Source organism: Scleropages formosus, chromosome 6 (genome assembly GCF_900964775.1).
Source record: "Scleropages formosus chromosome 6, fSclFor1.1, whole genome shotgun sequence".
Classification (NCBI taxonomy): Eukaryota; Metazoa; Chordata; class Actinopteri; order Osteoglossiformes; family Osteoglossidae; genus Scleropages; species Scleropages formosus.
This window is the reverse complement of record NC_041811.1, coordinates 16,311,054-16,383,142: the sequence shown is the minus strand read 5'-3', so window position 1 is coordinate 16,383,142 and position 72,089 is coordinate 16,311,054. Positions and strand designations below refer to the sequence as shown.

The window sequence follows — 72,089 nt, the reverse complement described above, 5'->3', positions numbered from 1 at the left end:
AATTTTCCTTAAAAGAAATGTTCAAAAATTCTAATTTTTACTTAAAAAAAAAAAAAAAAAAAACTAAAAGGATTCCAAAGTAATCATTTAAAAAGTGAATGCAAGATATTTAAAAATCCCCATTAATTTCTAAATATGCAAAATTAAATGCACAAACAAACAAAATATGCATTTCTAATCCAAAATATTCTCACAAGAAAAAAAAAGGCATATGGATTTTACAGTAGGCTAAGCCACCTGCTAGGATCCCATCCACTGTGCTGTTGCAACTTGGAGCGCATCCAAATCCTGTGAAACAAGGTCATTTTTTTTTTTTCCCTCCCCCTGCCAGAGGCTGTCTGCCATTGAGGCCATGTGAACCCAATGAACCCACAGATTCAAACAAGAGACGTCTCAGGCATAGGCATAGGCCCAGGCCCGTTCTGTTGACAGCAACCAGAAGCATTTAACATTGTGCTATTTACCAGTAGAAATGTCTACCTTTGAAGCAACTTGTACTGTGCCTACATGTGTTTCCTTAGACAAAATTTGCTGTAATTCCTAAATGCTGCGTTGTGCTAGAAAACACTGGTCTGCAGAGCAACTACATTTGGACATAATTCCCAGACCGAAGGCTATTTAACAAGTGAAGTATATCTCAGTCTTTTAGTTACAAAGAGTAGTTTTAACTTTACAACATAAAACATTTGTCTCATATTTCTAAAAGAAACAATACCATATTCTAAACATGACAGTCAAACACTCTTGTTTTATGCAAAACTTTTCCCCACATAGGTCTACTGGATTATGAAAATTTATGATCTGATTTTCAGTTGATTCTTACATTTTGTAAAATCTATTTTAGATAATCAAATTTCTAAGGTGCCAGAATGCAAATCATTCAGACAAACGTGCCAGGCACTTATGAAAAAGAAGTCGTCCAGCAGATCTACTGCTAGAGCAGAGTAACTGAACATTAAATAGTTCAGACATGACTGAATGGTAAACCTGGATAAAAACACTACACAGCACAAAATGTTTCAGTTAACTGTTGCTAAACATCACCATTAAGTTCGAAAATATTTTACTATATCCTGATACTCCTTTAAAGATGAATTTCATCAACTAGGCCAACAGTCCTGTAAAAAGTGATCAAATTAACTTGTCTGTAAGGTAACATTTATCCTTCCCCCAAATAAACCTTAAGTGGTTTTTTTTTTTCCCCCCCCCATACCTTTAACCGCAGAAGGGTAGAGGGGTCAATAAACATTAACACTTCACTCTCAAACAGTCAATTAAACCTTGACCAAAATGCATGTCCGCTGCAATTTCCCAAAAAAAAGTTATTTCTCAGGCCATTATCCTAAATCAAACAGCACGCAAAAGTCACGTAGTCAGGTGCTAATAAGCATGCAATTTTTCATACCACACTAAAGTGCTGCATTGCAAGTCAGAATACACGAGAACCAAGGGCACGTTTAACAATTTTAATGCCGTACCTTCCCGTGTCAAGAACGGCGGCGCATGCGTAGTTCGACTTAAATCCCTACACCGGAAATTAAAAGGTTAACCGAATCGCGCTGCAATAGTCAGGACATTCCTCCTCCATCAGCGTCAAGAAAGGACAGTCACTATCCTGATGGTGGGCCTCGAAGGTGGCTTTTCCGCTGTTCACCCAAGGAGCAATACGTATGTGTGCGTTTCCTGCAAGCCGATACTCGCGCGATAAGCGACCATCCCAACACCGTGTGCGTTTCAGTGACCAATTCATATTTCCTCCAGATACTAACTGCTGCAACATACAAATTTAAATATGCTGCATATATAGGGTGTGCATTATGTTGAGGCTATCAAATGTGAATCTTTAAGACTTTACCCGAATGTATTTTCATGAATTAAAATCAATATACTTGTACAAACATTCCCTCCGTTTCCCCAGCTAAACACTTTATGTAAAATTTAAGTCTCTTGACCAGAGGGCAATATTCTCCAATTCACAAAAATAACATTTTAAATGCATGATGCTTGCTTCCATGAGCATTTCCAACCTACACAAGACCGCACGAAATAAAGGCGATTAGACATTAAAAAAAAAAAAAAGGCGCACACAAAAGGAAACGGTGAAAATTAAATATGTACTCGAGGTAGAATTTTTTTTTTATTCAGAATGCACTACGTTAGTGTATTTATACTGGATCATTAATGCAAATCTGCAAGGAATACATTCACTGGGAAATACAGCATTTCCTATATATATGCAAAAAAAAAAAAAAAAATATAAGGCTTTCTTCATCAGCAAAAACAGCCGGAGCCCCTGGGACCTACAGACACTCATCGTATCTCGCGAACAACAATATATGAAACGTCTCATAAAAGAAAGAAAAAAAAAAAAAAATGAAGAGAAAACACGGACAGAAATGTCCTCACCATGACTGTGGAGAAGCAGCACTGGGACCGACCGCAGTGTCTGTCTCTGTTCCACGGGAGGGTCGAGCCCTGCAACACAAAGGAGTCCATCTCACATTAGTTCACCCTAATGGCATTACGTGTCAGATGTGCCTGGGTGGACCCGGTCTGGTCTCCGTGCGCACAACCGGCCGTTACTTCGCCGGGTCGTCGCGGGCAACAGTTTTGAGTTTGAACGAACGGTTCTGGCTGCACGATGGATGCTGCATCACCACTCCTTCGTCGTCGTCATCATCAACGGTACCACCACTCCGAAGACGAAACGAATGTACGCTCACTGAGGGGGACTATGCATGACTTCATCTGCTTTGTGTCTAAATATAGGACGCGCCGACTTGGCGCGCACCTGCCCGCGCGCGTCCTGGAAAAAAAAAAAAAAATTTACATGAAACGGACACGGCGCCGCGCCGAAAAAGTTACCGGATCGTGCCGATGATGATGGCGCGATTAACGCAATTACGTCGCCGATGAACTCTGTCTAAGGACACGGCCAAATACAGTAATGCAGTGACTATCTGATACTAGCTATCTAGCCAGTGACATCACGGCAACAAATATATATATAGGATGGCGAACCTGCACCTACTCACCCGTGCGCGATTAGTTTAGTTATTCAAACACTGTCTGGTAGCGAACAGTTTCATATAAGCCGATTAGTAGAAGTATTGACACGCACAGCTGCTAGCCAGCGAGACATTTTTATTTTTACTCCGTCTGAGGCAAAAAGAGATTATTGCCAATTATGCAGGACACACAGAAGGCAGAAATAAACAGAGCAGTGGTCCCAAGCCCCACCATGCCATGGCATGTGCAACTCGCTCAAAGTCCCCCTTCTCTTCTGTCCAGAACAAAGGATCGCAGACGGCTGGCTGAAAGGCTAGCTTACAGGCTAACCACCTAACCTAGTATATAGCTGTTATTAATCGTGGCGACTCACACACACACACACACACACAAGTCACTTTGCGAGGAAGTGTTGCTAAACGTGTGTGACCGAGCGCAAAATCCTACGTGGAAGTGCTCAATAAACCTTGAGAGGCGACATGCAGCACGACATTCCAACCGCTCCAGCATGCGAGATGGACGGCACTAATACCAACAATGGGAGCAGAGGCACTGCTCTGCTAGCTAAACTAGTCAGTGCACGCAGCAGCGGTCCCAGTCGGCTCGCCATCCTGTCAGGCGCAGTCCCTAAACTCCTCAACTCGAAGCTTCGGCTGCGGCTTATTAAAACAGACAAGCTCTGCTGCTGGTACAATGCCGGGGGAGGGAGGGAGAGAGGGGAGGGGGGCTGATTCAGTAGCTGTACTTACAGACAAAAAGCTCCCGTCCGCGCCTTGCAGCCTTCTCCCTCATCTGACTCAAAGTTAACAAAATGCGCTGCTACCTTTTCAACAATGAAAAAAAACTGTACACTCTATGAGTGCACGCAGCCTTGGGGGATGAGTCCCACTCCAAGGCTGCCTCCAGCCGACTGGCCGTGTCTGTGCCGAACTGTATTCTTAACAATGAGCTAATTCTGATGGCTGCTAGCCCCGGGCCAATTTCCTCCCCCTTCCCGTCCCTAGTCCCCCCACCTCCCTCCCTCCCCCCTTCGTCTTCGGCGCTGCCAGACTGCTTACTCCGCAATATTCACAACTGAAGGTCCCCACACTGTCTGGAAGCGTCGCCGGCACGCTCCAATCAGAACAAAGAGCAGCACAAAAACCCCTCTTCCTACAAAGATCCCCCACAACGCGCTGCCATTGGTTGGACAGCCCTGTGTGAACTTCACAGCCCAACGACGAGCGCGAGAAAGACGTCGCAATGCTTTCGATTGGATTCTCACAGTGACAGAGTGAGTCTGTGCTAACGACTCGAAGTAAGGCTGTTTGAGGCGCGGACATGAGCCGGAGAGGGAGCAGCTCCGCTGAAAAACGAGCGACAGCCGCAGCCTAATGGGAAACACACGACTTTATCTAAAAGTATGTGAGGCGAACGTAAATATCAAATGAAACCAAATGTGCGGCTATTAAATGTCGTTAAATTCACATTTTAAATAAAACCGTCGAAACATTCAAAGCTCTCGCAACGTAAAATTTATCGTCACATAACATCCCTGTCAAAACGATCAACAGAATTACTAAAAACAGCCAGATACTCGCCTGGAACATACCATACTCCAATGAGGAGACACCGACTTTGGCGACCGCCTATTGTTACAAAGCTCCTCCCAAAGCAAAAGCCATTGGAGGCTTTATTACTTGTGCAGACCAATGAGGAATACCCGTTGAAATTTAAGTTAATATGATTGGTTAACCTTAAACCTCTCAATACGTCTTCGCAAGATTATGGATGCAGCCATGAATTCTAGGGTGTTGCAGAAAATTCTGTTTCTCCGACATTGTGTAGAACATATTTACTAGTCTCAACAAAACATATATTTTCATGCAGTGAAAGAGTAAAAGGAGGGTGGTAAAAGAAATTATGAAATGGCAACATTAACATTTTTTAATCACCGTTTTATTTACAAGTGATTTAGTCTTTTTCGCAATGGAATATGTTTTAATATCATGTTGTTGGTCGATTTTTTTAGCCTGTGTGATTAGCGCTGTTTTAACCAACCCTTGTCCTTTACAATTTTCTTTTCCCCTACTAGACAGACCTTCAGAACATAACACTTTGAAAGCTCGCAGTGTTGCGTGAAATAAAATGCATACTTTTATGCTACCCATCCATAGTTTATAGAATAGTCGAATAATCGAGCGTAAAAGATGGTGGAAATCCGAAATAGAGGCGTTATAACTTCCCGTATACCTTCCATTCGCAGGGAATTATGAAAGCAGAGAATATTTTCATGCCCACTTTTTTACACTTTTTTCCTCCCGTGCACTGAAAGATAAAAGCTAAGATTTGACTAGGAGATATACAAGAATTCTGGCAAGAACATTCTCTGTCATGCTCAAGTATGTACGGTATAAATGCAAATCGCGTCTATATGGACTACGTTTTTGGTCTACCGCTATTAATGTTTAATTTATAATCATAATGTATAAAAAAATTAATGAATTTATAAAGAAAAGTAGTTTAAAATTCTGATCATTTTTAATTTTATGATGATTTTAAAATATCTGGAGCACTATTGATGAAAAGGTTCTATCTGCTCAACGCCAAGAATACTACGTTATACTTTTCTGTAGTGTTACACGAAGAAACTATAATTATTTTGACGAGAAGAAAAGTTTTATTTCATTAACAGTCTGAAGTGCTTAAAATTACACTAATAATATTGAATATTTCCTAAGACGTTCATGTACTGTTGTACAGAACGAAAAGAAAAACGAACGCACACTAATTCTACTGTAATACCAGGAGATTCCTCTGTTAACTAAAACAACAGTAAGGGGTCGTTCTCATGCAGGAAGCGAAGGGGTGTTGACACAACCCTACCATACAGAATTACATAAGGAGGTATTGTAAATACCATAAACCACGAACACGTCAAGGTAAGGAAAGATTTCAGGTTCCCCAATATAAGGGCCAAAATATGATATTCTACTGCATACCAAGGAAATATATAATGGTATTGAGAACATAGGCACTGTTCTTTAAAACTCCTTACTTGAATGTAAATTTCACATTTATTCAGAGATCAATGGTAACGATGTTTTAAACACATCTTTAAAAAATTTAACATAACACGATCAACATTAAAACCTGCGAGAGGCGTGCCATTCACGCCGCTAGGTAACGCACCTTTCGCTCGGGCTTGCCAGAAGCACCCGCCGCTGCGAGCAGGGAACCCCCACCGTCTTAAGCACTCGGCCATCGCAGCCTGGATGTCCCCGGCTGGCTCGCTCCCTCCGGGCGTCTGAGCAGCGCACCTTTTGCTTGGGCTTGCCGGAAGCGGCCGATGCGGTCGTTTCCGGTAAGAGGCGTTCCGACCGCGGGAGAACCGGTGCCCGCGCCTTCCGAAGCATGACCTCCTGGAGAATCGGGCTCTTCCCCTGGCTTTTGGGGGTGCCTTGAAGTCGCACGTCAGAGGGACGCCGAGGCCCGTTTCGCGACCGAGCCCGTGTCAAATCTTGCAACGCGACATTCCCGGTGAGCGTCACCGCGCCACAGGCGACGTGCCCCGTCAGGACGTCTCGTCAAGAAACGCGCGACACCTTCCGTGCCGAAATGTCGCAAGCCGCCCCGCTGCTGAGCTTTCCAAATCCGGGGCACGTCTGCTCGGCCTCGCAGAACTCAACAGCGGTGGTAGCGTGGCCGAGCGGTCTAAGGCGCTGGATTAAGGCTCCAGTCTCTGCGGGGGCGTGGGTTCGAATCCCACCGCTGCCACACTCTTTTGAGGGCTGCCGCGGCAGCAGTGTATAGCGAGCGCCCTGCTGGCAGGCTGCAAAAGGAAAAGGGCAGAGCCAAGAGCCAGCAGCTTCTGGCACCCGCCGCTGCGAGCAGGGTTCGAACCTGCGCGGGGCAACCCCCATTGGATTTCAAGTCCAACGCCTTCACCACTCGGCCATCGCAGCTGAGGGCCCGCATGTCGCTCAAACGCAGCAAACCTCTTCCGCTGCAGTCTCCGTGCGGAGGCCCGGCTTCGAATGCCAGCGCGCCACTTCCGGCAAACTTCTTTCGGAAGCTCCGGCGCCCGTGCTGCCGCCCAGGCGAGGGGAAAGAAGGTAAGGGCCTCGCTTAAGACTACGTCACCTTCTCTTCCTCCAGCTGCTTTCGCCATTCTCCAGACGTGAGCTGGAACCCAGCGGGCTCTGGGTCTTGACGACAGGTCAAGCCGGTGGCCTCGAGGGGCTTTAAAGCAAACATGTGGGAGACGTAACCTGCGACTTCCGCGGCACCGCCCTTTCCAGCATGCCCATGCTGCCGCCTAGGCAAGGGGATTTGCTTGACTATGCTGATCGCCAGCCACGTCCGGGCGGCTTCTGCCTTCTGAGCGCCAGGGTTCCATCCCCTCAAGACTTTGTCATATGTCGAAAGCATCTGTGGATCAATCTTTCTGCACAGGCGAGTCACCAAACGCCTTACCTCCCGCACCTGTCCATAGTCCTAAAAGGCATGTGCGAGAGTTTCACTCTACCATTTGAAATCTTGCAGATAGTGGTCTTTGGCTGAATTGTGGCCCACGAGCCCTAGAAGAACTCGAATTCCTCTCCTTTCGGCCATGGCCTTAAGGAGGGTCTCTGCCTCGACCCCAGCCGCCGTGGTCTTACTCCACTTTACAGCATGGCTGTAATAGCGGGCCATGTATTGGCATTCATCCTAGTGTTGAACCAGGACTTCACCAACTGTCACATCGGAAGAGCCAACCAAAGACGCACAAAGTACTGGTGGGAATGTTCAGTCGAAGCTGCCAGTCAGTTACATAACTGGGAGAGGACGAGACAATCCAGTTTAAGAGGAATGTCGAGTGCATCCCTCCCTCCTCCTTCAGAAGGTACATGACCTCCCTCCTCATATAGTTGTACCTGCCCCCAGACGAGACCAAAAACATTTTTCATAGAGCCTCTCCTTATCATGCGGGGCAAGGGGTACACCTGCACAGGGTAGAGCGACGCAGGGAGGATGTCCAACTTTAGCACCAGCATTTTTCCTATCAAGGAGAGGGACTTAGTCCTCAACAAACCCATTTTCCATCTGGCTTGGGTCAAGCGTTCTTCCCAATTGACCCTAGGGGCATCTTCTGAAAGAAAGTTCATCCCCTAACACCTTGAGAGGACCGTCGCATTGGGAGAAAAACCACTCATACAGTGCTCTCTGTTTTTCCAGCTGCCAAAGATCTTGATCAGAGACTTGGCGAGGTTCAGTGCAGCTCCTGAGGTGTACCCGAATGCCCGAACCAGGCGGAGTGCCTGACTGAGCGACCGGTCCGAGCACAGGAACAACATAACGTCGCCTGCATACTGAGCCAGCGGCCCCGCCTCACCGCCAACCCCCAGCAGGAGCAGACCGTCGATCCCCAGGTGGGCACGAATGGCAGCCGCCATCGGCTCAATGTAAAGAGTGTAAAGGAGTGGGGAGAGTGGACAACCCTGCCTCACTCCCCCGAGTGAGCCAGTGATGGTAACTCGGCTACCTTCCTCAATGTAAAGCACACACACCCATCTCAGAAAGATGGGAAAAAAGCCCAATCTGCTCAGGGTGTTAAACAGGAAGCGGTGATTCACTCGGTCAAATGCTTTCGCCTGGTCCAGACCAACTAGTGCAAAGGGGACCTTTCGGTCCTCTGCCCAGGTGATCGTATCCCAGACCAGGCACAAATTCTAGGGCACAGAATGCCCAGGCAGTCCACATGTCTGGTCACGATGGACCAGGTCGGCCATTACCTCCTTCAGGTGCTCGGTCAGGACTATCGCAATGATCTTTGTGTGAACGCAAAGCATCGTGAGGGGTTTCTGGTTGGCAAGCTTTTAACAAGGAGAGCAACCCTGTGCTCATGTTCTTAGGAAGCATGCCCCTGCCCAGCACCTCCTCAACAACACACAAAAAAGGTGGCCCCAAGATGTCCCAAAACGTGGAATAAAATTCCACTGGTAAACCGTCAAGGCCAGGAACCTTGAGCCAGTTCATCTTACCAAGCACCTCCGACAGCTCGAACAAAGTGACGGGGCTCTCTAAGTTGCCAAGGGCGTCCTCAGGAACCCGCGACGTCAAGTTCTCTAAAAAGCTCCTTTCTGTTACCAGGTCCATTTCCCTGACTTTACAAAAATTTCTATAAAAACAGGATGCAACCTCCAACATCTGGACAGTGTTGGTAAAGGACTCACCCAGCTGGTTCTGCAGAGAGGTTAACCCTCTCTTATATTTCATGTCCTTCACCTTGTTAAAAAGAGCAAGGTACACTTCTCGTTCTCTTCTACCTCCTTAACTTCAGCACCAAACAGAAAGGCTTTGGCCTGCCGCTCATGCAGCCGCCTCAAAATAGCCTTTATCTTCACGGCCTTATAATCAAAGGTCCCTCCATTACTGTGGCAAGAATAAATCCTCTGGAGTTCCTCCTCGAGCGAGTTGATATCCTGACATCGCAAGCGACACATCAGACACAATAGTTAATGGTGAGGGTCTTGGCCTTTGCTTTGACCTACTCCCACCAATCAGCCACCATGGGGTAAAAATCCATGGAATCCTGCCACAATGAAAAATTATCATAAAAAGGTCTCTGTACTCCTTTTCTTGATGGACTTTGATATTCATCTTCCAGTAGCCACGGCCATGGGTGGGGGCCAAGATGGAAATTGCGGCCTCGATCATCATATAGTAGTCCATAGTCAATAGTCCGTGGACCACTGGGCAGTCAAGAAAACTTTCTTAAAAGTAATGGAAGACAATGCTAAAATGTAATCTAAACGACTACAGGCGCCACAGCTGTTGTGCCAGGTAATGCTCGAATTGGTGGGGTTGCATTTTTTAAAACCGTCAGTAAAGTTAAAACTGCTAATAAAACTTTTTAAATGTTTAATACTAGCATCGTCCTGGCCATCAAAAAAGATGTTGAAGTCTCCTCCTATTATTGGATGTCTATCGGTCACACAATGAGGGACCAGCTCATCAAACAGAGCAATGCGGGACTTGTCCTCCACCGGAGCAAAGACGCACAGAACGCGTATGTGGTGATTTCTGAATGTGACGTCCAGCCCCAAAACCCAGCCAGCATGAACAATTGAAGGTAAGGCCAAAGGTGTGGTCCCCAGAAAATATTCCCATGCCTGTCGAGTGGATGCTACCTACACTCCTTTAGGACTCACCCTTCCTCAATTCTTGAGAGAAGAGAGTCATGTCCTGCTGGTCTCAGAGGTGGACTTCCTGCAAAAAACACAAGTTCAAGGCATAGGACTCAAACAGGTTAAACAAAGCAGTTCTTTTAATTTTATTTTTAAGCCTAACTTCTACATCATTCATACACACATGCCATCTGAAACTGCTTGTTCCATGCAGGGTCGCAGAGAGCCAGAGCTTAAGCCGGCAATGCAGGGCGTAGGACTGGGGAAGGGACACCAGTCCGTCGCAAGGCACCCCATCAGGACTCAAGACTCAAACCCCAGACCTACCAGAGAGCAGAACCTGGTCAAACCCACCGCACCAGCACCCCCCCCCGTCTAACTTACATTACATTAAATAAATGTAAATGTAAGCCTCCTGACGTTAAAGGTTAAAATTTTCAAATCAGCCACTGGGGTACATTATTGAATGAAACACTAAAACAACACTAAAATAAGTTAAAAACTAGCAATTATTTAATCCATTAAAACCTCCTCCCCAGAGGACACTGCACTGGCTGGACCACTAGAGTCGCCCTCTGGCAAATATGCTTCCAAATTTGGCATCGCCCGTCCTTCCTCATACGATGACTGCCGACTCGGAGACATTGACGGGAAACTCCGCAGGGCCCACACGGCATCAATCTCCTCAGGGGAGGAGGGTCACTCTTAGCCTTTTTCCTAAGGGGACTCGGCCAGCAGAAGGCCCCCCTCAGATACCACAGCCTCCCTGCCGGACTTCTTCTTCTTCTTTTTCTTTGGTGTGGAATTTTCTTTTTTTCCCTTCATGATATCTGTCAGGGTACGGGTAGAGCTTGCTCACAGGAGCTCTTTGGCCTCACCAAGGGGCTCTCCAGCCCCCACCACCATTTCCATTACTGTCTCCATCATGCCATTTTCCATCTCCTTCAATGTTAGTGCCTGAAGACCCTCCTCTACAGAGACCCTAATTCCAGACAGGGCACCGCGTAGGAGGGCCTATACTGTGGGCAGAGACGGGCCTGATGGTCTTCACTACTGCAGATATTGCAGCGGTGGGGGCCCTTGCACTCCCTGGCAAAATGGCCGGTCTCCAGGCAGTTCCTGCATTTCATATTCTTGCAGACTTCTGCTGTGTGCCCCTGACCCTGGCAGAGCCTACAGAAGGGAGGCTGCTGGGGATAAAAGAGGTTAGCCTTGTTATTATATATATTAAAATACGTTGGGGGATGATGTAGTCCGTCAGGGGCCACACGGTCAGGACACAGGCATGCCTGAAACTGCCTGCACCCGTTCCACATCCCGAACTCGTCTTGGATATGCCTGTGGCTCGGTAAGAGGTCAACGTGGCGCTGAAGAAAAGCACAGACAGCCTTGGCGGGGACAAAGGGGTTGAAGACGTGGACGGTGATTATTCTTCTATCCATCCATCAAAGGTGTTCGATTCTGTATTGTTTAAGCCCCCTATCTTTCTCCTTCTTACAGATGTCTACCACTTTCTGGTAGGTTTTGTTGGCGAGAATGGTAACATCAACAAACTGCTGGAGTCCATTCCTTTTCAATACAGCCAACTTGTCTGGCAGCCAGGCCCAACTTTCTGAAAATGACTACCCAGACAAAACGAGCACAATCAGGGAGGTCCTCCGCTGCCGTGCTTCGCCACCTGAAATGAGTGGTGTGCTTCATCTTTGGACCAAAGCCACCGGTGGACTGCCCCTCATCTTCCAAAGATTGTCCCAGGGCAGCAGAGTTCCTTTTCTCGGGCCTGGCCGCCTCTTCTGCAGGTGAAGTCGGCATTGCAGCTCCCTAGATGAGAGGCTCCGACATCCCCGGCAATCCGTCTTCCTGCAGTGAGTTCTCCTGGCTGGGCAACCCCTCAGGGAGAGCAGTGTGATACTGCTTCCCTGGAGGAGATGGCCTCACCTGCCCCCCAGGAGTTGTCTTTGTCGCCATCTTCGCCACCATTTTCTTCCTCGAGGTCATAGTCATCTTCATTATTGCTGCTCCCAGCGTCGTCGTTGTCCTCCTCTTCCTCCTCCTGCTCCTCTTCCTCTCCAGTGTCTGGATGCCTTGATCCTCCAAGTGCTAAATAAAGCCCTTAAAAGGGCTGTGAAGAAACTGTACTGGTAAACCGCAGCGTTGCACTTTGATCTTAGCCAAAAGAAAAGGTTGAGAAGCAGGAGGAACACAGCAAGTCTTTACTGCCTTTCTTAACCTTTCTACGCTCTCCTCCAGGCATTTACTCCCTTATAATCCCTCACAGCCCCAGCAGCAGTTGAACAAGTACTTACATTTTTTCCTACAATTCCTATTATCCCCAACTATTTACAATGAACATCTGTTCTCGCTCAAACGTGACGCTCTCCAGTAACGCGGCTCGCTACAATAATATTAATATTGGGTTGCTAAGTATGGAGGTATTATTGGATTACAATTTATGAATATGAATTCTAACATCGGAAAAAACTGGTTTGCAAACGTGCAGAGGAATCATGTGAAAAAACTAAGTGTCCAATCTACATGTAATTTCATATTTTCATTATTTTTACATGCCTTGCGATATATTTTCACTGGTTTTGGACATTGTAGGGAATGTGCCAAAAGTTTTCGCTTCGCATTGACACGACCTCCTTCCCGTACGATTGCCGAACGTGAACGAGTAGGATCGTACAGCGCTACAAATTCCACAGAAACACATCTACGCGACACTCCACACGTAATCGACGCCTTAGGGGCGGAGACAGAGCGGCACCGGGTACGTCGCTGGTTTCGATTGGCCCACATTTACATCGGACGCTGCTCGCGCGCTGCTATGGCTTCCTGGTGTGCAGCTGTACAGGAGCGCATTGAGTGTTTGGCTGGTCGTCGGATGGCGTGAACGCTCGCTGAGCGGGTCTGTTGGGAACGAGTGGATTTATATTCTAGGCAGAATGCGCACATGATAACGACCGCTGACGGTGTTTCTCCGTTTTGTAGTGGCTACTGGGTTTGTTTACTGAGTGCGGAGTTCATGGCTGGCGATCAGAAAATAGATTCATTTAGGAAAGTATTCGTATTCACTAACGCGTTTCCCCCAGTTTACTCTTCATCATATCTTTCGGCGGGAAAGGCTAGTTTCAGCGCAGCACTATATTCATTTTGCTGACGCTTTTTTTTAAAAGCGACTACAGCGTGGTATTTACAATTATCCATTTATACAGCTGGAGCAATTTTGGGGTAAGTACTTCGCTCAGAGGCATTATTAATATAATATTATAGCTGGAGTTGGGGATCGAATCTGTGACCTTTTGTTTTTTGGGTCCAAAGCAAAGGCAGTAGCTCCAACTAGTATGTTGTCCTGTAGCAGATCAAGCTCTCCGTTTCTGTTGCAGCCCGATTATAGGAAGAAAAATGACTTATAAAATATCATTGTCCTCTGCAATCTTTCACCTTGTCCCCTATTGCTCTGTGGGGTCAGGGTCCCTTTTCCTCCCCGTTACGTCGATGTGTCTATTTATTATCTGTAGTGGGCCTCACAGCAGTATAATGCATTGTTTTAGTAGTATATCAAGATACATAAAATTCATCTAATGCCCCCCATGTAGGTTTGGACAGGGCAAAGAAGGGCCCACAAGGAGTTTTCATTACCTGTGCCTTAAGCCAGTCTTCCCAGACACACTTACCCCATCATTGCCCCTAGAAGTGCCCCCACTGGTTGCGCAGGTTATTTACAAGTTACCCACAATGCAACTATTTACATTAAGCAAATCTTCCTGCCTGAATACAGTAATGAGGGTTGTTACAATACATTGTATTATGAATGAAAATGGTTAGAAACTTGTAAGTTCATATGGTCATTATTGGGTAAAAAGGCAGTTATTACACACACATTTTCAGAACCGCTTGTCCCATACGGGGTTGCGGGGAACCGGAGCCTACCCAGCAACTCAGGGCGTAAGGCCAGAGGGGGAGGGGACATACCCAGGACGGGACGCCAGTCTGTCGCAAGGCACCCCAAGCGGGACTCGAACCCCAGACCCACTAGAGAACAGGACCCGGTCCAACCCACTGCACCACCACGCCCCTGTGGTTATTACATAATAGCCTAAATATTAGTTGCTGATTATCTTCAGCTCAGATTAATGGAGACTTTTTTTTGTCTGCTCGGTTGTTCTAACAGTATTTTATGTGCTTTTAATAATTTTGTATGTTTTCACAGACGCGAAATGGGAAGTACACCAAATGCCGGTGTGCTGAGCGCACAGCTACAAAATACCCTGATCGGTTACCATAACATTTACATTGATGGGTGGAGAGTTGCAAAAAAAACGGTAGAAATCTTTTTTCTGTTGTCCCTCACATTTTACAGCTCCCAGTCATAGAAATGTCTGTATTCCTGCTCTAATTTGGCAAAAATGTATTTAAATGAAAATATTGTAACTGCACAGTGTACAGAAATATTACTTTCTCTTATGCGGGACACTTGCATCCTCCTTCCTGTATCTTATTTTATGTTGTTTTTTTATTATGCAGAAAGATGTCACGGTGTGGAGAAAGGCATCTGAGGAATTCAGTGGATTTTTGTAAGGTTACCCCGTAAAGCTAAAAAATTAACATTTCTTTCATAGTGCTGTTAAAATATGAAGCAATTTAAGATTATTTCTATAGTTTATGATTATTTCTACATCTGCTTTTTCATTGTGGTGAAAACTGCTCTCTATCTGAAATGCCATCAGCATTCCATTGCCATTTCCTTGTGTAGTAACAGGACCAACATAGCTAACTTACGCTGATATGTGTTTGTGTTAGCAATCCATTGATATATTTGGCACCAACATGCATTTTGTAGTCTGTCATTCATATATACTGTATGTCCTTTCCTGATTTTTGACATAACAATACAACGATAAGCTTAATAATGCCAAAGTGTACAGAAGCAGAATGCATCTCCTCTCTCTGGATGTGAGATGTTTAAGAACCAAAAGTGATAGCATTTTGATGAGATTTTGCTGAAGGACATTTAGCAAAATTCCACACCTTTTGTTACATTTATTTATTTAGCAGATGATTTTCTGCAAAGCAACCTCCAGTGAACTCCATGTAGTGTTATCAGCCCACACACCTTATTCACTGGGTCACTCATCCATACATCAGTGGAACACACTCTCAGTGTCGCTCACACACTGTGGGTGAACATGAACAGCATGTCTTTGGACTATGGGAGGAAACCCACACAAACATGGTTGAAGAACATGCAAACTCCACACAGGCTGAGCGGGGATCGAACCCATATCCTCTCACACCACCCAGGCGCTGTGAGACAGCAGCGCTGCACACTGTGCCACCAAAATGATTAGTTAGTTTCGTTTAGCTGAAGCTTTTCTCCAAAGCGTCTTACAATGTTAAAATTATTACAAACTCATAATTATTTACCCCTTTCATACAGCTGGGTAATTTTACTGGAACAATTTAGGGTAAGTACCTTGGTCAGCGGCACTGCAGCTAGATGTAGGGATCGGACCTGCCACCTCCGCATCTGAAGGCAGTAGCTCTAACTGCTACGCTACCAGCTGTCCCCCTGTTAGAGCCTATAAAATTAAATTTTGTTTACTTCCCCTTAAGTACTACTAGGTTAATCTTAATTTTAAGGGGAATGTGAATTTTAAACGAAATTATAAGGCAGTTAAAGCAGCACTACAGTTTTCTATTTGTGTTTTCATCATTTCGCTAGGTGATTGTTTTGCTTTGAAGTCAGTAAATCCCCATGTTCTACTTTGTTACACTTTTTGCATATAGGTACAAGGTTGAAGGTGTAGTAGAGGAGAATCCGAACCGAATAATTGACTATATTCGCCCAGGACCTTACAGATTAAAGTGGGACAGCTTGCTGACGTCAATGGAAATTGTTAAAATATTTGATGAGGTAAGTCCTTTTGCTTTTTAAAATTGTTTTATTCTGAATATGATGGTGCCCAAGCTGTGGCCAATTTTTAAAATTAATATCTTTTTTGAGGATGGTGGGTGTGGTGGTGTGGTGGCACAGCGTTCTTGGCTGGGTCCTGCTCTCTAGTGGGTTGGGGGTTTGAGTCCCACTTACGGTGCCTTGCGGTAGACTGGCATCCTGTCCTGGGTGTGTCCCCTCCCCCCCTCCAGCATTGCTGGGTTAGGCTCCTGTTTGCTGGGACAAGCGGTTTCCACCAGTGTGTGTGTTTTGAGCACATAGATTTATTTCCAAGGTGAATATTTTTAATTTAGAATATTTTTAAACACTTGATTGTTCATTGTCATTTAAAATACATAATTTATCAATTGTCTTAAATAATGAATACTTTTATGCTTTACCAACTTGTACAAATGGATATGGGATAGGATACACACACACACACATTTTCTGAACCGCTTGTCCCATACGGGGTTGTGGGGAACCGGAGCCTAACCTGGCAACTCAGGACGTAAGGCCGGAGGGGGAGGGGACACACCCAAGACAGGACACCAGTCCATCACAAGGCACCCCAAGCGGGACTCGAACCCCAGACCCACCCAAAAGCAGGACCCGGTCCAACCCACTGCGCCACTGCGCTCCCGCGCCCCCCTGGGATAGGATATAGTAGGATAATACTTTATTAAGTACACATGGAAATGTACACAGCAGCTCAACGTGACACAACAAAAGACATGACACATAACAACAAAGTGCAGTTACTCAAGCAAGACCATAGAAACACAATGGAATAAATAACTATTTTAAAAAAACATTTACCACTCATCACCTTGTTGAAAATCTAACGGCACCTTGACTGGCATTATAGACGCAGATGGCCGTTAGTAAGAAGGACCTCCCGAGGCACGTCTTTGTGCACCATAGCTGAACAATCTGGTGACTAAAAGGGCTCACGGCAATCACCTTGTGGAGGTGGTGTGAACTGTTGTCCATAATGGACTTGCTCAGAGCCATATCAGGAACTGTTTTCTTAATAAGCTTCCAGAGATTGTGGGTCCAGCAGAGATGTTTCCCCTCCAACACACAGCAGCAATAGACTCATGATACTGGTAACTATGGCGTTGGTGTATATATTATGTATTAGTATTAGTAACACAGAAAGACAGAAATTGAGCAGACCATGTGAGCACACTAATAAGCTACATTAACTTAGATGGGTCAAACTGAGTTCTGTCTGATCTGATGATTGTGACCAGGAGCCACAGCGACACGAACAGAACTCGCCGTATTTTGCTCGGCAGGGATCTGCTCCTTGGCCACACACTCCGTGGAGTTTCTCTTAATTTTTCAGGTGCCCCTCAGACTTGCTAGTCGCTTCTATTGAGACAGGCGTTCCTTCTTTGCTTGGTTTGCAGGTTGAATAGAAAGGGGAGTTGAATCTGAATCGGACGAGCACATGTCAGATGCCCTCAGTACTTCCTGTTCAGCAAACTGAATAAGATTATATCAGGAAAATGACAAGAAAGTTGCAAAACATGGATTAAACAAAGCAGATATTTTGACTGCCATAGATTTCAGTGAAAGTGAGAGTTGATTTGCATTAGAATTGTTTTGGTGCTCTGAAGGCATTTTTGAATGGCACACCTTTGTAGGACATGCTGTTTTATTAATTCAACAATATTTGGTTCATATAAACATGAATTGAGTAGCACAGGATTTTTTACCGGTAACTCAAAAACTGTAATTAACTCCATAAAATATTTACCGCTCTATTTAATATGTCTGTCACTGTGTTCTGTAGCCAGGTTGTTGTTGTTTGATGCGCTACACAACTGCTGGACAGCTGTGGAATATAATTGCACCAAGGGAGTTTATTGATTTCTCCTACACCACGGACTACCAGAGTGGGCTTCTTTCCTGTGGTGGGTATTTCAGAAAGTATTAATACATTTCTAAACATTTCATTCAGAATTTTTGTTAAAAGATTAATTGTAAGATTTCACACTTGGTTGTAATTTGATGGGAAAAAAAGCTATGCAGTACAGTAATAAAATATTTATTAACAGAAGTATATTTTTGGGAAGTGTTATCTTTTTCATAGCTGTTAACAGTGTGATGTTCAAAGAATAAAAAATAATGCTTTTAATGATGGTAGGTGAAAGGTTTCTAAGACTTTGTCCATTCGAGTTGTGCGTTGTTTATCCAGCATTGTGTGCATCGCTCTGAGCTGCAAAAAAAAAGACACTTTAATAACTGGTTTTTCATTAGACATTCCACAAGAGGATGATAAGACCTTACATCATTTAAATTATGACTTTTCTCCTCTAACAAGAAATACACACAAATAAACACGCTGTAAACCATTTCTCTGATGGAGTAATTTTTACTGTAATTATACTGGCTCCTCATATTATGAACATACTCTAATGTAATGTAATTGGACCAGAAGTTTTCAACTTTCTTTGTGTCTCCAAAGTTGCTTTTACTCTTTCTGCTAATGTAATGCACACATTGTATTTTCTTTGAGATGTACATCGCTTTGGAGAAACGCATTTGCTAAATGAATAAATGTAAATGTAAAACACATCTTCCAGAGGTTCCTTCATTGATTCACACAGTATATTCTGTAAAAACTTATGATAAAGCTATATTAAAAACACTCAGGAGCACATCCATCCATTACTACCATCTAATGGCTGGATGCAGAACAATAAGTAATTTTTTCTGCAACAGAGAAGAAAAGAGAACAGTTAAAAACACATTTATAAATAAAGTGGAAAACATTCAAATGTTCAAAAATTTATTACTTCACTGTTCATGAGTCGTGGGGGTGCGGTGGCGCAGTGGGTTGGACCACAGTCCTGCTCTCCGGTGGGTCTGGGGTTTGAGTCCCGCTTGGGGTGCCTTGCGACGGACTGGTGTCCCGTCCTGGGTGTGTCCCCTCCCCCTCCAGCCTTACGCCCTGAGTTGCCGGGTTAGGCTCCGGTTCCCCGTGACCCCATATGGGACAAGCGGTTCTGAAAATGTGTGTGTGTTCATGAGTCAGTGCATCTGAGTCCTGAAAAGATGCCTCCTACAGGTTGGAAGTTACACTTTCTTGTAAAAAAAAAAAAGTTGCTTGTTATGTGTGCAGGAGAATTGGAAGGCAGGAACCTTGATAATGGCATCATGATGACATTCTTGGCAACCTCTAAAAGCTTGGGGATTTTCTTAGGTCATGTATTTTGTGGCTTTCGTTGTGATTTCTCATAAATGTAACACATGCTGTCACTGCAGCTGTGCTCAAGTGTTTAAATTTTATATATATATTTTTTTGTTGGCGGACGTGGGAAAACAACTGCAGATGCCGCAGTGCATTGCGATCACGGCGTTGAGACCCGATATTGTGCTGTACTCCGAGGGCGCACGGATAGTGTACTTCATTGAATTAACAATACCTTTCGAAGACTCATTGGAAGATGCCTTTGAGAGGAAGAAATTGAAGTACACTGAGTTGGCTGGTGAGGTGAGGGAGCGAGGCTGGCAGTGCGTTATTAGACCAGTGGAGATCGGTACTAGAGGGTTTGTTGCAAAATCAACCACGTCGCTGCTGTTGGAGTTTGGTTTTAGGGGTCAGTCGTTAAGAGCAGCCATTAAAGGCTTGTCAGAGGTAGCAGAAAGATCTAGTCAGTGGTTGTGGATGAGAAGGCACCAGGGTGTTTGGGGGAAGCACACTTGAGTGGGGAGTACTCACCTAGGTGAACGTCAATGGTTTGAGTTTTGTTGTCACCTCCATATGCTGGTATGGTGTATTGGTTGGTTGTTGGTGGTTGGGGTGGTTTTTTTTGGTGGGTGGAGTCACTGGGATGGCACTGTGGGCATGGAGGGGGGTGGGTCTGGGACGCCAGATCTCGCCGTTGAGCCTTCTGGAGGTGTAGTGGGCTCAATTCAATGAAACATCAATGAAGGAAGGTGCCCACTTGACAACCCCAACGAAGTGCACGTGGTGGCTCCCGGCAAGGAGGATGGTGTTTGCCCATGATATTTTTTTTTTTTTGTGAAGGGAATTGGTTGGTTTTGGGAGGGATGGTATATTGTGGCATGGTTGGTTTGTCTAGCCCCCTTGGTTTTTGGCACGAGGGGTTGAACATCTTTCCCTGTGTATTATTGTATGTTGATAACCTAATTAATTGCTTTCTCACAGGTGTCAGTGTTGAATACAGTGAACGCCAACACAGTTTTGTGCGGGGCTTTAACCACCCCTGTGGCTGGTTCTGCGTGCCCGCGGAGGCAAACAAGGCTCACAGCCTGCTGACGGGGTACATACAGACAGACCTTCGTGGCATGGTCCCCCAGTCCGCAGTGGACACTGCAATGGCCAGTGGCCTCACCAACTTCTTTTCTGACCTGCGTAAAGCACTGGTAGTGTAACCAAGCCTTTTTCCTCTTTCTCGTTGAACCTAATAAGACCAAAACCTTTTGTTTCTGTCCAAATTGTAGTAGTGTTCAGCTCAGGATTAAGTTTTGAAATTTTAGCCCGTTTATATTGACTCTGTTGATATTTGTGTTTTGATATGCTGCTTGTATATTAATTATTTTTCTATTCTGTCTATTTTATGTAGTATGTTAAATAATATTTGTAACTGGCAGAATCAAGATGTGTGTTTGTGTGAAATGCATGTCATTTACTTGTGTCGTCATCCTTGTATTCCACAACTGAACTTTAGTTATGCAGACTGCTAAATGTGCTAATCTGGGCAAATTTAAATCCTAAAGTTCTGAAATTTAAGCTTTTTTCAAATATTTCAGATGATGATTTTAATAAATTAATACTTTAATCATAATAGTTCTACCCAAATATCCCAGGTATTTAATATTCAGCCTGAATACTTCTGTCATGGATAGGAATGCTTGTTGTTTAAATGCATGTCTAAAATATACACCCAAATAATTTTAGACTTCTAAGTTCATGGCTTATTTTATAATTGAGGTATATAGTTGATATGTGATACTGCTTGGCACCATGCTTATGAATTATTCTTATGCGCAGAGGTGCAATCTATAAATAGGAATTAATGGTTCCCCAGTTGACACCCCAGTCCTCTGATTATGTTTTCTCATAATTCGAGGATTTCCTAAGAAAAGAATGGCTTATGTAATAGTGATCAGTGTTCTGATTACACATTTTCTTGCCCAGATAAGGCAGTGCATGTGCTAGTTCAGTCTTTCCATGGAAATTCAAACTTTAACACTTCTGACAAAGAGATGTAAAAGTTTCGCCACACCACTGTGCCCCCCCTAAACAGTAGTCTAAAATAGGTTAAAAAGAGATGTTTTAATGTAAAAATGGATAAAAAGGATTAATATTTACTTGTGGGTGCATTTTAAAATTAGATTCTAAAACCCGGTAAGTCCCAGTCCATAGATCGGAATGTATATTTCTTTTCTTTAAGAAAGGAAATTCTAGTACAGTATTGATTACGATGGTGACAGACACAGTTCAACTTTTTCTGTAACTTTTGAGTGAAGAACTGAAATTTGCATCTTAGTCTGAATCCAAAGATAACTGTAGTTTCCCACCAGAGCACATCAGTTTAGAAAAAAAAACTATAGGAAAATTTAATATTCACATCAAAATCCTTTTAAGTGCACTTCCTTGCAGGTCTGGATTCTTTCCACTCTACAAATGTTTTTTACTATAATTAAGAGAAAGTTTTAATGGTCCTAACATTTCAGCAGATGTTTAAATGTTTCAGATGCTTTTTTTTTTTTTTTTTTTTTTTTTTTTTTAACGTGATGGATTTCTGTGATTTTGCATCCATTTATTTTTTTGAAAAATCTGTCAGTAATGGTGCTTATTGGAGAATCAAAGTAGACTGAATTGTTTCAAATCTATTTACCTTTAAAATAATGTGAATATTATTATGGGAGATATATGTTAAGCACGAGTATGAGGGGAGTATGTAATGGAATAGGAGCAAAGAGGGAAAAGCAGGTGCTATCATGATCATTTAAAACTGTCGCAGAAAAATGTTTGTACTGTCCTGCAAATACTAGTAGATCTGTAAGTGAGCCTAACATTTCTGTAATGACTGTTGGTCTAAAACCTTTGTGCCGTTACATTATTAGATGCTGATACATTTATTGTCATAATCAAGAATTTTTTTAAATTTAGTGGAAATGTATATTGTGATAGATATGGTGGCTGCTGTTTCAACATTGGACTTAATTGCATCCTTGTAAATAGAAAAAACTACATTATTATAGCTCCAGCACGTTAAGATAATTAAAAATTCAAGTTAATCCCAATGGTATTTTTTTATTTCTTGAAATTGCCTATATGGTGTAAAACATATGAACCAGTGAAGTAAAGAATAAAATAACTAAGAATATACTGTGAGATGTGCAGAATGTCTCTTCACATTACGTACCGCCGAGTTAAAGATTTTTAAAAATGCATATCCCAGTAAGGGTTATGTGAAAGGAACACTAGTGTGGTATGGTGAAAGCTACAGACTTAAGGATTCTTGTCACAGTGGAAACTTTTCCTTGTTTGTAAACCTTTATTCTCCTGAATCAGCAGTGTGAAATCTTTTGCTGAAAGTACTTTTTGTTGGTGAATGAATTCTCAGACCAACATTACATAGCTCAAAAATGACCCAAACATTGGCATTCCATTTAAGTAATGGCTATCTGAAAAATAGAAAAGCTAAAGAGTACACCACGAGCAGAGCGTACAGCATAAAGTTCTTTACCGTAGCACAGTTTCTATTATATTATTAACAAAAGAAGGAACATAAAAGTCTGGGTAACTGAGGATGGAGTATGTAGAGTTTTCTTCAAAATTAAAAACCTATAGCATACAAAAAAAAGGTTTAAAGTATGTATAAAGCACATTTTCAAATCACTATTACATTTTTTAATTGCTTGTCAGCTCCAGAATCATTAATTAAAAACTAAGGTGGGTAAGAGTTAGGTAGTCTTTCCATTAACTGGAAACACTTCAGGAAGTACAGCATGTAAACCTTTTGGTCGTCTGGCAAAACTTCATGCATGATATCAGATCATGTCACTCAGCTGTTTCAGAACTGACATCATGTGAAATGTACCATCCTGGAAATCTTACACTGGCACTCACACATTGCCATCATAGTTAACATGGTAAAATGGGTCAAAATCCATCTATAAAGCTGATGCTCTACATCTGACTTCAGTCAGTCGTATGAGTTTAAAAATTACAGTGACTGTTATTGTGAAGGTGTACACTCAAATTAATGTACATTTAATTCTGTTGTAACTTTCCAGTCCTGTTCAAGTCAGCGAAAGTACACTTCGCTTCCTCTAGACTGAGAATGTCAGGTTTTTCTTGTTGATATCCAGCACTAGACAGGAGAGACTTGGTCTTTCATATGTGAAGCTTACTACTGCATCACCTTTTGTGTGTTCAAATTGTATTTTTGAGTACACAATATAGCAAATGTCGAGCTAAATGAGATTCCAACTGAACCACAAATTTTATAAATGAGGTCAATTAGGGGCGCCGATTGAATCAGCTACTCCCAAAGGGTTATACATAATGAAACATAGTGAAACTATCTCCCCCGTGTTTATAGTTTCAGAATAATATAAATTTCAAATGGAAGAACTAGTTTCATCTGAGGAATTATTGGGTTATTGTCCAGTTTTAATAACAATTACACTACTACTAATTGTTTGTTTGCATTTCAAGAAATCCTCTCCATTTCCACCCATTACGGCAGAAACGTACATGCAGCATATTAAAAACATGTATCAGCTGCACATTTTTGCATTGTTTATTGATTAGCTGAGGACTGAATACAGATGAAACCAATCCCACAGATGCCATTCAAGTTTTTTTTTTTTTTTTTTTACTTTTCAAATGCTCCTTCATATACAGAAACATACTGATACAAACTTTAAATATACAAAATTCTAACCCTTTTGTATTTCGTGTCACATGGCCTAAAAAGACTTTCAGTGCCAGGGTGTCATTTAATATATGTAAAATAAAATGCATTATTGAAATAGTATCGCACCAGATAATGTTAACATTCCCACATGCAGAAGAGTGCCCTCTGTTAAACATCTCAGTTTCTATGCCCTCGGACTGACGAAAACACCGTTACAAGAAAGGGATAAATTACTGTCCCTGATGCTAGAGCTGAGAACAAACATGCAAGTGTATACATTGCTCATTTCAAAAACAGTTCTTTGCAAACATAAAACATTCATTTGGAAAAGCTGCCTGAATGTTAATTAGATTCATCATATATACCGTAGTTATAATAATTATTACAAATTTATTTACATACAAATAAGAACATATTTTTATGTTTAAATGTGGGAAGCATATTTTTTAAACACATCGAAAAAGCAGTAAAGTCCTTAGGAGCAACTGTATTTGGCACTAATACAGATTATTCACGTTTTATTCGTTTTGTGCAAGGTTTTTGACTTCCAGTGAAAAGGAGGGCAACTGTAATTATAAAATGAATATTTTGGTATACACAAATAAATTGTCTTCAGTTGAAGAAAACTCTGTAAACACTACAGAATTGCTTAGATGACGTTCTAACAAAGTACCAAGTATTGTGCAAAGCATGTTTTTCACACATGCCATTAGATTGTAATATTTAACATGATATGAAATATTGGTCTATCAAAGTGTATAAACGACTGAGTAAGGCATTCTTTTTTCAAAATGTAGCAAAGTTACAATTTTATGGCCATTTGGAAGCGGTTTTCCATGTTTTTTGAACGGAATGTATTTTGCATATAAAAATGTGTGGTTCCCCCTACTAAAACAAAATGTGACGTCACATCACAGGACAATTAGCAGTGGCCCTAGAATGCTTTACAACAATACCATAGATTCTAAAACAAAAGAAGGAACTTTACTAAAATGCAGCCATTACAAAAAGCAAAAACTCATTTCTGTCCATTACTGACTGAAGCTTCTCGGTGTCATTTATGAAACGGGTTTTTCAGAAGGAAATGCCAGCTTCTTATGTCGCCTGTGCCATGACGCCGCAGAGAAGTCGCATCACGCATGTTTGCTCATGCTGGATTGTACCTTGCTTTGTTTTTGATTGTTAAACAGTCGCATGCAAAATCTTGTGCCTTCAGAGCTCCCGGGTCAGCGAGAACGTTAGGTTTTTGTCGTCGACATCCAGCGTTTCCCGGTCTCACTTTGATGATGATGATGATGATGATATTCTCCCGATGACAAGCATGACTCTTACGCGGAGTGCCTAAGAGTCATCCGCTCCTTGTTTCTGGTCCTCCTGCGACTGTCCCTGCGGCGCCTCCTCCAGAACAGGGGAGTGGTTGCAGCTGGTCTTGCTGCTCTCGTTGCTGCCGTGTCCGCCGGCGCTCCCCAGCCGCGATGATGCCACAACAGCTTTCACCGCCGCCTGCCAAACAAACACAAACGTCACCGCTGTGGGATTTTTAACCGCTCTTAGTTTGAAGGCGTAATTAAGTCATAAAAAAAAGATTTTTTTATAGCAAGACTGCAGTAATATAAAACAGACCAGCTGCTTGCTATCCAAATGTGCACAAGATAATAATCCTTTCTTTAGGGGAGATGAACCAGTGAGTCCTTAGCAATGTCCTCCTTCACACAGAGCGAGTGGCCACCGCAACTCTAGCGTCTACAGACCACAAAGTGAGCCGGCTCAAACCTCGTGTTGTTGCAGTAGCTGGTAATGGTCTGCGCATCTTGCTCGGTATAAGCAACGATGACAAGGGCTTCAGCCTTTTGTGGCTGTTTCCCCCCCAAAGTTTATCCTTTCATTTTACTTTGGCTTTAATTTGAACACAAATTCAGCCACAAGTAACTCCATTGAGAATATAAACCTGTGTTAGATTATGGTGTGAACACACACACACACACACACACACACACACACACACACACACACTTTCAGAACCGCTTCTCCCATACGGGGTCGCGGGGAACCGGAGCCTAACCCGGCAACATAGGGCGTAAGGCCGGAGGGGGAGGGGACACACCCAGGACGGGACGCCAGTCCGTCACAAGGCACCCCAAGCAGGACTCGAACCCCAGACCCACCGGAGAGCAGGACTGTGGTCCAACCCACTGCACCACCACACCCCTCATATGGTGTGAACAATCATTTTAAAAGTCCCATTTCTGAAATGTGAAAAAGTAGGATACCTGAATAAGGCCAAAAAGTAATACATTTTTTAGAGTATAATACATACATACATACATTATGTGTAATATATATATATAGTCATAGCGGTGGTGCGGTGGGTTGGACCGCAGTCCTGCTCTCCGGTGGGTCTGGGGTTCGAGTCCTGCTTGGGGTGCCTTGCAATGGACTGGCGTCCCGTCCTGGGTGTGTCCCCTCCCCTTCTGGCCCTACGCCCTGTGTTACCGGGTAGGCTCCGGTTCCCCGTGACCCCGTATGGGACAAGCGGTTCTGAAAATGTGTGTGTGTGTGTGTGTGTGTATATATTCATATACTCTATATATAGTCAGCCAAAGACAAGATACTGTAAACTAAATATAATGCAAGTAATTTCATTAAAAATGCGGTAATAAAATTATTGTTTAGACGGGTATAGCAGGAAACCATGTGGCTGAATAAAGAAAAAAAACAGCATTTTGCCTAATTTTCACGAAGCCATTGTAACGTCACATTTCGGCATCACGCACGGGACGCCCACGGCAGTGAAATGACACGGTACGGAATACCTCGACCGTAAGCAGGCTGTGTTTTCACACCCGTGTTAAATGTAGATTTGTTAACGGCGATCCTACCTTCAGCTTGCGACGTGCGTTGAACTCCTGAAGCTTCTTCTGAGCGGTGTCCATATGGGCAAAGTTAACCGCCTTCCCGGTCACCCAGGGGTGCTGCAGGGCCTGCAGTGTGGTCAGCCGCTTCTTTGGATCCTGAACAATCAGCTTCTTGACCTGCCGCTCGCAAGCAAAAACCCACGTCCGTTAACACGAAATATCCGCCATCTAGACTGCTTTGCGATCAAAAAAAGTTGCACAAACTATTTTTTCCCGTAACAAAATTCACGCGATTGCATGCATATGGTTTTAAACAGTGCAAATCCAGATTATTATGCATTTTAAAATAAAGAGCTTTATAATGATGCAATGCCACAAAACAGCTCTTCAGCTACCCGAGTGTACATTTGTTATGAAGAACTTCCTTTAACCGGCGATATAAAATAGATCATAGAAAATATTTTAGCACAAGCAGTTAAGGATTACTATCCAATACCTGTGATATAATAATTCATAAGTTGATTTAAAACATACTTAATAAAAATCCATCCGTCCGTCCATCGTCAACAACCATTTGTCCCCTTAATACAAATGTACAATTAAATTTAGTCATTAAAATGAGTAGCAATAGCTGTAATGAATACAACTCAGAGATGATAGAAGATCCTCTACAAAACTAAAAAATATTTAGTTTTGAGACGCAACAAAACAAAATCAAAACATTTTTTTTTGCATCCAGTATAAATGTATCTGCCACACATAAAAAAAAAAAAAAAAAAAAAAAAACTACTGTGAAACAACCTGAAATGTATCTGATGAAAGCTTTTGCAACACAACAGCAGAGTCCAGCAGAAAGTTTGCTAGTCGCCAATGCAGAGCCGCGGCTGCAGGCCACGAAAGACAATAAGCAGCGCATGCAGTTGAAGTGATTAAAAATAGACTTAAAGTCATTGTGAGCTTTAAAGCATCATTTATTTGTCTCTCTCCTCGGTTGCAGTGCAACGTTCTTTTAAATTTGTGAACCGGATCACTGCAAATATTTCATCTCACAAAGAAGCGAAGCGAAATGGAGCCGAGGCGTCCGAAGGATGGATGCCCCGCGTAGCCGCGTGCTGGCGCGGACGGCGCCCGGAAATGATCCCCGTGCGACGTTTCGGGTCTCACCAGGTCCTTGGCGTTGAGAGACACATCATCCCACCAGGGGGAGACAAACTCATATTCGCAGTTGAGGATCTTCTTGAACATGTACTGGTCGCCCCTCTCGTCGAAGAACGGCTCGAAGCCGCACAACCTGAAGAAGGCGAAGTGCGCAAGTCAAGGCCGTCGCGCATCGCTCGTCCGCGCGTTATTTTAATGGTTACAATGCATGCTGGGGAGCGGGAAACCACCCTGATCCGTGTCAAACAGCAGGTGTCTGCTTCAGTGCTTCAGTCGCCGACGGGAGCGAAAGCGCTGACTTCCTGTCAGGCTTGGCAGTTTACTATATCAGGTGCCATCTGTTCTGCTACAGACGCTTCTCTGCAGGGTTAACACGAAGACAGCCGACGCACATAGATTCCCCTGGCATGGGATTTGAAGGCTGCTTTGCGCTCGAGGTTTTCGGAATAGGCGCAGTGGGTTGGACCGCAGTCCTGCTCTCCGGTGGGTCTGGGGTTCGAGTCCCGCTTGGGGTGCCTTGCGACGGACTGGCGTCCCGTCCTGGGTGTGTCCCCTTCCCCCTCCGGCCTTACGCCCTGTGTTGCCGGGTAGGCTCCGGTTCCCCGTGACCCCGTAAGGGACAAGCGGTTCTGAAAATGTGTGTGTGTGTGTGTGTTTTCGGAATAAAAATAAACGTGCACTTTACACTACGCGCTACACACGGTTTCCTTCAAAAGATACCCATGCTGGCATTCACCGTTCACGGTTTGACGCGGCATGATTTAACCTCAGAGCTACGTTTAAACTTGAAATAAGAAAAAAATTATCTTCACGACCGCGACGTGACTGCGGCAGTGCCACTGTAGAGGCCGTTCATAATTCCCGGTTCAGAAGACACCACAAACGCCAGTGCGCATAACAGGATCAACTGGCAAAGACTGCACACGAGGACTGAAACGACTCGAGCACAGTCTGGAAGGACTGAAAGGACCCAAGCCGCTTTGCTTCATTCAGGTCCTCATCGTAACTTTAACGACGGGCCGTGTGGAACCAGCGCTGTCAAGTCCACGTTGACTTTTGACGATTACTCCCGTGTTACGAGATTAGAGAGTACCTCCAGAATGTCCCGCCTTCCACCTCAGCACTTTTCCTCCAGCGTTTCCAAGCATTAACATTTTTGAGTCACGCATGATCATTTTCATAGTTTACAGAGCATGGCGACAAGTTAATTTGGTTTTTTTTGTTGCAGTTCGTCAACAAAAACAACCGTTCCTTAACCGAACCGGTCTCCACACCGGGTTCCGGGACCACGATGTCCTGCTGTAACGATCAGTGTCGTTTCCCAGTTCAGCGAGAAAACTGGTTCTCCCCACTGCTGCTATTTGGCTATTCAGCGATGTACATTTAGTGTTTTCGATTAACAGGACCTTCATCCGTCACGAAAGAGCTGAACATCCGTCACCAACGCAAAAAAGATGAAGAACCCTACTGTGGTGTTAATTTTTAATGACACCGAATTTCTGCATAGTAAGCAACTCTGAAACAGAAAAGAATGTTCAATGATGTGTTTTACAGGAGATTCTCCATCTTAGCATAGCTTATCATTTATTCACTTAAACATTTAACTTTAACTGGGTCGAAATCGATCTAAAATGTACGATTGTAAAAGTCACATTTACGTATATTCATAGTCATAAATTCTGGGAAACAAACATCAAATATTGTGGCTTTTTATTGTTTCTTTGGTGTTGCCAATGCATCATAACCATTTAGGTCAATCAATAAGTTTGACTAACATAATGTGACTTCAGCAGTCGCTGAAAAGAACTAAAATATACTGCACGTTAGACGAAAATATGGTCAAATATTATCATGTGTTTGTTTTTCATCGAGGCCTTCGTCAAACACTGAGCAAATCGCTTTTGTCACAGTACATTGAGGGACACGGAAATGATCATCTGTGCTAACCTAGTGTACTGCCTCTGTTCCGGAACGCGTCCGGGAACTATTTCCGATCGTTGAACAGATGCAACTTACAAGATGTATGTAATGACTCCCACGGACCACATGTCCACTTCAGGCCCATAAGCACAACCTCTCAGAATCTCAGGAGCTGAGGGAATGAGAAGAGCAGTAAATGATAGGACGTTCACAATGCATCCACGTCAGAAAATGAAACGTATTTGTCATTTGTCTCACGCCATTACCTCTAGCGTAGTGGTTTTCGTAAAATCAAAAAACAGTAACACTCTCGAATGGAATTTGGAATACTGCACATTTCAGTGGATTGTGCTTTTTTAATATTATAATATTAATGTTTAGTGTTCTAATTTTTTTTGGCACTGCAATATTGTTTCTAAAACACTTGGGAAGCTATATAAACAGCTTAACACTTCACTCATTGAGCTGACCCTTTTTGCCCATTCAATTGGTAATTCAAGTTAAGCTTGTACACTTAGCTATATACAGCGATTTACCTATTTATACAACTGGGTAATTTTTACTGGAGGAACTCAGGGTAAGTACCTTGATCAAGAATCCTACAGCAGGAGTGAGGATTTGAACCTAAGCCCTTTAATTACAAGGCAGCAACTGTAATCACTGTGCGACCTGCTATATTTACAATTTTTGACCCATTTATACCGGTGGTTATTTTTATCGAAGCAATTCAGGGTAAAAATCTTGATCCATAGAGCAGTAGTAGAGGTGGGACTCAACCCTGCAACCTTTGGGGAAAAATCTACATACTCTCTACATCACCCGAACCACCGGAATTAATTCTGGAGGCATTGCTTGGGCGTTTGTTAGTAAAGACTTATCGTCTGTGTTTGTAATGTGCCACAGTTTGAGGGGCATGAGAGTGGGCATGTCGATGCGTCGGTGAAAAGAGGCAGCATAAAGCCCTCATGTTAAAACAGAGAGGCCAGAGTCCAAGCAGGAAATGACGTTACTTAGATACAGTCTGTGCCTGTCACAAAAATACCCGTTCTGTGCAAAGATAATAAAGATAATTATACAGAGCTCACTTAACTCTTTGCAACACGGCAGGGCAGTACGTAGCCTTGATGCCTCCAAGCTCCCGGGCTGGGGTGGGTTCCAATTAAGTTTGGTTTGTGTGAAGTTTGCATGTTCTCTGCATGTTCACGGGGGTTTCCTCCCACAGTGCAAAGATGTGTTTGAACTGCATCGATGACTCTTAATTGTACATGTGTGTATGTGTGTGATTCCCTGCGATAAGCTGGCATTCTTTCCAGTGTGCAGCCTGCTTCACACCTTTTTGTTTCCAGCACAGACTCCAGACCACTAACAACTCTGCACAGGAGAACTAGTTATTGATAATGGATGGATCATTTATGCCTGCAAAGTGTGCAGTATTTTATTATTCCTCCGGCTAATGGTCAGCGTAAAGCGGAAGTGTCACAGCTATACCTCACGGTCAGGGAGAGGTTTAAGGAACTCTATTCCATTCCTTAGGTAAATTGATTATCAATAAACAAATATTCATGTACTTTGTCACAGGCTGTCACTTTGGAGCATAATCTAGAACCTGGTTACACAGAATTCCCTCTGGTGAGGGTGCAGGGCAATGTTCGACCCCCAAAAATTCCCCACATATCACCAAAAAAAATTAGTTATCTTAGGGCCCCTTTAAGTCAACAGCATACAATTTCTCTGCAGTTGTTCACGGCCCTGTGAACATAATTATCGTGATTATAAACGAATGGCTTGAAATGAGCTAAGGAGATCTTATTGATGATGTCTGCAAGGAATATAAATCTTTCCCAACATACACATACCATAACAAAATTATGAACATAATTACCATGATTATAAACGAATGGCTTGAAACAAGCTAAGGAGATCTTATTGATGATGTCTGCGAGGAATATAAATCTTTCCCAACATACACATACCATGTTTCAATGTAATCATAACGAGCTAACAATTTTTGTTCTTAGATGTTATGGATGTGTAGACTCAAAAGTAAGAGTCAAAAAAGTAAAAGAAGAAAAAATTCTGTTAAATCCATTATAATGGAAGCTAAATTGCAGCTTTCAGAAGGGTCATACACAGTATATAGACACTATAATATATGAAAGACAATAAGGAATCACCCAAAGCAGTGGCTAAAGACATGGCATTATAACTTGAAGGCAGTTGGTTCACCGGAACAAGTGCGATGTGGCCTCTTTCAGTGGGGTCTTAAACTGAACTGCTCCAGCTATACTGATGGGAAATATAATTCATTTAGGAGAGAAGCGTGAGCTAAGCAACAGAATAATATTAATTTCACAAGAATTCAGAGGAAAGGCTTTGAGCTCCAGCAAAATGTGATTCAGGATTCAGATTAAAGCCAGATAAAGAGAAACTCTGGTGATTAAAAACAACCTCGCACAATGTCCTTGTTAGCTTGTAAATAACGGAAACAAGATTTTTAAATCTGTTACATTTGAACATTCAAAATTTTCCTTTGGTCACATTCAAAAGCACAAAGGTTTTAAATTCCACTGGAAACATATTGTGCATAAACTGGATGCCAAATACTTTAAAATTGTGAAAACCTAGACGTTCAATTGTGGTCGCTGTAATGGGGTCATCCCTAGAAAAACAAACTAAGCTACTTCAATATTGACAGGTGCCATATCAATGTGTTTCAACTTGAAAATGTATAGAATGAAGGCAAAAAGCCCTAAATTAGCTGCAGATGCACAGAACTTACATAGACCAACACTTGAATATAAACACTGAATCTTGAGAACTATTTTATCATCATGACCACATGATCACGATAATAATGATCATAATATCGGACAATGATAAAGATAGTGACAAATATCAACTCACCACAATAGCCTGGTGTCCCACACACTGTCTTCATCGTGACCTGGTCATCCACAATTTTTGAAAGGCCGAAGTCAGCTGGAGAAGAGAAGCATTGTAGGCGTTGGCTACAGGTAGAATTTGATTTTTACCAAATTTTGATCAACTTAACCCAGAAGCACAGACAGATAGTTAAAACATATTGTAATCAGATATAAACGACCACGCTAAGAACATCGTTTGTGTCTAATTTTAGACACGCAAACCATCAATTAGCTTGTGCACTCTGGGGATTTTCTTTGAGAGAAATTTTAATGAGAACCTGAGGGATTTGCAGATGGCCATAATATTCAGGCCTTTACACAATGAACAAGGGGCTGAGCGGACTAGCTGATAATTAATTTGTGGCTCAAGCGGCAGCGGCCACGAGGACACGAGTATTTTGGCGGTATGGCACTATCAATCCATAGAGCGTGAGCGTTCTCCCCATTCCCTACATTACCTATTTTGAGGGGAGCGTCTGGTGCAGAGGTCGCGTAAAGAAGGTTCTCCGGCTTCAAATCCCGGTGTACCACACCGTTCTCATGCAGGTACTGTAGAGGGCACAGGACAACTCCCCATTAAACACTGACAGCAGCAGGTAGTGCCTTAAAAGACTAGAGCCCAATGCCGATAGCAAAAAGAAGAGGTTGGCAGACAGCAAACCCATTCTTCACGGCAAATGCACAAATATCATTCCACGCACTCAGGTACATGAATGACGCTTACCTACGTTTTATTATCACTTAATCATTTAGGTGAAACATTTTGCAGAAGAAATATACAATGTTAGGTTTGTATACTATTACATTTATCTATCCATTTATACAGCTGTATTTCTATTGTATCAATTCAGGGCTGAAGGAGAGAAAAGTGCAGAAGTGCAATAGCAATGTTAATAGCTAGTATTTACGCGCTCTGAGACTACAGGCTAACACAGAACGTGCAATTTGTGTTTAACTTTGGTCATTTCAGGTGTCCTTCCTTCATTTTTTTATATTACAAACTGGGAAGTCGTTACAATTATCGTTAACTATTGTCCACTATGAAAATTGATTAGTCAAGGACAGGATGAAGGTTGCTCTAGCAGAACTTTAAGTTTTCAGAATTACATTGATATTTATTCATTTAACAGACACTTTGCTCCAAAGCGACGTATATCTCATAGGAAATACAACGTGTGCATTACATTAGCAGAAAGAGAGACTTAGATGCAGATGCGTGATTCTAAAGTACAGTTACTTTCCACCATATGAACCAATGTACTTCTACTGAATATCAACGATTCCTAATAATTTATGTAAACATTTACATTACATTATAGGAGTAGCTGTTGAAGGTTTATCAGTTAATCAGAATTGATCAGTTAAGTGTCGAAACTAATTTTTAGTGTGGTAAATTATAAATCAGACGATCATGATGTAAGTAGCGCAGCAGTGCTGGACTTGGTGGCAGAATGCTACAGAAGCTTCCCTTGTCTGTCTCCTTGGCCAGCTCCTTCAGTAAAGTTTGAAATGTGGAGAAAGAAAAAATACCCAGAAACAGAAGCAAGTCTTTAACCGAGGTCACTACTGTCTTTATTCATTTTAAAAACAAAGGGATGGCTTTATTTGTCCCGTTGTTCAAGATATGAATTTACTTTCATAGATTTCAGTTTTGTTGACTGAACAAATAACTGCACAAGCACAGTCTCATCAGTGTAGGGTCTGAACAGTCTAACACAATGGTCAATATACTTTACCGTTATAACTTTTTTGACAGCTCTGTGAAGGAGACTAAACAATGTCAGGATAGTACAGTACCCTATTTATCACAGCGCAGGGCAGCAATCATGATGACGGTATGACATACCGTATTTTAGTTAAACATAAGATCAGCTTATGAATATACACAACTGATGAAACTGATGTAACAGAAACTAATACAGGATGAAATGAGATGTCAGTAAAAGCCATGAATGACACTTCAGCTGGAATGCAGACCTGGCCATGTCAGTCCTGTGTCCATAGGCCACTGTGAAAAATCCCTTAAATCATCCTGTGGATTCATTCTTCCCACAATGTGACAGCATTTCTCTAGCATCTTTCTTTTCATGCATCGAAGTATGTGCACCTTCCTCTGCCTCCACATCTTTAAGGATCCTGGCGCGACTGTGCACTTGCGACACGCGACTACATGTCTCATCAATCAGATTATAGAGTCCGAACTTCTCTCCCCCAAAGTGTCATGGAGCTAGACAGAGCTGTTCATCAGGTTTTCAAAGATTTCCTCCCACATTTTATGAGTTATGAGTCTCTGACTCTGAACTGGTAAAATCACAGAGTCTCATAACTCAGCAAAAGAAATTGGTGAATGAATTCCACCCCCACCTCACAATGCCACCCACCCAAAGAATCAGAAATGGATGTACCTTTTATGTTTTTTTTTTTTTTTGTTTTTCCACTGATGCATTTAATAAAGAGGAATGCAAAAATGATTAATGATTATTAATCATCAGATTTTAAGAATAAATAATAAGGTAAAAGGAAACTATCTCCTCAAGTAAAACCATCAAGCAGCCCTGCAGAATATCACCGTTTGCTAGCAGATCAATCCATAAGCCAGAAAAAGGTGGTTACCACGGAAACGCAGCAAGCACTGCGTGGTGAGTGAGCAGCACACAACTAACTGCTTAGTGAGAGAAAACAAAGTGGTCACCTTGATAAAGCTGTTGTCTGAAATATTCAAATGACAAGGGCATTTGGAAAGTGGTTTGGACAGCAGCTCTTGTTGTTGCACTGCTTTTGTGGCAGCTATTTTTGGATACGGTGAAAAATGTCCAGCTTTTGACAGCAGCAGCAGCAAAAAACTCACAAATACCTACAAAACAATTTTTACTTTTGCTCATCTTCCCAGTTCTACAGATGACTGACATTCAAAGATTTGTGATATACATTGTTTCAATGTAAAATGCTTTGGTGATGGTACCCATTATTGTTATGTCAGATTAAGTATGAGTGCATCTACAGCTAACCACAAAGAAAAGCACACTAAGACAGTTGCTTTTTCTACACATGGCACCGTGTAAATGTTATGCAGTTTTTCTCTCTTTGTCATGTGTGAGAGCTAGCATAACAATTCAAATCATGCATGAAAGCTCCAACCAATGGAGCAAAAAATAGTGACTGAATAGTAAGCACTTCCTTAAGTTTTTCAAAACAGTAAAGAAGATGGACAGGATAAAAATCTGAGGTAAACAAGATGTAGGTGGTCCTGCGGCTTCTGCATCTACCAGTATTGAGCACCTCTTCGCCACCATCCACATCCATGACATCAATCACCTCCAGCTTTGAGCTGATCTACAGTTGCAGTCTATGCTTGAAGATATATACCCATCCGTTGTCAACAACCGCTTGTCCTGAGCGGGGTCACAGTGAGCCAGAGCCTTGCCCGGCAGGGCAGGCCACAAGGCCGAGGGGACACGCCCTGGATGGGATGCTAGTTCGTCACAGATTACCCCAAGCAGGGCTTGAACCCCAGACACACTGCACAGCAGGCACCAGCTGAACCCATCATGCCACCGCACTGCCTAGAGGTATATAAAACTTCTACTTTTTATAATTATGCCTTTCTTTTGTATTACTACACTTGTATTAGGCATTATATAATTTTGTATGCGATAGGTAAAGAAGGGATCATGGAGCCACAGAATGCACGGATACATCCATGACATGTCCTGGCTCACCGGACAGAGGAGCTATCGGCAATCTGCCTAATAAGAGAAACAAGTGGTATACAACTCAGATTAAACAAAAGGCATTTCAAAATAGATGAAGTAGTACAGGTGGAGACACGTAATTCTTGTAACAGTGTCAGTTTGCCCCAAAACTACCTTTTGCTGGCATACATTAAACAAGTAGCTGCATATAGAGCTAATGAAAAGCCCTTGGCCTGCTCTGTGTCACCATCAACATACAAAAACTAATTAAGTTCCTAAGTAGGGACACAAATGTATAATGAATTTGTATCCCTTTCAAATCCAAGAATGTGAAAATTATTATTATTATTATGATAAAGTAATGCAATTTTTTTATACACGTTAATTTCTTAACTGATGCTCGTTGATTTTCAATCAAGAGCTGTAACAAACTAATTTTCATTTTATTGCACTGTACTGGAGTGTCAAAATTTAAAGACTGGTTTGTAAAGATCATTCTATTGGAGTCTGCCTAAATTATTTCTGTCACAATACATAATGATCAAAAATGACCTAACGTTGTTTAAAGTTAACGTAAGGGTGCATAATTTCCCATTATTTGGACTTTTGAGTCACAGCTTAAGTTTAATCATTCATTGGTTTTGATACAGTATTACAAAATAATGTTTAATGTTTGTGTTACAGGTTTTAACATTTCATTCTAAATTCTCTTTTGTACCATAAAGGTTAAATCACACACTTTAGAAACACAACCTATTTCTTAAAGAAGGTTACATAAAAACTGAAAATGTGTGTGATGTTTTCCTTTCACAGCAAATTTTAGGAAACTATCTGTTTCATTCAGACATTATGTGAATTTGTACAGGTTATTCCTATCAGACATAAATGTTCCTGAGTTTGCTGGATTATTTCTTATAAACACCTACTACCCCTGTCAAATTAATTTAAAATATTAATCAGATTTGCTTTTTTATAGAAGCATTTCAGCACTTTTAAAATGGTGTATGCCTTAAAAAAAAAAAAAAAGAAAAAACTATTCTGGAAAGTTTGTTCCATCTTTACCACTTCTACAGTGTGCTTCTTAGATTTGCCAACGTTATGTTATTACCTAAGGTCAAAAATATGTCCTCGTACAATTATTGTACGGCTTCCCATTTCAAAGCAAATATTTTAAATTATGTCAAGGAGGAACACTTTCATCTTGATTTGGTCCTCTGAGGAGCTGACATATATAAAGTGTCCTATCTCATTAGACGAGTGCAAGAAAACTACAACTCCCATAAGGCCATTTGAGGCCACTCGTTGCTGTCAAAGCATCCCACTGGGGGAGATTCACTTCAGCATATAACCCAGTTTTACTTGCCTAGTTCAAGTCCTTCATAAACATTTAACGCCAAGCTCTAAGTGACCACTTACATGGTGCACAACCCTGTAGCAAACAGATACACTTTAGTCTGAAAGTAATATTGTATACATCCATACATTTTCAAAAACAGCTTAGCAAACAAGAGCTGCAATTACCTACTGCATTCTGGCAGCAGAGGACATAGTAGTGTAGCCATGTAATCTGAAGATTCCTAGCCTGAATCCCGTAATTCCTTAGTTCCTGGTTTGAGTACGCTTAATTAAGGTACTTACCATGAAAAACTGCACCAAGAATACCCTACTGTAGAAATCATTATTCAAAACGAAGGCTGCTACCTTTAGACCCAAAGTTTGCAGGTTTAAATCTCGCCTCTAGCTGTAGTACCTGTAAACGAGGTACTTACCTTAAATTATTCCAGTAAAATTGTCCAGCTATACAAATGGGTAGCTAATTGTAGGTAGATTAACATTGTAAATTGCTTTGGAGAAAAGTGTCAGCTAAATGAATAAATGTTGAAAGTTGCCTTGTACAAAGACTTTTGCTAAAATGGTTAAAAACAATATTGAGTTTCAAACTGAACGACTGAAATGCTGAGGATGAAAAAATGGTATTTTAAAAAGCCAAGCAACTTTCCTTCATAGGCAGCTTACCGATTTCATGATCCAAAGGTTACAAACATTCATGATTCCAAGATTTTACTACCTCATAACCATGAAACATTTGAATTGTTCTGAATTTAACAGTTAAAAATATGCACGGTTTCTTGTGACAAGAATAGCTGTCAAAGGATATATTACCAAACTTGTTTATTCATAAGAGACAGGAATCAAAAGATCAAAGTAATGAATATTTTTGCATAATAACACCCCAAACTTCTGTAAACAAGCCTTGCGCTCAAACAGCTACAGTAAGTGAAGCTGTCTTTTATGTTGATTTTTCCCCATTTTTTTTCAAAAACAACCATTCTGTTGTTAATGCTTTGCTTTTGGACCTTGATATGTTGATTCTGGAACATAAAAATGCTCCACCACTGACAAACAAAAAATAATAATTCCACCACTCTATTTATAATTTCATCTTGTTGATGTCAATTCTACTACAAATTCTGTTCCATTCAACTGTAGCTCAAAAAGCTTAAACCAAATATTCCAAAGAAAAGTAATAGCTACGCTATAACACAGAATGAGTTGGCTCAACAGTTGATACCAAAACAATTACCCTGGCCTGCAAAGCACTAGGATTTAATAGGGATTTTTCATTATACCAGCATCTGACACAATCACTCTCATAATGCCGCATTAAAGCAAGGGTCCATATTTCATTAAAACTTCTGCAGGAGCACATCTAATGAAACACTTAATTTATCTAATAAACAGCCTCTTTTTACATCACAGTTTCAGTTTACTTTTGTAATTATTAAACCTAGGGATAACGTGTGGCGAGCTGTGATGCAGAAGTGGCTACGTAGGCGGCACAAAGGTTAAGGACAGCAGGTTTTACTAAGAAAAATTAGGCTTTCATAAACAATGTCAAACAAAATGGAGACATTTTGCTACTGGTCCTTACCTGGATGTCCCAGAGAAAAGTACTGTCACTTTTAGTGGTAATGCCAATGGCCACTGCTAGTAAAAAGATGAATAATAACTCGCTTCCAACAATTAATTTAAAATCAGCCAGTCAACAGGTTAAAAAAATTATTTTAGAAGTGCTGTCTTAGAAACAGCTGAAAATGATCATGGTTAACAACATAGCCAAGCTGCAGTTTTTGCTTTATAAAGTACAATTACTAAACTGGTTACAATTAATATTGGTCAGATCCAGATGGCTGTAGTGTGACAACACAGTATGCCAACACCTGAGATGATATTCACTTGAATCTCAGCAAATCAACACAGTATGACGGCTACTTCGACTACAGAAATAACTTCAAAGGGTCCATTCAAGATACAGAAATCCTGTTCCTCTTTGTTCCACTTTTGCCTGTAGGGGATCTGTTCTCCAGGGGGCAGCACGTCTAGTATTGATTTCCTCACAGAAAAATGCTGCATGCCTTTCTCCCATCATGACTCCTTGGCTGCATTTCTCTCAGTAAACAGATATAAAGCCAAACACGGCACAGAAAATCAAATTTCTGCAGTGAATGATACAAAGATGTACCAGAGCTTTCACAGTCCATGTGACAGAGGTGTGGGGGTTGATGTGTTCGACAAAATTTTGAAAGCTGTCATCACTTAAATGCAGTTCCTCCAGAATTCTGGTGCACCTATGATGTATTTTACAGAATAATTTATTATGAATTATTATCTCATATTAGAGTGGCACTGGGGTACAGCAGGTAGCGCTGGTGTCTCATTGCTTCTGGGTTGTGGGTTTGGAGATGGGTTTGAATCCATATCCATCTGTGTGGACTTCGTATATTCTCTTTGTGTTTGTGTGGGTTTCCTCCTAGTGCTCCCACAGTACAAATATATGTCATTCAGGTGAAACAGTGACTATAAATTGCCTATAATGAATGAATGAGTGTGTCTAATTACTCTGGTGTCCCATCCAGGGTGTACCTTGCTTAGCTTTGCTCAGCTTTGTTCAGCGTTGCGTTTCCGGACCACTGTGATCCTTACTCAGACAAGTGGATAATGGTGAGTGAGTGAGAGTGGTGACTTTAAACTGTCCTGTGTTTATGTATGAGTGTGTTAATGTGGTGTCCCATCCAAAGAGCACCCTGCCTCATACCCTGTGTTTCAACAATTGTGGCTGGACCACCCCAGCTCTATTGCCCTGGGCAAGAATTACATGAGAACAGTGAAAAGTGTTCTCATAATAAAACCAACTATAAATGCTGAAAGACAATCTGAAATGGCCTTTTTACTCAACCAAAACTTGATGACGTTGTTGCCTCAATTTTACATAACATTGCAGAGGAAGTTTATACAGTATGAATCATTGCCATATGGGAACTAAACTGATGCAGTTGCATGGATAGAGCCTGTCTAGGCTAATCATATGAACAATAACAAACTATGTGTGTTGACATTTCAAGCTGCAGTTTGACATTTCAGGTTGAACTCAACAAGATAAATTCTTTGGAAATAACCTATAAGGCTGTGGTTCTGGTGTAAATATTATGCCAAATGTAATGGATAAACAGAATTTTCAGTAATGATGCTTGAAAACCTTTATAAAATTACGCTTCTGGAGATAAAGTTCAAAGAGCTTTGGAAACATATTTGAGAAGCTAATGGGTATATACTCTTCAGCAAGTTTTGATTTGCATACTTCTATGATAATGTATCTTTTTTTTAATAAGTGATTCATATTACAGTCTGAAATGCTTAAGCATAAATTCTCAGTTTTGCTGTTGCTCTCAGGTTACTTAACAGCTTTCTTTCAATTCAAGAGCCCTCATATCCCCTCTTATCTTTTATTTCATATTAGCCCACAAGAATTTAATACACATGTCTCCAGTCAATTTTTTGGAGCTGTTCTCAAAATCTCCTCATTGTGCTATAATGTATATTAATGGGTTTAAAAAGCTTCAGCATAACTGATAAGCTATTTCCAAGATTTTACTGTCTGCATGGAAAATGTTAACAAGACTAGTAGCCACTGAAAGAGAAAACATGAAGGGCAGAGATACGAGTAACTAAGGGCAACACAAGGGGCATATAAAACGGCTGATAAAGTTAAAAAAAATCCAAGAGAAGCAAATATTTTAAAAAGGCATGATGCTTTTAATCTGCTCCTGGGGCTAGCAGGTGGCATACTGGTTAAAGTTGTTGGCTCACAATTAAAGAACCCTGGTTTAAATCCCATCTCCTGCTACAGTACTGTTGATCAAGGTACTCACCATGATCTGATAGAAGTAAAAATTTATATATAATACTTTATAGTAACTTAGTATACAACCAAATATTGTAAATCGCTCTGGAGAAATGTGAGGTATTAAAAAAAAACAATAAATCAGTCAAGTGTGACTCAGATGAAATATGAGAAAGCATTTTATTTGACTAAACCAAAAAAGTGAGCAATGATGTGAACTGAGGCCTAAAGGTTAATAAAAGAGGGACTTGTGGTAATAGACCAGGGTTGTCTCTGACAAGGGAAGACAATCAAGTACTCTGGTCTACATATTAAAATAAAAAAGGCCAACTTATTCAATTACTTTCATTAAGTGGAAGTGTCACTTTCACCATGGCATCCCATAGATTTTTTTTTTTACCTCACAGCTTGCCTTTCTGGAAAGACCGAATTAAAAAAAAAAAAAAAAAAAAAAAAAAACAAACAAACAACACATGACAATGACAACAGATGGGCTAAAAAATGAAACAAAATCCCACATGAAATGTGGTGCCATCCCTCTCAGCAGGGAAATGTCACATGTTTCAGCAGAGTCTATGAGGCTACAGTGGGAGTGAGTGAAATAACAGACACACACTTTGGATGTGGTTCTTCCAGAAACACCACTTATTATGATAAACATACGAAAGGTGAAAGGTGTCTGCAGAAATTAGACTGCCTCATTACATGCAATGTTATAAGGAGGAGATATGTGTTATTTCATGCAGTAACAGTACTGTCACAAACCAAAAGCATCATAATAATAAAATTATAAACATGGAAAATCTTACAACATGGAACTTCTGATTTCCTGAGATTGCTTGACTGCTGTGTTTTTCAGACAGTGGTTATTTATAACAGCAATGTAAGGAAAGGCTTTTTTATTCTGACTTGTGTAAAGCAAGCAATATGAAAGATATGTGAACTCACTGTATCAAAGCTGTTAAAAATAAACCACCAGAGAGTTCTCTGAATGCATTGTTAAATGCAAAGCTTCAGTTTAGCATACAGTAAGATATTAAAAGCCAGTGTCCACATTTGTTTTTGACAAACTGTACACCGTAAACCACTGTAATAAACAGTCCAAGTTTAGTATGGTGTTTTTAAAAAATTCTTTTTAAGATTAAGCCATTTCTGGTACATATGGTTTTGCATCTAAAATGTCAAAATGTGAAAACCACAAAATACAGACAGGCACTGGGAACAAAGTGTTTGTACTCAGTGCCAGGAAACTAATGTAAGTTACAATCTCTTGTGGAACAATGTTATGTAACTTCATTGATGATCCATCTGATTAATCACATTGAGGAGGAGAATGTACAGCCATTCAATGCACTGCAAAAGCAAAGCTACAGCAAAAACCACATGAACAACTCATTAAACAGAGATTAACGGTTTTTCTTAGCTTGTGTTGTCTTGAGGGAAATTTGATACTGAAAAGCTTTGCAGGAGAAATGCATATGAAATGCTCCAATAAACACTGAAAACCAGAAGCCACCAGTAAATAAAAGAGAGAAAAACTAAATATTATTTTTACCACTTCAATACTTTAGTAACACTTTTTCAATAGTTAACTGGAGTCAATCAAGAAAGTATTAGCTATTGGACTGACTGTATGTGTCAGTGAAACTAACTACTGTATATATTTATACACCTCATAGAAAGCACAACAATTCAGTACTTCTAATGAAAATTTGATCGGATGTATTTAAATTTAAATACGTATTGTCTATTAAGGGCAAACAACACAAGTAGGGGGTTGGTAGAGGAACACAGCAAGTGTAATTATAACTTAGTTGCACATAAAAACGCAATCCTGTTTTCATTATAGTTTCAATTACGCTATCAATATATTGTTTAATGTGGAATACTGCTAAAAAATTCTGTAAGCAGCCTCACCCCCATTTATACAAGTAGCCTATTTCCAGCCCTTCATCTTCTTTAAAAGGCCTAAAAGTAATTTATATCAGCAGGCCTGACTGATGCATTATTAATAGTTGATAGGGCACCACATAGCTTTTCATGGACTATTTCAGCTTCATTGATCCATCATTCTTTGCCACTGAAGAAAGCCTTTGTACATAAAAGTTTTTCAAACTAGGAGTTTGCCTTGGGAAACGAAAAGGAAAAGTAAAAGGAATTTAGGCAATATGTAATTAACTTTTTTCTCTTGATCAAATGCATTTAGTTTAGAATTTAATGTCACACTTCTACATAATGAAAGTAGTTTTAAGAGTAATTAAGATAGGTAACGTTTTTTACTATAATCATTAGCCCCTGAAAGCAACATTCCATACTAACATTCTGTGCCAAGAAATCAAAGAAAATTCTATCCTTTTTAAAAAAAGTTAAAAAAAAAAACAATCTATTGGAAATTGTCTCATGGAATACGGACATGCCATTTAAAATTGTCTAAGGATTGCAATTGGAAAGACTAAAAAATTTAAACTCACAGCCACGGCTTCCAGAATCTGTTTGACTGCATCGGCTGCATCTCGCTCACTGTAGTATCCTTTTTCAACAATCCTGAGAAAAATGAGCAAAGAGGGCATATGGTAACATCATTCATGAATTTAAATTCTTTATGAAAAGTTTATCCTGTTTTAATTGTCTTTAAAGCCAAGGGGTAGCACAGAAATTTTTTAAAAAATTCAGCCAAGACATATGAACTGTTTATGTAAGAGAAACATTCTGTTAAAGTTTTGCACAAATGCCAGTTTGAACTGCTAAAACTTAATGCATTTTTTGTAAAAAGTCTGGATTGTAACATCTACATTTTGAAGTGCATATATATGCACCACTGATCCCAGCATAAAGGCTCTGTCCCCAGTTATCTGGACATTTCAATGAGTAAGTGAGCCAGTGATGAAAGGTGAAATGCCTCTGGACAAATAAATTGACAGATGAGCAATTAGTCAGCTTAAATTAAAATTTTTCCCATAAGAAGTAATGGGAATATAGATTGTTTCATATTGAAATGTTCACCTTACAGACAGATTTCCAGGAAGAATTTAGGTTTGAGTAAAGGGTGATGGCTGTAGTGCTTGTCCAGTTTCCCCTTCTTTTAAGCATGTCAAAAGCAATTGTCAAAGGATATAATTTTTACATGAAAGTTTCTAACACTGGGAATCAAACCTGGTACAATATGAACATGACCAACTAGCCACACTCTCTAGAAGATGAAAAAAAGACAACAGTAACATAATTGTGTGACAGAATAATATAGGAATGTCGGTTACCCTCTGGGTAAAAATTAAAGCAAAAGAGTATGGAAAAGAGAATTAAAAAGGATTCGAAACCATTTAAAAGCAGTGAGGAGACATACTATTGAAAGGCAGTAGACTTATTAGCTTGGAATCCAGACTGATTTACTTGAAAACTTGTGCCTTACATTGGCTGTTATAGACACAGATATCGCTTTAAATTTAATCAAATTAATTTTAATGCAGCCTAAGTCAAAGCATGTTCAGCGGTTTTCAAAAGCCTTCAGTAACCATATTTTTATGTGTCTGCTCTGTATCGACCTGTACTAACCATCCTGTAACACTCCCACAGTCTTCCGCATACAGAAGTCAAACCCACCACCCACCACACCAAACAACAGAGCTGTGCCCTAGTTCTCCAATGCCATTGAAATATCTAGGATGATGCCTTCCATCCAACTCCGCAAAGGAAACCTGAGTAATGAATCATTTATTGGCACAGTAAATCTCCCTAGATCTCATGGTTATCTTTAAATGTGAAGATCTGGCAAATGCCAGAAGTAATATACCCTCTACTGTCAACGGTGCCGTGCTGCACAAGCCATCAGCTTAGGGGTTTAGAATGCCCCCATAGCAAGGCACACAGACAAAAGAAGAATAGAGGGCCATCAGGGCAAGATAAAAATAGGTGCTAACAGTGAAATGGTGCAGTTACATCACAGCCATTCATCACTACTTAAATGAATAGGTTTACATTTTGTAACTAACGATTTTGGATGTTTTTGGATTCACAGTTTCGTATTTGCACAAGTCACGACTACTGAATACTGACCTTTTTTACTCCTCAGTAGATGCAATATAGTGCATTACAAAACTGCCAGATTCACACACATTCACACCATGTAAAATATCTTTTTCCAAAGAATCCTTTTTTTGTTGGTACTGTAGAAAATATTTAAGCCCAGGGAGTGTACACTGGAGGGTGGACACTGGCTTCTTATTCCACAGGCTGTACATTCCCAGGAGTGGCCACTGTACTTTTTTAGTAAAATACTTCACCTGAACTGCACTGGTAAAATACCCTGTGGGGTATAAACATTGACAATTACATGTCATACTGGATGCGAGTGTAACCCAAGTCATACGATACTGTACAGGTACTCTTAAGAACTTGGATTTAGAAATTAAGTGAAAATTAAATAGAAATTCTTACCGGTCAAAGAGCTCCCCCCCAGTGACGAGTTCAAGAACCAGGTTTATCTCAGTGGGGGTCTCGAAAATCTCTTTCAATTTAATCTGTAAAAGAAGAAAAATCAATAAGAAAAACAACAAAATGTACTTTCCTCTAACATTCTATTTTAAAAGTATTATAAATCAGACATTCAAACGCAGCTTATGTACTGGGAGGACCCACATTTATATTAATTAAAAACTGTACAAAAGACCAACCTGTCTTAACAGCAAAAACCAAAAATAAACAATACTGACTTAGAAGAATGTGGAGTAAGTCTCATTGAGTCTGACTGTGACATACAGACCAGACAAGCTCAGAACAAAACATGCTCAGGTTCCAAAAGAGAGACAGAAGACCTCTAGAAGATCCCATCTGCCACAGTGTGTTAAACTTGCAGGTTTAACCCAGGTGTGCAGTTAGTGTTGCTTCGAATCCTGAACGCACAGGCTACGGGTCCACGGCTCTTCCCAAAGCTGCCCTTCCTATCAGTCATGCTGATAGCAAATGCACCTTATTTAAGTTGCCCTTGTAATGCCCATTCAGTAAACTGTAAGGCAAGCGACACCATTTTGTAAATAATATTTTTTGCTTAATAATGATTTGTTAATAAACCTGGCTGACAATACACATTTTGTACATTTTTGATAATACACAGTAGTGACTTCATCTGTTAAATATAAGTACAGTGTCAAACTACACTGTAATGTGGAGTCATTATAATGCAAATTCTAGCACATTATTTACTTAGACAAAGGTGACTGCAAGACAGCATGGTATTAACCCTTACAATGTTTGGATGAGAGAGCCGGAGCAGCACACCTATCTCTGTCCTCACGATCTTCTTGTCCACCTACAAAAATAGATTAATTCACTTTAAAAGTATAAACCAACAAACCTGCTGTCACAAGCACACAGCCGTTCTGAAAATTCCTTATCAATAGTGGTACTGTGGCACTAAGGTACAATTCTTAAAAAAGAAATTAAAAACTATCATCAGACTTTCTTTTTTAAGGGAATTTAAACATTAAGTGAAGCAATGCTGTAGAGGGACTCTACTGATCCTTATCGAGTATATGCAAGACGCTTCTAAAAATGCAGCAAAATACAAAAGGGTAAATAAAGCAGAAAAAAATGACTTTCAAATCTCAGTTCGGTGGACAGCTGGTCAATCCTGAAAGATTAACAAGGCTGAGAGTGTTCGCTGCAGATGGCCTGTTGAATTCTAGCAGATCGCAGATCTTAACAGGAGATTGAATTTCCAGTCATGACAGTGGTACTGTTCTGTGGATTTATGCACAAGTGGAGGGGTGGCCCGAAATATTTCCTGGGTGTTTAGATGAAAACAAAACCCTTTATGCTTTTGGTTTGAAGCTGGAAACAAAGAAGCTCAAAATAAAACTAAACTTATTTGTATGACAAGGAACTAAAAAAATCACAAAGGTTACATGAAAAATTTGAGGAATATATTGAAATATTCTGACATTTACCTTGATTTTTAAACGAACTCATACTGACTAGCTTAATTCAGTCATGAGCGCTGACAAAACAGCGAGTAATAACTGCCATAGCTGTAGAATACACTTCCTCCGCCTGCTATACTCTCACACTGTGAGCTCTTGACATCTTGCATGCAATGCATTCCTTTGAAGTGGAATGAAGTCAGCATGCAAGCAGCAGGGGATGAATTTTGTGTTATGCTGAAATTACAGTATGGTCGACACCCCACTATTTCTACGCAAACTGTTCGCAAAATCATCGAGGAAAAATTAATGCCTAGACTAAAAGGTTTTTTTTGCAAAACATCAACAAAATGAATCATGTTTATTTTAGAGCAACGAAATAAAGAACAATGATAATATTTTAATTAGGTATAAAAGAGATTATTTCAAACACAGGTATGTATAATTAGTTATTCCCGTAAGTGAGTCACCACACAAAGGCAGTGATACGTTAGTGAAGATTACAATAACTATTATTCCAACTCAGCTCAAACCACCTAAAACAAATGATTTTTTCTTTTTTTTTTTTTTTACATACGACTAAAATCATTAAACTCCAGGCTTGCTGGCAATAGCTGTTTTCAGCACTATAATCAGCCTAATAAAATTCTGTAGTTGTTCTGTTACAGTGGAAATTTTGTTAGGTTTCTTGCTATTCTGGCTGTTGTCAAATCTGTGTTATTTTACTGAGATGATCTGTTGTAAGCAAGATAATAAATCCTGGTACACGCTGGCTTCCTATATTAAGACTGGCTGTTATGCATTTTTGAGGATACATTTTCATGTTCCTTTATTTAATTTAAACAGCATTTTCTACAAATAACTTCTTTTGTGTTGCATAGCAAAAAACAGCCTGTATTTAGATGGATAGTTGACAGGTGTTAGTAAAACTCTCCCAAACAGAATACAAATGTGGACCTTAATTCATCTTACTTACACAATGTTTTCAGCTCCTGTCTGGTGTTCCAGAGCATTGGTGATCAATAACAAGATGAGGAATGTTACTCATGTTCATTGGATGAATTTGCCAATAATCAGTATTAAATAGGAGTTTGAGGTTGAGGTTTTTATTTTTCAGTAATTTTAAACTAGTTTTAATTATTTGGTAGCTCAATGTGTCACACCCACGCCAGACAACCGCACCTGCAGCTGATCAGTGGAACAGGTTACATAAGGAGCGCTCCAACCCACGGGTTTGCAGAACCTCGTTTGAGCAACCGCAACCACCCAGCAAACCACGACTGTGCCTCCTAGCCTTCCTGAATCCCTTACCCTGTGCTTACCCTTATGCCCATTGTTTTACTCTTCCAGCTTCTGACCTTCTGCCTCGTTTCTTGGACCCCGTCTTGTGGCCATTCCCCGGTACTGTTGCATGCACCTCGGCCACGACTCTGCCTGTCCCTGTATCACCAGCACCAAATAAACAGCTCCTGCACTTGGGTCTGATGTCCCGATTCCTTGCAGTCGGCATGACACAATGTTTATCAAAAAAAAAACTAAAAAGACTTGCAAAGTATTTATTTATTACAGCTATATCTGAGATTTTGTACAAAACTAGCAAATAATCTGAGGGACATCTGTATTATTAATGTTGTAACTTCGTAGTAAAAATTACTTGAGTTAGAAACAAAACAAATCAGACTTCTAGTCCCAACTAGTTGAGGAGCCATAATGAGTTTTCTTACAGGAACTGTAACAGTTTGTTGTGATCTAGTTCAGCTCTATTCAGTTGTCCACTGTTTTATTCTCTCCCTTGAATCTGAGAGAGCTTTTCGCTTGACACAGCTTGTTTGCTGTGACATGCCTATGATCCTGATCCAGCCACAGAAGATAAAACTGTACACACACACACACACACACACACACACACACACACACACACACACACACACTGTCTGAAGCCACTTGTTCCGAGTGGGGTCATGGCAAGCTGGAGCCTAACCCGGCAACACAGGGCACAAGGCCGGAGGGGGAGGGGACACACCCAGGACGGGACGCCAGTTCGTCACAACAGGCACCCCAAGCAAGACTCAAACCCCAGACCCGCCAGAGAGCAGGCACAGGCCAAATCTACTGTGCCACCGCACCCCCCCACTACACTGTACATAGTGTCAGTCAACGTCAGGAAAAAATGCAACACAAAACCCTTCACAAGACACAACAAAAAGTAGGATGTGTCTTATTAATTCATAATGAAGCTTTTTAAAGATATACCGTAAAATCCCTATTTAACACCCCCAGGGGCGTTACAATTTCTAAAAGGGGGGCGTTTATTAGAGGTCATGTGGTAGTGAAATTGATCGTCATTTCTCTCCCTAAAAAGTTCATGCAAATGCCACAAGTACATCGGGTATCACCCCCTAGCATCCTGAGTGAAAATGTGCTTGAGAATGTTGCCGGGGGTAGTACTCGCCTTGCTGGTTGTGAAATTTCGGACTCTGAATCTGACCACTCGCATGACAGACGTCGGGGAGGCGTTGGATTACAATAGTCCCGGACATGATGATGATTGTCAATCAATGTCAGTGTTTTTCATGGAAGTTTGACGTGTTCACATAGTTATTAATGTGTTTGTGGATTGTTTAATACGGACTACGGAAGAGAATGGGATTTAAAACTTGGTACCAGTAAGTTTTTTTTTTTTTCCATTCTTTTCTGATTACTCGAAAAAAACATACCGGGTCATTTCAAAAATGTGTGGGGGCATTAATTAGGGATTTTACGGTAATAAGAAAACTATAAAAGCAAGTCTGGAACATAACATCTGGAGGGCAAATGTTAGATTTATTAAGTCATTCCTAGTGCATGTGAGCTAAAATCAATTCTCACCCAGTTTTAATCACCTCATAAATACTACTTTCAACACACCTTCTTTGCAGAAAAAAAATGAATGAATGACTATGAAACAAATTGATTTAGGGTACCCGATTATTAAAAATGTAATAAAAATGGAAAGTAACAGCCTGTGTGTCAAAAAGCCCACTTACCGTTTTTTTGAGCATTTTCACAGCATAGGGCTTCTGCGTTCCTTTCTGCCTGCATCGGAACACAACGGATGTCGCCCCCCTGCGTGAAGGCAGAAGATACAACAAAGGCTTGAAATGCATGAAAACTCCAGGAGATGCTCACTGGCTCAGCTCTGGCCACTGGAGGACAGCCACCACCGTCCCCCTTCTGAAGGAGGTAGACTCAGCAGAACTGTCCACCAGCTATCCATGAGGAAGAACATCATTCACAGGGCTGAAGTGAATTACAGAAAGTCATCTACTACCAACAAAGTTCCTAAAATAGTGCAACTCATGATTTGTACTCATCTTTCATTTTGGAATGATGACAAATTAGGCTTAATATAGTTTGCAATTGGAGAACTCTTGACATATCTATACTTTCTATAAAGGAAAGCAGATATTACAGCATTTCTTTGGATTACCATGCAAGTCAAATGTTAACTTTTCAAGTTTAAGAAAGTTAAACACCTGGGTTAACCACATATTTGTGAAGGGAGCATCTGGTGTGGTCCATAGCAGTAAAATGCACTTCCTTACCAGATGTGTAATGCTTATCGATGCATGATCCTCACCTTCATAAAAAATTAATTTGGGTTGTAAACTAAGAGGAATACAGAGGGGGACAAACTTTCAGCTAAAGATTTTTTGAGTAGTTGAATGAATGCTGTTCCAGTAATCAATATTCAGGAGCTTTTGAGTCTTGTTACATTTTGCAGAAAAAAAAAAATCCTAGGAGCAAATCATAGTCTGCTAGTTGATAAGTGCTTTGAACAAAGGTTTGAGAAGATGAGAAAATGTTTGAGAATTCCATACATTTTACCACCTTCAGAGTCTCACAATTAAAAGGCGATCAGGTTCTGTTTGAGAGTAAGATTAAGACATCTGATATATTCTTCAGATTGCTTAGTCATGGCTGTTTTGTGTCTTTGTTCATAGTAGTCTTACCAACGTATAGAAACAAGGTAAAATGTTACATTTTGTACACACTTTAGAAATGTAAAGTTCACTAATATTTACATGAAGTCAGAAAAAAAATGCTTATAATTGTAAAAACATAGCAGAAATTTATCAGAAAGTGTGTTAATTTCACAGCTCATTAAAATCTAATGTAAAGTAGGTCATTGTTTGGAGTCATTGCAGCACTGTTCATAAAATTCATTCAGATTAGTCCATTTTTGTAATTTAACAAAACCACACTCACACTCTCTGCCACACTTTCAAATTTAGAATAGAAAGTGTGATGAATAACATGAATAAACTGTTTAACTCCATAGTGAGTGAGCCACAACAATGGCTGCACTCATTTCAAGCCTAAGGACACAAGAGGAGGACAGAACATTGTGGAAGCTCTTTATCTGTATGGTGTCCAAAGATTCGACGCTGATTGGACGGCGCTTAACAGTGATTAAGGAACACTGTCTTGCAAACAGAAATAAATGTAATTTAATGTAACACAAACAGTAATGCACATAGTGAGACATCAAACCTTTAGACTGCCTCCATGTTCCTCTAGCGACTGAGAGGGAAATATCCTTTAGGGAAAGCTGAAATCAAAAACTGCTGGGCCTGGAGTACTGCACATCTGCATGTTAAAACACTATTCCAACCACTGCTCCATGTAGTGCTCAAATCACTGCTCATTTACACTCAAATTCATTCAAATTAACCAATAATCCTAGAGGTTCACATACTTTTGCCAGACACAGATATATAAAATTGGACCAATTTTTTCAATAAATAAATGAACAAGTATAATGTTTTTGTCTAATCTGTTTCGTTGGGTTCTCTTTGTTTTAGGACTTACATGAAAATCTGATCATGTTTTAGATATATTTACACAGAAACAGAGAAAATTGTAAACAGTTCACAAACTTTCAAGCACCTCTGTAGATGAAGTAAATCACAGAAAGTAAATAAAAAAATCTCAGAGTAAAAATGGTATGTGATAAAGTAAGCATCTCAAAAGAAAAAATGAGAACTGGTCTATCTGAGTTGACTAAACCACCACAGATGAATGGAGGAATTACCTGCAGGAAGTATAATGAAGCAGTTAAGTCCTGAAGATCCCTCTTAATGCCACTATGGAAAATTGAAATCGTTCCAAGGCTCCTTTTCGAAAGGATAAAACTGTAAATCCACCCATACTACAACTGAGACTTTGACCAGTAAAATATGAGAAAATCGATTAATATTTGGAAAACAGATGATGTATGTTATTGGCAAATTTATTACACGTTACCTCCATTTTAAATCCAGCTTTTATAAATTAATTGGGTCAGTACTACCTCAGTCCTAATCCTCTACCTTGCCCAATCCATTTCACCGCAACTTTGTTTATATAATGAAACAATATGGCCCAAAAGAGGGAAAAGGGACTTTTCACAGGTAATATGACATGAAAACTTCTCTGATAAATGTATATAACCACTCAGTTCAGCAGTAAGAGCTAATTTTCTGCAAAACCTGCAACAGTGGGTCACGACATCAAGTCTTATTTCTTAATTTGGTGATACAGATTACAGTGTAAATAAAATGGTTGTAAAAAGTGGTAATGTTGCATGACCAAGCTCAAAGCAAAGCAAATCAATCCCTATAAAAAGCAAGTGAAAAAAATGCACGTTTAGAATTCAGAGATGATGAAGGGACCCACTAAGTCAACTACTCTTCCAGGGGTTTATGAGTTCTCTTTCACTATGATGGACTGAGACTGGACATTCACCATACTCAGAATGACTCAACCCAAGCTTCACTGCAATAAAAAGTTCAGCATTTTGTTATTCTGAAGAATTAAATATAAAGAGAACCACATAAATACAAACTAGGGGGTGCGGTGGCGCAGTGGGTTGGACCACAGTCCTGCTCTCCAGGGGGTCTGGGGTTCAAGTCCCGCTTGGGGTGCCTTGCGACGGACTGGCGTCCCGTCCTGGGTGTGTCCCCTCCCCCTCCAGCCTTACGCCCTGTGTTGCCGGGTAGGCTCCGGTTCCCCGTGACCCCATATGGGACAAGCGGTTCTGAAAATGTGTGTGTGTGTGTGTGTGTATAAGAAATGTTAAACAGACTACCCACAGTAAAAAAAAAAAAAAAAAAAAAAAAACATATCTGTGTTTTTTAAGTTACGAAGACAATCCCACTATTCTCTTACAATGATCCTTAAGCTCCTCCTTGCTATCAGAAATTTTGAGTACGTCATTTAATTAAATTATTAAAACTTAATTTCGGACATGGCATAAGGATTTATATTAATGGTGCCTCTGCTGTCTGCCTGAGACAAGAAAGGAAATATGATGATAGTATAATTGGAGACATTGCAGAAACAGCTTGAAAAACTGTGCTATAAGCAGAGGAAACACTCTACATGTCAGCCTTAACAAACAGAACAGAAAATAGTTTCCCCAATGTTTGAAGATTATAAAAAAATGTGATAAACTGATACTCTCACATGGAACAAGCTCACTTGAATCTGTCCCTTTTAGCAGCTATATCTTCAACAAAACCCTGTTACCATGTACAGATAACAGGGTCAGACACTGAATGCACACTGGAACTGAAGAGCCAGGGTGCTCACAGTCACATCACAATGGCTTAAGAATAAGGAGGTGAATGTCCCTGAGCGGCTCAATGTGCCAAATGGAATCCAGTTGTGGATTTGGAGAAAGCCTTGAAAGAATGACACATACTGCCTGTAAGTGAAGCGCCAGCTAACTGAAACAGCTGCAGCGAACCGGCCAGGAGGGATGGGCAAAAAAGCCTGGCATCTTGTTTGACATAAGAAGTTAGAGCCTTCCTCAGAAACACTTGACTCTGTCACTGCTGTCAAAGGTGCTTCAACAAAATACTGACCTCATGCAACATATTTCAGTTTTGTTTCTATTATGTTACAGCGACTGTTGGCAAAATCTGACCCCAGAAATCTTCAATTCCACCACTGAAGTTACCAATGAAATATCGCATGTGCATAATTAAATATGCATAATTTTGTCAGTTTAAAAATGGTTAATGGTTCACCATAAGAAGGGACTGCACAGTATAAGTGTAGATACACTCATCGCGAGACCAATAATATTGTATATTAAACTTGCTGTTAATGTATGTTTAGGTCAATGATGACTAACAAGATACCTATCAATTGTAACACAAGACTGATCATTTTTTGACATTACAGAAGTAATTATTCATACTGCACACATATCTAGCCTTATTAATCACTTATTACTATGAAATTGACAGCTGGTAGCGTAGTGGTTAGGGTCACTGCCTTTAGATCCAAAGGTTGCAGGTTCAATCTCCAGCTGTAGTACCTTTGAGCAAGGTACTTACTCTATATTGCTCCATGTAAAATTACCCAGCTATATAAATAGGTAAATAATTGTAAGTTGCTTTGTAGAAAAGTATCAGCTAAATGAATAAATGTAATTTCTAGGATTAAATGAAGGCTACTAATTTACATTTATTCTTCAACTGACCTTAAGCTGCTTACACTTATTGACCCATTTTTACACCTTGGCAAATTTTCACTGGAGTAATTCAGTGTAAATACTTTGCTCAAGAGTACTACAGCAGAAGGAAGGATTCAAACCTGGGTTCTTGTGTCCAAATTCAGTGCCTTTAACCACTAAACTACCTGCTACACCGGGTAGGTTGGCCTAGTTACATTAAAAAACACAAAGTGCTCACGTCAGCCCTGAAAAACATGCGTTATTTCCTTCTACTATTAGTTAGAAGGCTTAATTAAAAGAACAGCAATATATTTGCTAATTAACAGTGCATTGACATCTAAGTCGAAAATAAGATGAAGCTCTGCCAATGCACACAAGGAATCTTAAATGCAGAGCTCTGTTTGTTATAGACCAAACTGTGATCTGAAATATCTAACTATAAAAAAATACTTCATGCACGTTGAGATAAGAGTGGTGCTACAGTAGCATCTCACCTGCTCCCCACAACTACCCACACTATAACCGTAGCTTTCACAATGCGATATTCAATTTAGCTGGAAGTTAAGCTTCCTTTGTCTAACATCCGTTGCAGCAACTGGAAAATAATAACCAACTTCAGATATCCTTATTAAAATCTGAGCCATGTGGAGTGGAAACCCCATTGCTCCAAATCAAATTTGAAATTCATCAGTCATTACACATATTACATTATTTGAAGTGACTGCACTGATTTCCCATAACCACATATTGTGTCCTGCAACCTAGAACAGAGACACTAACTGAGCACAAGTGTCTGGCTTAACCAAGCAAGAACTCCAAATAATACTATATTTTATGAGTGTTATTACCAGCGCTTGAGAGAGAAGAGAATAATAAATTATCATTGATTATCAATTTCTTACAGAAGTAGTCAAGCCATTGTGTCAAACTATTCCTGCAGAATTCATACCTGTCACTGCCGCTAAACTGCTGGTCAGTATTTTCTATTTTCACACTTTTTATAGGCCTATGCCACATATGGTTATGATGATGAAGACGACGAAACATTTTGAGAACTAAAATTCTCAAAAGCTTTTCGGTTTGAAAAGTATATTCAAAATTAATTAAATCTGGGTCTTGTATTAACGAGTCTAAATGAAATATGTACAATGCATTTCCTTAATTCACACCTGTATCCCAGGTTGTTGACCGTTTCTGGATCGATGGACAAATGTTCACATCATATGATTTATGCCATTCAGGAAATCACTTTTCCCCTAGTCATCCACTGCATCAACTGAGAACCTGTTATGAGGTAAGATGCTCCATGGCTAGAAGTGTTGGGATGGCCACTCCAAAATACCAAAAGAGAAGACCTGCGCAGCAAGTTACTTATTAAACTTTATTTAGTTGAGATCTTTGTCCAAGAAGTTTTAATCAACTTTACAATAATTTACCAATTTATACAGCTGGGTATTCTAAATCTAATGATTCAAAATCCCCTGATCAAGGGTACTACTGTCATGCAGTACAGAGGATGAGGGGAAGGCTGGACCCAAGAGCAGGATCGTTTATTTGGAACTGAGGATCAGACGAGTTCTCGTTGTTGTGGACAGGAGAAGAGTCGGTTGATCGGCAGTCAGAGTGGGAGCGAAGATCCGTATTCGAAGTCAGGGGGCGAGGCGAATGGTCAGAAGCCAGGGAACAAAGAACAGGAGACGGGGACAAAGGAGAACAGGACATAGGATGTGGTGAGTAATGTCGGTGCAGAGGGGACGGTTGTCTCGGTGAGATTCTGGGAAGGGGCTGAGGAGTGTCTTATGAAGCCGAGTGCTCCGATTACCGTCGAGTACTTAATCGGAGCCAGGTGCTGCTGATTGTGGTGCGGATGTGACAACTACAGTGAGAGTGGGATTCAAACTGAGAACCCTCAGATGCTCCAAACCACTTTGCAGGTCCCTACATAAAGCATATAGCAACAGTGGAAAACATGAAAGTTCCTGGCTTCAGTACTAAGAGGAACCTTCCAGTTGTACCCTTGAGCAAGATGCTTCAGCTCAATTTCCCCCAATATAAACTCCATCCACGTAAATGGGTCAAACATTATATTCCACTGCACAAAAACCTTTACTGAGCAATAACTCATATATTTTGATTGGATCCTGACCTGACCTCAGGTTCTTATAGTAAACAGATATCTGTACTGCACCCTGTGGTTGCAGCACAGTGCGGGGGAAGGGGTGCGCAGAACCTTTTCAACTAACAAGTTCAGAGATGAGACGTTAACTGCCTTTCCATTCATACGTATCGCGCATCCTGTCACCTGCAAGCTGAAGAGATGAAGAAGAAGAACCACCTACCCCTAGCATAGCGCCACATGGAGAGCTGTCCTGAATTACAGCACAACGTGTCTTTGGATGCATGTGGGAATTAACCCAATTTCCCTGCCTGTTCCTTACATAACCAGCATGAGGAAAATCTGTGGAAAATTTACAAACTACAGTACAGGCAGAAGATGCAAGTCATTCTTGAGCATGTTTGCCATGACTGATGACTGATTGTAGCTCTCTTGCCCTATAATTAAATACACTGTGAGCTTGTATGTGCTGATATTGATATTGTTTCTCCCATGGCACTCCTTTCGCCTCCTTTTTTGTCATACTTCTGCCACAATAACACAATCCATCTATTACTTCAACAGCAATAACATCATTTCAGGAAAAAAGAAAATTTCACCTCGACTTATACGGAAAATATTAGAAAGACAGGATTTAGTCGAATAAAAACACACACTTTAATTGAAATGGGAAAAAATATAACTTTTGTTTGCAGGTGCACACTAAGTTCAGGGGAAAATTATGATACCTGTGAGTGAACAATATCAATTTTGACTTTTATAACTAACAGAATATCCACGCGAGGGATGTTTCTGAGCCTGCACGGAGCACTGCTAACTTGGTAAAGGTATGCTCGCAGAAAAAGGAACAGCAGCACACCCTCACCTCAACCCCAAAAATCATCTTACAGGGATGGACTCAGCAACCAAATGAGCCCCACTACACAAGTACCTTCATCAGCATTATTATTGTTATTGTTTACAACACATATTTGCTTCTTGTGACTAAGGGAAATCCTAATGTACTTCTGCACAACTGACATACATCCATCCAACCACCCATCATCAATAACCACTTGTCCGACACAGGGACACAGTGGACCGGTGTCTATCTCAGAGGCATAGGATGTGAGTGGGGACACCCTGGATTGGACAGCACTCCATTACAAGGCAACCAGATACGCTCGCTCGCTCACACATACACACATCAAAGGCAGTTCAGAGTGACCAATCCACCTGAAATACACCTTTGGACTGTGGGAAGGAAAATAAAGCAGCAGGAGAAAACCCATGTGAACAAAGGGGGGACATGCAAGATACTCCAACTGATTAGATCGCCTATAGACAAAATATTCTGCACCTTGTTACGAACTATAATAAAGAGAAAGGATAAGGCTAACTACTGCAGGTGTTACTGCTCTGCAAAGGGGAATTAAATCATGAGATATTATTTATTTATTGTTTAATCCAATTTAACCGGCCACTGGTTTACTCTCTCTAATAAAATGTGCATTGTTACCACGGTGACTCAGGTGTCAGTTTCACATCTCCTCTCCTCTATCTCCACAGCTTAAAGTGGCCTTTGCAGAAAAACTGAACTAGAACTATTTTATAGCCCAATTCACTTCTTCTAAATGTAAAAAGTTTTGTTTGTCTTTCTGCCGAGCACTAAGAATGGCAGACTGTTGGTTCTATGAGACAACTGCTTCCTGAATAAAAATGCACTAGAATAACAATCGGCATTCAATAAAAGTGTAGTATATTTTAGGTACAATATGCTGATAAGAACCGAACATGCAACCCAGAATGAATGAAATTTGCCTACTCATGCCCTGCAGGCGAGAGTAAGCCTTTCTTCAAACTGACATTAATATGGTGTTGCATTATCCTGATGGATTCTCCCTCAGGACAACAGGTGTGAAAGCATCTTCTTGCCCTCATTTCAACGAAATGTGGAAACCAGATCTTCAACTCATTAACCTGATACAAAAATTTTAACTCACGTTATCATAATTAGGTGGCTGACTAAGATATTCTAGCGTCGGAGTTCATTCACTTTGGCACATACTCTGATTTCTATTTAACCACTGCTGTTCTACTTGTATTATACGCATTCACTTCTGTGAACAACATTTAGAGGTTGCGGATATGAAACCTTTCTTTTAGAAAAGTGTAGTTTTGACTAATCATGGATTTTAATATAACATATTGACGTTTATTAAAGTACAGATTGCCATCTTTTTTCAATGAATTTATTTGATTTTCTCATCTCAACTTTCAATGTGAAATTTTTCTACTAAGCAATTAAAAATGAGACACTCATTTATACACCAGAATAACTTTTACTGGAGCAATTCAGGGTAATTACTTTGATCAAGGGTGCTACAAAAGGAGGTGGAATTTGAACCCTGGTCTTTCAATGGGTCTTCAAAACTGCAACTTGGGGCTCATGAATACTGTAAAAATATACTGTAAAAGAATAACAAACCAGCAGTGGCCATAAGTTTTAACTTCAATGAAATGACATCCATTTAAAAAATGTACACAATGTAGTGCTGCAAAAAATATGAGAACCCTGACATAATTACAGAACGCTGGAACATACTAACTTCTCTTGTTTAAATATGCACATTTATAAATTCCCAAATTATAGCCAAACGCAGAGGCATAGAAGAGTAATACAGATGGGAAAAAGCAATATTGCCTGCCTACGAACTGCACTAAAATCTGAGATGAGAAAGCCATTTCTGATTCACGGCACACTTGCCTTCTGAAGAATCAGACAGCAGTGGCACTGTGGTGAAATGTGACCTCATTTAGTCATTGACTCACTTTCCCTGGTAAGTACCTCAACCAGAATATCCAGTTGTGTTACTTGTTTTAAAAATGAAAAAAATAAGGCATTTTTTATCACGGACACAGGGCCATATTCTTCCATTCTCAAATGTACATTAATATGCGCTAAACGCTAACTGTTTTATTGCTGTAATATTTTGGTCAGACTGCAGTATACAGGTGTAAATTGCTATACAGTAACAGTACATAAGACTAGACTTATGAGAAACAAATGGTTAAATAAATAGACTTCAAAGGAAAATTGCAGGAAGTTACAGCAGCATGCATAAATACAATAATGCAGTGACAGAAAATAGCACCAAAAATTAGTGAAGTAGAAAAACTGAAGTAATGCAGGTGTAAAAATAAGTGAACCATAAGTTACATTGGTTAAACCAAGTGGGTAAGTTGAATCACGTGTGTAAGACATTAAATAAACTTATTAAATTAATAAATGATCGAGTTAAAATTTAGATTTTGCACATTTATTTTTGTATTTTATACAAGAACGACAATCCTTACAGGGTTCACATACTTTAAAGCAGCACTGTACACTTAAGTGTTTCTCTAGTGTTAATGAAAGATGCAGTGAAGTGAATTATTACAGAAAGATTACCTACATGTCTTGTATGTCAGTGGAGTCCCAGCCTGGGAGGACAAGTGACTTGGAAAAAGAGGACACTCACCTTTCAAAAAGCAAAAATTAATGCTATTCTCATAATGCTGAAATCTTCCAAAATTAAAAAGAGGTACACAATGACATCTATGAATTTTTCTCTCCATTTCCAAGAATTAGGTATTCCTGGTAATCACACTGTAGTATCTACTATAACACTCACCTGATCTCCTTTCTTAACAACCCATTTTTTACATTAACCATCTGTACAATAGTTCAGACAAAGTTCTGGTAGCAACAGCAAAACACAAAGATTCTTAATGCTAAATTAATACTTTCCTTTGAAGGCCATTCAGACAATTTTCCATTTCATTTCTTTTGCATCTGGAGCACTATGACAGAGAATGCCATTAAAAAATTATTAATTTTGCAGATTTCCTTAGGATATCATTACTGCATCCTCCATTATGGAGCAGAATACAACTATTTTAGCCAACAACTTCATGATTTCTGTAGGCAGACAAAAATCACCATTATATTGAATTTCTACAAAAAGAATGATATTTTGTGCTTTTAGAAAGAATAAAGAATGTCTTGGTTCCAATTTCTCATTATGACTTTCAGCATGGATTTGAACTGCAATTACAGGTAGCAAAACTCATTTCTTTACACTCATTAGTTTGCTGTTCCGAAAAAAAGTTGCTATTTAAAACTGACTGTTTAAATCCAGTTTTAAATAGTTGGCAGATGAATATTATTTCTATGTTCAGTAAACTGACATATCTTGAGCCTATCCCCTGGTTTTAGATAAAATGTTTGCTTAAATATTTTTAATACCTTGTTTAAAGTAAGGCAAGTATAATCAGTTTGTCAACACAGAAATAAAAGTATTTTCTCTGATTACAGGTAAAGACTCAGTCTTCAATGCAGAAAATAGAAGAGCAATGTAAACACACCAGCAAGATGGTTCAACATGAATTCTGCATAAACCGTTTATTTAAAATACTGTGATTATAAGTAGTTGTAGAGAGCATAATTGGAAGCAGCATTTGGCGTAGTCACTGAAGATGTTGAGTACAAAAGGAAGGTCATGGGTTTGAATCCTCAGTCCTACTGCAGTTTTCTTGAGAACAGATAAATTAAGAAATTTCCCTACTGCATACATGGGTGAAAATTTTCCAGTACCTTAGTGACAAACCTTACATTGTACGTCACTTCAGACAAGTTTTAGGTAAATAAAACATATTAAAAAATTATAAATTACATAAAATCTGAAAAAAGAAATTACTTTGACAAGAATGTCAGTTTCTCTACTTCAGTACACAGTTGATGCCTTAGACGTAGTGTCTCCGATAAAGCATCTGTCTGTAGACAGATGTCCCACATGCCTCCTCTCTCTAAAGCCATACTGAAACATACATGCTATTACGTACACTTCCTTTAAATTCGGTCACATTACACCCCATAGGCATGGCCTCAGGCTAGGTTACAAAACACATATGGGCAAAAATGCCTCATATACATTTACTCTTGCCGCCATACATTTACTCTTGGAAAAACAGTTTGATGCTCTTTAATACCCAGTAGATTTATCAAATTGACATTTATTTTCACACTTCCAAAAGAAGCTAACAATATAATAAAAAAACCTTGGAAAATTTATGCACCTACATTTCGTTGTTTGTCTTCAATGACAACTTCTTGTTATGACAGCCTGTCTGACTGCTCTACGCATTGTTCATCAACTAAACGTGGGTTAGTTTTACAGTTATCACTCCAGAATGGAGGAAACTTGTTTTAATGTTCCTTGTCAAATTTAAAGGCACTAGATGGTAATAAAATACAACTCTCTGTACGTTAAAAACATTTTAGATGATCAGTAAGATGATCCTACAGATGATTTATTTCTAGAATTAATCAAATAATTTTGTATTGATACTTAAACCTGTTAGAAATGTTTTTAACATTGGATATAAAGTGTGCTAATGAAATCTGAAGATTACGGCATACTTTTCATTTATGATATATGACTGAAAACAGATACAGACATACCCTATTTAAGTTGCAAGAAGTTTCATTTAGTGCCCCTACTTTGGCAAGGTGCTCCACATCCATTATATATGCAGTTACTCATGTAAAGTACACCTGCAAAAACTGTCGTATTGGACTGACTGTGTTTTGAGGTTTGCGTGTCTATCTTTCTGTCTGTTGGTGAAATGCACTTTTGTTTTCTCTGAGTTGTACATCGCTTTGGAGAAAAGCATCTGGTGATGAATAAATGTAAATGTAAGCAACCCAGACAGCTCAGTAGGGTGGAAGGTAACAGCAAGGTTATTTGGACTGTCTTTCTCTCCCAGCAGCTGGTGGATGGCGGTGGGAATACAGCCCCTCCCTCTGGTGAGCTGGGACATCTTGTATAAACACCCTTGTGTTTTCAACCTACTGGCAGGAGTATTTACGGCACGGTGTAAATAAGAAATAATAACTAAAAATAAAAAACTGTGCACAGAACTAGATCAGGTTGCTGGTTCTCACTTGCAGCTCCTCAATCCAATCTTTTCTCCACATCACATGAAATTCACCAGTACAAGCATAAAAAGAAATAAAAACACGATTACAAGAAATTTAAACAAGGTAAATTGTATGTTACTTACCTTGAAACACAGACCACAACAGTATATCACCTAAGACCTAGAGGTATTACATGGAGGTAGAGGGAGCAGCACTTCACTGATGGTCTCAAAAATGGTAGATTGAAAAACTCCAGATGGACTGAGTAGGGGTCAATCCCACCATCTCTCGCAGCACACAGGTGCTGTGAGGTGGCAAGCTACTAACTACAGCACCATGCCTACAGATGTTTGTAAAGTGCACCCATACAGAATAGGAGCGTAAAACTACCTTATTTCAGCTCCCTTCCACAGCATTTATAAATCTGGTGTTCTTACATGTTGGTGATTCTAATAGTGCCAATAAGAAGAAAGAAGCTGTTACCATGGAGACCTAAGTGAAGATAATCGGTAAATAAAAGTTAAAAGCAACTAGAACACAACAAACACTCCACAAGCTTACGTGATAAATAAGTCAACAATCATCACCGAATAAGAGTGTGTATTCAAATGTATTTTCGACCATCTGCCCATCCAATATCAGGAAGTTTTTATTACATTTACATTTATTCATTTAGCAGACGCTTTTCTCCAAAGCGACGTACATCTCGGCAAAAATACAATTTGTGCATTACATTAAGAAAAAGAGACATGGCTGCAGACATCTGATTCTTAATTAAACCTAGTTTGTTATTATCCACTTAATGCACCGATGTTCATCGATCGAGTAGGTGCATAAAACACAGGACAGATGAATCCTGATGACCTCCTACCAAATTTTTATTTGTTTTTTTATGAATAAGGTACACAAACAATCACATACAATGCTGGAGTAGCAGCTGTGTAAAGGCCTATCTGGGGAAGATCATGAAGTTACCGTGCATGAACTTCTACACCACACATGAGCTGGAGAGATCTTGGGCGAAATGGGTCTGGAAAAGGTGAGTTTTCAGACCCTTCTTGAATGTAGACAGAGTTTCTGCAGTTCTGAGTGAGAGAGGAAGGTCACTGCACTGCAGCAGAGCCAGAACCGAGAACCTCCGTGCTTTGCTTTTTGTGCATGGGACCACTAAGCGAGCAGAAGCAGACGAGCGTCGGGGTCTGGCTGGGGTGTTGCGGTTGATCAAGTCTTGTAAATATCTGGGAGCAGTTCTTTTACAATGCAGGATTGCAGTAGTCCAAAACCAATCCTGGAAATATTTGATGTGGCACAAGATATACTGAGGATGGAACATCAGTATTTCTGTTTTCAATAATTTTTAATTAGTATTTGGTTTAAACTCAGTATGTATCATAGTTGTATCCAACGTTTTCACAAAACCTAATCAGCAGATAAATCAACTGAGGTTTGTTTTATTAAGGTTTTATTCATTTTGGCTATGGGATAAAAACGTGATTTTGGAAAACAGTGAGTCACAAATGACCCTCCAGTCTGAACTATGATTATAAGTTAAGGAGATACACTGAGAGGAGTAGGTTAAGGTGGTTCAGACATGTTTAAAGAATGCTCTCTGAGCGGTTCCCACTGAACTTAGATCAGGCAGCTCCCGCTGGGAGGAAATCCCAGGGCAGACCCAAGACACGGTAGAGGGATTATATCTCTTGGTTCTGCTGGCAATACCTGAGGATCCCCAGGAGGAACTGGGGAAAAGAAGGGTTTGGGCCTGCCTACTCAGGCTGCTGTTAGCATGACCCTCTATAGGAGAAGGGATGGAAACTGAATGACTGAGAAACAGCAGAAAAAACCCAAATAGCTCAAATCCCAAGACCAATTATGACTATGCACTATAAGCTGCAATGCAGACAAATCAGAACCGTCAAAAAACCTCACCGTATCATATGCAGTATATGGTCAAGGTAGGAAATATGACTTTATCCTGATGGTTTTCTATGTTCGGGGGGCACGGTGGGTTTGACCAGGTCCTGCTCTCCAGTGGGTCTGGGGTTTGAGTCCCACTTGGGATGCCTTGCGACGGACTGGCGTCCCGTCCTGGGTGTGTCCCCTCCCCCTCCATCCTTACGCCCTGTGCTGCCGGGTTAGGCTCCGACTCCCCGCGACCCCGCATGGGACAAGCGGTTTCAGATGTGTGTGTGTGATGATGTGGGTTTTCTATGTAAAATGTTAATAGCCTGAGATATTTTGACATATGCCACATGTCCTTTATTTTACCTGTGAATTTGCAAAACGTAAAAAAAAAAAAAAAAAAAAAAAAGTAAAAACAGCTACTCAAGGTGGGGTCTGCTTCAGCAATGCGGAAGATAAAAACGAAGACATATCTAAAGCTGAGAAGTTTTTTTTCTAAATTTGCTGTATTTATCAGCTGACCGTAATTCAGAACGGCAACACAGGCACAGGAGTAGAGCAGACAACCGGGACATTAAATCAGAATGTTGTCATCCTACTGTACGTTACTCTCACCGTTTGTCCGGACACACCTGTCCAGCTCCGCCACGAATGTCACTTCAGCATAACTCCTCGGACCTGGATATGTGCTGCACGTCAAAGTGTGTGCAACCTGAGTACATCCCGGCTTCAGCACCGTCACTTCCCACGACTATAAAGATGACCGCAGCTGCTCGATCGGGGTCCGAACCTTCGCTGTCGAGCAACGAGAACTTGTACGGCACCATAACGTGAGACAAGATTAGCTGAGGAAATCCGCAGCAAGAGTCGTTCCTAAGCAAACGGTCGCCCTGATTCAAGGCGGTCACTGGGAAACCCACTCGAGCTCATTGCACTCGGCCACAAACGAGGCCGAAACCACTCTGGCACGGTAAACCTTTTTTTCTCACAGACACATAAGGAAAAAAGACATGGACATTGGACATACGACTATACAACATGGAGAAATAACATAGTAATACTCAAAACACAGAGTACATTTATGAAAACCAGTGAGAAATACAATTGTTCCATCCTTTTTGCAGTTGAGTTGTACACTAACTAAACAGCCATCTGTGGCATCCGCCTTTCCAGTTTTGAGGCTTCAAATTTTGTGTTACTGTAACAGGATATTACTAATATTACCAGAGATTCTTCACAGCTGGCATGTTTATTATGTCTTTCAATAGCAAAAAAATCAATTACAGAAAGTCTATGTAAGAGATTCCGTTTTAGGTAATTTTGTTTGAGGCTGAGGCAAAAAAAAAAAAAAAAAAAAAAAGGAAACGAAGTATGCATCTATCCGCATTATTTCCAGTGCTCAATGCACCTCCGCGGTGGAACAGCACTTACTGAGTCAGGATCGCCACACCACCATGCCAGCAAAGTCGTATTTTTTTTACTGCGCGCTGCACACAGCAGTAACTGCGGCGCTTCGCGGCTTTTTTCACAGCACTTCTGTCATCCGACGAAACTCGTTCCGTTCGCAACGAGGCTCAACGACCCGCAGCGCGAGCCTCGCAGCAGGAAACTGTGGTAACGGAATCCGAGGCGGCGACACGTGACGCGCGCGAGCGAAGCAGCGCGCGAGCGATCGAAGGCGCGGAGCAGACGTCCGTCCATCCTTCCTCCGTGTTACCTCAGTGGTGGCAAACAACTCCGCTACTACTGGAAATGAAAAGTTAAAATCTCTACAATACAAGTAGTTACTCTAGTCTATTCTCATGGACAACACCGACGATCATTTGCTTCGCATCAGTTTCGACGCCTAGTTCCCAAGTAACCTAAAACATTGATGAAACGAAGGATAATAAACCTGAGAGAGCGTTATTCACAGACGAAGCGTAATTATTAACCTCTTAAAAAGCGCGCCGCTGCCTTGCTGGTAAAATTGACAGACTCACCGTCCCAGTTCGGACTGTAGCTCGTAGTAGTCCGCCAGCGTCTCCTTCTTGGAGCCGTCTATCCAGTAGTCGGAGGCAGCCGCCGAGCTGGAGGAAGGCATGGTGACTTTCAGCATCTCCGACTCTTGGCTCCCGCAGCCCTACCTACTACCGTACAGCCGCGCAGACCGTGCGGTCTCTCCGAGCGGCGCGATGATGCTGGAGAAGCAGCTACCCGTCCGAGATTAACACACACACACACCGAGAGACTTGGTTATCCTCGCCGCAAACTAAGCGATACGAAACTGGGCGGGGGAAGCGTGTTAGGAAGCCGATGAAAAAGGGGAGTTCAAACAGCTGTCCGCCCGGCCATGTGAGGTGCACCTGCAGCAGGCGTCCAGCGCTGTGCAGTGAACGGAGCCCAGGCAGTGTGGGCTGCCAGGCGCCGGGGGACTGGGGACGGGGCTGCGCGCGCCGTCGGCCTCCGCTGGGTCTTAGAGGCACCCGGATAACGGCACCGAGCACAAGCATCGTGTCATGATCGGTACAGATCATTCAGTATCGAGTGTGTTCACGCTCTGGAAACAGGGCGGTGTTCAAGTGCTGCTGCTTCACACGCACTGACTAAAGTAGTACTTGCACCAGAGGCACTGTCACTTCTCCTGACTGTAAAAATAACTGCAACTGCCTGAATTACATGCGGTAGATGACAGTATCTGAGAGTATGAGACAGCAGGTGGCGTAGTAGTTGGAGCTGCTAGTTGCAATAAAAAAAAAAAAACTCAGGTTCAGATGACATTGAATCGTTTATCTGACACTTTTCGACAAGTGATTTACAATGTTAAGGTACTCACAGCTATTTACTCGTTTATACAGCTGGGTAATTTAACTGGAGCAATTTAGGGTACGTCTCTCGTTCAAGGGTACAACAGCTGGAGGTGGGATTCGAACCTGTGGGTCTAAAGGCAGCATTTTTAACCACTAAGCTACCAGCTCCCCAAATTGGGCATCATACTGGTACTGCAGTGGGTGGAACTGCTGTTTTGAACCCAAAGGTGACAGGTTTGAATCCCCCTTCCAGCTGTAGTACCTGCGAGCAAGGTACTTACCCTAAATTGCTCCAGTAAAACTACCCAGCTGTATAAATGGGTAAATAATTGTAAGTATCTTAACATTGTATGCCACTTTCAGGAAAAGCATCAGCTAAATGGGGGGTGTGGTGGTGCAGCGGATTTGGTCTGTGCCTGCTCGCTGATGGGTCTGGGGTTCGAGTCCTGCTGAGGGTGCCTTGTGACAGACTGGCGTCCCATCCTGAGTGTGTCTCCTCCCCCTCCAGCCTTGCGCCCTGTGTTGCCGGGTTAGGCTGCGGTTTGCCGTGACTCTACTTGGGACAAGTGGCTTCAGACAATGTGTTTGTGTGTGTGTGTGTGCTTTGGGTCCTTATTGTTGCACATTGTTCACAGCAGATCCACCCTGGCTATGTTTTTCACCAATACTGAGCCTCATCAGGTCACACCAATTGCTTATTTAGCCAGTAGTAGTGTGTACTCTGGGTAAAAAAGCATGGATTTAGTGTTGATGTGTTGTAAAAAGAAACAATATGCATGTTAACATGTAGCATTTTGGTTAATATGAACAAATATGTTTGGTCAATAGTGGTGTTGTTCATACATTGAAAAATTGAGATACATTTTGGTATTTACATTAATTGCATTTTCCAGGAATTTTCCTGTTTCACTAATATGAAGGACATTCAATGACTTAACATCTGTTTAATGTATTTCATTGATCTAATTTATCATGCTCATTATAATAGATAAGTTCAACACTTTATACATAAATGCTCCTCACATGTTTTATTTTTAGATGTATGCCTGCTCAATATTGTCATGGTAACACCCCTAATTAGAAAGCTATATACATGTACATTTACTTTTCCTAACCATAAATAATGCAGTCACCCGAATCACTAATAGAGGAAAAATCTTAAAGTAGTAAAGCAGAATAATTGAAAAGCATCTCATTTGTGGCTTTTAATCTATAACATAATGAAACTGCACAGCTGGTCATCCTTTAAGACTCAGAGAGGGCTTGAGTCCGGGGGAGCCCACAGACAGTGCATCCATCTGTTCACCTGTTCAGCAATAACCACCGCTCTGCCACAGCCCAATGGTAAGGCCAGTTAACCTTTTAGACATAAAATGTAACTAACTGTTATTTGGTTGCTTGGTTGACAGTTTTATTGAAATTTAATTCACAGATGAGTATTTCCATCAATAGCTTCATATTGAGCCCCTTCCTCATGACAACTGAAGCAGAGCCTTACAGGTTCACTATACCGTATACAGTAAGGACTGATTGGGTGCTGACATGACACTTAAGATGAAAAAATCACACCCACACACACACACACACACTGCCTGAAACAGCTTGTCCCAAGTAGGGTCACGGTAAACCAGAGCCTAACCCAGCACCGCGCAGGGCTGGAGGGGGAGGTAACACACCCAGGACAGGACGCCAGTCCATCGCAAGGCACCCCAAGCAGGATTCAAACCCAAGGATCTGCCACAGAGCGGAACTCGGCCGAACCCGCTGCGCCACCGCACCCCACCAAAAATCACCTGTATCGAAATCACCATATAAAGCTTATTAGATATTTTACCATAAGCTTCAGTTACACTGTACAATAATAGTACCTGTTGGACAATAGGACATTGAAGCTACTCATAAACAAGAAATAGCAATAAAACACAAACATGAACTTGATAGTTCTAAAAATAAATAAAGGCATGCCTTGATTTACAAACTCCTTATCTGAAATTTTGGCGGAATGGCTCTTGGCTTTTGATACCCAGTTTTCGATTGACGGAAGTGCTGCAATGTACTGCAGCTGGTGCGTCTACATCAACATGTCTCCATCTTTTGGTGTGTTAATGTGAGTGTTGTTTTAAGAGTGTGGCACATTATGGGAAGTGTATGAAATTCCACAGGCATGTCTGTAGGCCACATTGGGTGTGTTATTCACTTGAATGACTGTGGAGACAACAGAGCGATTGGCAGGAAAAGTTTAACTGATGGTTTTTGAGTAGGTATGCACATTTTAGCAGTAGTGCACAATTTTTGAAACTTGACGACAATAAATGCCACATATTCAGTGGATCCCTGCTGGGTTTATTGCTTATCCTGCAGATAACTGATCAATTAAAGAGAAAAGAGTAATATTTGGGAAAATATGTGGATACAGATAGATGGATAGATATGATGGGGATGCATTATTTTTTCCCTACTTAAAAATAATAGGAAATGGGTTTCAATGTCTGAGATTTGAATATCCGAACCATTTTTAGGAACAGGTTCATTTTGTAAATCGAAGGATGCTCGCAGTAAAATATTTTTTTCCCCCACTTTTTAACACTTTGCCATTGAGATACAAGATTTTTAATTAGGGGCCATCATAAATATCCTGATAAATGGTTAAAGTACACATACTAACAAGATCAGTTAGCATGATTTGCTTGCAAAACCTGTATTTAAATATTTATCCCAAACATTATATAATGTGTACAGGTAAGATTTCACAGGGCTGGATTTCAGTCCCTTTTTGTAGTGTCTTCTCCTTGGACCTCTAAAATTTCCAGCATAGAAATGTTTGTCTGTCCCACAAATGCTTTGTTTTCCTTTTTTGTTAATCACCTGGCCAGCTGCATCCTACCTGGACAAACTTATGAAATGTCTGCTATCATTTTTCACAGCTAATCCTTTAAGGTATCATGCTTTAAGACATTATTTCCTGAAAGTATTTGTAATTTAAGGTGTGTGAACAGCATAGCTGAAGAATTTTCCAGGTGGACTGCAGTTGCTAACATGGTTGCACTATTGCACATCAGTCACGAGATTTACGCTGCCTCTGTTCACCAATATTGAGCCTAATCAGGTCACAGCAATTGCTTATTTAACCACTAGTTGGAGCTATTCTGAGTAAACAAGATGACTCACATTTATTCATTCAGCTGATGCTTTTCTCCAAAGCGACTTAAAATATTAAGGTTACAATTATTTACCCAGCTGGGTAATTTTACTGGAGCAATTTTAGGGTAAGTACCTTGCTCAAGGGTACTACAGCCAGAGATCAAACCTACAACCTTTAGATCCAAAGGCAGTAGTGCTAACCACTACACCACCAGCTGTCCCAAATAGTGACTTACTGCTGTGTTGTTACAAGTTATACATGCCAATAAATACCATTTGATTTAGCAAAAAAAATTATTGCAGAAACACATTAAATAATTTCCTTTAAAATTAAATCAGACTACACATAATGCACACTGTGTGCTTATTCATGATGCTCAGCATCTGCAATGACACCAACACGGAAAAAGCAGTGGATGGGTTTAATGTGCTGGCATGAACTGGATTCTCACCTTTCAAGGAAATACATGATGTCTGAAGGAGATTACCTATTCCAGACATCAGCATTAGGGGTTTACCTTCACTTGGGAAGCATTGCTCACATTATATATAACAAAAAACTGATTTTTAAAGAACACTTTTGATTTCATTACAAAAATGAACAGTGCAAGCAAGAGCCAAACATATTTCACAGCAATGCACTTTTGGTATAGGCAAGCAAACAGAGAGACTGATTGAAAAGGGTCTCCATCTCTGTCCATATTTCCTCCAGTTTCTGGGACACTTTAGATGACTCTTCCATGAGCTCTGGCTCCTGTGAGATCAGTCGGAGGTGCAACTGCAACAAAAGGAGCATAATAAATAAAACAAAGAAACCTCCAAAACCATTCTCCGAAAGTGAGCAACTTACACCAAATGGTGTGTATGACTTTTTTTTTTTTTTTCTTTCTTTAAAAAAAAAAAAAAAGCCTTGTGCAAAATTAGCTTTTTTTTTTTCCCCCCCTCTTGTCCGTCAAAACGCCTCATCAGCTCCCAGCTCAGAAAGAGGCAGAGTAACAATAATGAACAAAGTCAACAATCCCACCTGTAACTTAACAGTTCAAGGTGTTTCTATGGAATACAGTGGGCA

At 40.8% G+C, this 72,089-nt stretch overlaps 3 protein-coding genes, 1 long non-coding RNA gene and 2 other non-coding genes across 7 annotated transcripts in view; 2 read left to right on the top strand and 4 right to left on the bottom strand.

Annotated features, from left to right (window-relative positions):
* LOC108925118 (uncharacterized) overlaps window positions 1–4,099 on the bottom strand; it is a 13,740-nt gene extending 9,641 nt beyond the window's left edge. Inside the window, exons 1-2 of the long non-coding RNA XR_001965381.2 lie at window positions 3,759–4,099; window positions 2,407–2,475 (exon numbers count right to left, since the gene is read on the bottom strand). This is a non-coding gene — a long non-coding RNA (uncharacterized LOC108925118). The remainder of the gene's footprint in view (window positions 1–2,406; window positions 2,476–3,758) is intronic.
* Window positions 4,100–6,683: 2,584 nt separating this feature from the next.
* Window positions 6,684–6,765, top strand: trnal-aag (transfer RNA leucine (anticodon AAG)). The gene has a single exon. It is a non-coding gene; the product is annotated as a tRNA-Leu (tRNA).
* Window positions 6,766–6,870: 105 nt separating this feature from the next.
* Window positions 6,871–6,953, bottom strand: trnas-uga (transfer RNA serine (anticodon UGA)). Its single transcript has one exon. It is a non-coding gene; the product is annotated as a tRNA-Ser (tRNA).
* Window positions 6,954–12,975: 6,022 nt separating this feature from the next.
* stard4 (StAR related lipid transfer domain containing 4) lies at window positions 12,976–21,799 on the top strand. 2 transcript variants are annotated; one of them, XM_029252617.1, is made up of 6 exons: window positions 12,976–13,388; window positions 14,371–14,482; window positions 14,685–14,734; window positions 15,948–16,074; window positions 17,894–18,014; window positions 20,276–21,799. In XM_029252617.1, the coding sequence occupies exons 2-6, from the start codon at window positions 14,378–14,380 to the stop codon at window positions 20,500–20,502; spliced, it is 630 nt and encodes a 209-aa protein (XP_029108450.1). In that variant the 5' UTR covers window positions 12,976–13,388; window positions 14,371–14,377; the 3' UTR covers window positions 20,503–21,799. The 2 variants fall into 2 exon arrangements, with proteins under 2 accessions (XP_029108450.1, XP_018592164.1); XM_018736648.1 differs by lacking the exon at window positions 12,976–13,388 and having other exon boundaries at window positions 14,226–14,482.
* Window positions 21,800–23,025: 1,226 nt separating this feature from the next.
* camk4 (calcium/calmodulin-dependent protein kinase IV) lies at window positions 23,026–67,511 on the bottom strand. The gene is made up of 11 exons (XM_018736878.2): window positions 67,073–67,511; window positions 50,675–50,753; window positions 46,976–47,038; window positions 46,168–46,250; window positions 44,205–44,277; window positions 33,318–33,408; window positions 32,840–32,914; window positions 30,032–30,107; window positions 28,022–28,148; window positions 26,882–27,034; window positions 23,026–25,505 (listed from the first exon to the last, which is right to left on the bottom strand). Exons 1-11 carry the CDS (start codon window positions 67,186–67,188, stop codon window positions 25,344–25,346), a joined length of 1,098 nt encoding a protein of 365 aa, XP_018592394.1. The 5' UTR covers window positions 67,189–67,511; the 3' UTR covers window positions 23,026–25,343.
* A 3,694-nt stretch (window positions 67,512–71,205) lies between these two features.
* Window positions 71,206–72,089, bottom strand: part of wdr36 (WD repeat domain 36) — a 20,920-nt gene continuing 20,036 nt past the window's right edge. Inside the window, exon 23 of the mRNA XM_029253146.1 lies at window positions 71,206–71,798. Coding sequence (XP_029108979.1) covers window positions 71,649–71,798 — 150 coding nt within the window. The 3' untranslated portion in view covers window positions 71,206–71,648. The remainder of the gene's footprint in view (window positions 71,799–72,089) is intronic.

Coding starts and splice junctions, on each gene's coding strand:
- camk4 (XM_018736878.2), bottom strand. CDS start 67,188: ATGCTGAAAGTCACCATGCCTTCCTCCAGCTCGGCGGCTGCCTCCGAC. Junction 47,039..50,674: donor TGAAAATGCTCAAAAAAACG/GTAAGTGGGCTT, acceptor CTATTTTTGTAG/GTGGACAAGAAGATCGTGAG. Junction 27,035..28,021: donor CTCTCAACGCCAAGGACCTG/GTGAGACCCGAA, acceptor TGCGAGCGGCAG/GTCAAGAAGCTGATTGTTCA.
- stard4 (XM_018736648.1), top strand. CDS start 14,294: ATGGAGACTTTTTTTTGTCTGCTCGGTTGTTCTAACAGTATTTTATGT. Junction 16,075..17,893: donor TTGTTAAAATATTTGATGAG/GTAAGTCCTTTT, acceptor TGTGTTCTGTAG/CCAGGTTGTTGTTGTTTGAT. Junction 18,015..20,275: donor GAGTGGGCTTCTTTCCTGTG/GTGGGTATTTCA, acceptor GCTTTCTCACAG/GTGTCAGTGTTGAATACAGT.